The sequence below is a fragment of the Quercus suber genome, unplaced genomic scaffold, assembly GCF_002906115.3.
Source record: "Quercus suber isolate HL8 unplaced genomic scaffold, Cork oak 2.0 scaffold_5, whole genome shotgun sequence".
Lineage (NCBI taxonomy): Eukaryota > Viridiplantae > Streptophyta > Magnoliopsida > Fagales > Fagaceae > Quercus > Quercus suber.
The window spans coordinates 1,985,128-2,057,037 of record NW_027069471.1 but is presented as its reverse complement, the minus strand read 5'-3'; the positions used below and the strand labels follow the sequence as shown (position 1 = coordinate 2,057,037).

The 71,910-nt window shown below is 35.4% G+C and overlaps 6 protein-coding genes and 1 non-coding gene across 7 annotated transcripts; 6 read left to right on the top strand and 1 right to left on the bottom strand.

Moving 5' to 3' along the window:
- Positions 1–14,093: 14,093 nt before the first annotated feature.
- On the top strand, positions 14,094–20,970 carry LOC111996880 (protease Do-like 8, chloroplastic). The gene is made up of 13 exons (XM_024028924.2): positions 14,094–14,359; positions 15,054–15,184; positions 15,677–15,759; positions 15,898–15,993; positions 16,227–16,293; positions 16,777–16,852; positions 16,943–17,009; positions 18,533–18,750; positions 18,950–19,017; positions 19,327–19,406; positions 19,824–19,910; positions 20,052–20,159; positions 20,624–20,970. The coding sequence occupies exons 1-13, from the start codon at positions 14,136–14,138 to the stop codon at positions 20,750–20,752; spliced, it is 1,434 nt and encodes a 477-aa protein (XP_023884692.2). The 5' UTR covers positions 14,094–14,135; the 3' UTR covers positions 20,753–20,970.
- A 2,534-nt stretch (positions 20,971–23,504) lies between these two features.
- LOC111996859 (uncharacterized) lies at positions 23,505–24,236 on the top strand. The gene is made up of 3 exons (XR_010628538.1): positions 23,505–23,844; positions 23,975–24,044; positions 24,157–24,236. It is a non-coding gene; the product is annotated as an uncharacterized LOC111996859 (transcript).
- A 6,269-nt stretch (positions 24,237–30,505) lies between these two features.
- LOC111996871 (NAP1-related protein 2) lies at positions 30,506–36,248 on the top strand. The gene is made up of 10 exons (XM_024028915.2): positions 30,506–30,845; positions 31,872–31,994; positions 32,197–32,247; positions 32,464–32,535; positions 32,727–32,840; positions 33,092–33,153; positions 34,500–34,557; positions 34,819–34,875; positions 35,030–35,074; positions 36,019–36,248. The coding sequence occupies exons 1-10, from the start codon at positions 30,717–30,719 to the stop codon at positions 36,073–36,075; spliced, it is 768 nt and encodes a 255-aa protein (XP_023884683.1). The 5' UTR covers positions 30,506–30,716; the 3' UTR covers positions 36,076–36,248.
- A 9,811-nt stretch (positions 36,249–46,059) lies between these two features.
- LOC111996888 (AAA-ATPase At3g28580) lies at positions 46,060–48,218 on the top strand. Its single transcript, XM_065771529.1, is given in 3 exon segments — positions 46,060–46,671; positions 46,922–47,251; positions 47,253–48,218. Coding segments are annotated over 3 exon segments (1,437 nt in total). The 5' UTR covers positions 46,060–46,369; the 3' UTR covers positions 48,058–48,218.
- A 1,249-nt stretch (positions 48,219–49,467) lies between these two features.
- LOC136066753 (putative F-box/FBD/LRR-repeat protein At4g13965) lies at positions 49,468–50,841 on the top strand. Its single transcript, XM_065771526.1, has 3 exons — positions 49,468–49,839; positions 50,206–50,374; positions 50,492–50,841. The coding sequence occupies exons 1-3, from the start codon at positions 49,468–49,470 to the stop codon at positions 50,839–50,841; spliced, it is 891 nt and encodes a 296-aa protein (XP_065627598.1).
- Positions 50,842–51,286: 445 nt separating this feature from the next.
- LOC111996878 (uncharacterized) lies at positions 51,287–66,812 on the bottom strand. Its single transcript, XM_065772176.1, has 5 exons — positions 65,353–66,812; positions 62,845–64,826; positions 62,348–62,616; positions 55,502–56,098; positions 51,287–53,939 (listed from the first exon to the last, which is right to left on the bottom strand). The coding sequence occupies exons 1-5, from the start codon at positions 66,716–66,718 to the stop codon at positions 51,506–51,508; spliced, it is 6,648 nt and encodes a 2,215-aa protein (XP_065628248.1). The 5' UTR covers positions 66,719–66,812; the 3' UTR covers positions 51,287–51,505.
- Positions 66,813–67,399: 587 nt separating this feature from the next.
- Positions 67,400–68,353, top strand: LOC111996886 (NAC domain-containing protein 102). Its single transcript, XM_024028932.1, has one exon. It carries the CDS (start codon positions 67,400–67,402, stop codon positions 68,351–68,353), a length of 954 nt encoding a protein of 317 aa, XP_023884700.1.
- Positions 68,354–71,910: the final 3,557 nt, after the last annotated feature.

Below are 71,910 nucleotides of genomic sequence, written 5' to 3'. Positions count from 1 at the left end.
GTAAATTACGACTCATTTAGGGGCTTATAGTGGTCAATTTTGGCACCAGATTCATGAGATGAGTAAACTTCATAAAACCAAACATTAGTCCAAGCTGGTTGGCTAAATATAATTTTAAACCTCTTCACTCAAGAAAATGATGAACAGCTCAAACAAGAAACAAAAGAAAAGAACATGGACACATGGCTAAATTACTTTTAAACCCCATTGTCCCGGAATATTAATTGCCTTCTTGTGCCAGATTCCTTACTTTTTTTAATTATTCTTTCTTCTTTTCATATAATTTATCCTATTAAGTATTGACCATGGTAACTTAGAACCTTGGTTGCATATGATCAATCTGAAAGGAATTCTATTATTCAATATCTTTTTTAAAAAGGAAAATTCGAACCACTATGCATTATTCTATAAGCATTCAACTTTAATTAAGTGATAATTTTACGAGCATTCAGCTTGATTCAGCCAAAAAAGTTCTATAGGCTTGCGACCCTCTAAGATGATTCATTCATGGTGGATTGCTTCCAAAATCAATTTTAATTGCTGATTTATGTAATTAAACCTCCCCTACCATACATCACTTTTGTAATGTTAATCCTGAGTCTTTTGCCTTATGTTAATGAAAGTATCAAAAAAAAAAAAAAAACAAAAACAAAAACAAAAACAAAACAAAACAAAAGTTTTGTGTTTTGAATTGGATTGCTTATACAGCCCTAGTGAAAACTACAGCAGATTCAATTTAATTATAAATAAATAAATAAAGGAATTTCAAGGTAGTGGTCAACAATAACAACTATGCTAATATATAGCTCCATTATCAACTTGGAATTGAAATTTAACTACTAGTATTGGAATTAAAGAGAAATCCAATACCTTGATTATCGTTTTAATTCATGTTTTGCTGTATATTGAATCATATATTGTGTCTATCTATTAGGCCGAGGTTGATCTCTTTGAAAGTAACCTTCCATCAATATCATATGACTTTATAATCCTATTAAACCTAATTGCTTAACTAGTAAGTCACTATTTTGAACCTTATCTGAGCAATAAAATAAATAAATACTATAAAGCTTCAATCGCGGTTGGCCTTTCATCTTATATACCATGATATATTCTTGTTTTTTATCTGGAAAACCTTAATGAAAAACTACGAAACTTTATGAAAAAATGTTGTTTTTGATTTGGAAAACTTTAATGAAAAACTTCGAAACAGTATGAAAAATATGATTTAGACCCCAAAGCTGTAGTTAGCGGGATTAATCATAACTTAATACAAAGTTAGCAATTCACCAATTAATATACCGCGATAATAAATCACCACAATCTCAAAAATAATAAAATAAAGCAATAAAAAGCTCATATAATTTGATGATGAAGTGAAAAACTTTGAAGAACTCTTCAATGGGAAAGCATCCTGGCTTTCAATATGGGCTCTCAAGAAAGTATACAAGCATTCTTGTCTTGAAATCAATGGAGTCAATACCGTACCGAAAGCTGTATTGGTTTGGCCAGCGGTACGATATATTTCAGATATCGGTCAATGTACCTTTTTTGTATGTATGTATGTGTGTGTATATTATAATAAATATAAAATTTTACCATAAAATATTCCCTCAATTCAAAACTAATTATTCATGGTTTTAGACTTTAGTATCAATTAAAAAAAAAACACACACACACACACAAAATAAAAAAATAGAAATCTTAAAAGTTACCATTGTATACTAAAAAAACAAATATAAAAAAAAAAAAAAAAAACATTTTTCTATACTTGCCGGTACGCCCAGTACCGGCCGGTATTGCCCAAAATTAGCCGGTATAGCCGGTATTTAAACCAATATGAAACGTTGATATTTTGATACTAGTATACATACTGGTACAGTACATACCGGCCGGTACGGCTGGTACCGGTATGGTATTGACTACCTTACTTGAAATTCGTGCATCAAATTTACTCACTTACCCTTGACGTAACTCTAAGTAATGTTTCACCACTTAATAACTTGTTATAGAATTTATATTTTGAAAATCGTACCATTGATTTTATATGCTCTTAACATTCATGCCAATTTTCATATCAGTTGGATATTATTTACCATTTGATACATAAATTCATCTTTTATGCATTATTTTAAACTTCAAAAACTTGAATTTAAATAATTGATTGATGACATGGTTATTAATCTTTGATCACCTTGAAATTTTGCAAGCATGGAGAGTATACGAAGATAATATAATTTAACAGTGAATTTGTCAAAATTCACATCTATTTAAAAAATATTTAATGTAACATTGCTTAGAATGACAGTACCAGGTACAACTTGCTTAGTGTTTAATGTGTGTATATACGCACACATATAAAACACTATTTTAAATCAGTATTCATGTAAAAGAAGAAATCTTGTTACCATAATCTCGCTAAAACAAGAGTTAGGTAGAAGTTCGCACAACGTTGTGTGAACTTCTACCTAAATTTAATGATCGCTTAGGTGAGTTCTGATTTCGCTCGACCAAATCTTATGTTCTTCAACATCTTCAAACAGTTCTTTGAAAAACTTTTATGACCTAACTTAATTACACCTGTTTTTAACACTTAAAAAACCTTCATTGACACCTAAATTAGCACATGGAATATGCCAATTTAAATTCTAAAAATTTCATTTTTCTTTTCCGTGTGATTGAGTTTATGTGAGAGGGTCTAAATCCAAATCCATAGAATAATATGGGAAATTTGTATTCAACTTCCAGATTATTGGGAAAGTATAATATCAGTATGATTGTGAAGTTTAACATTCTAAAATGGTGTTTGTTAACTGGAAGCAAAAAAGTAAAAAACGCAACACGGAAACACGTAAACAAAATTGGACTTTAACAATAATATGATACATGAATGACTGGTAGCAATTGATGGTGGAATTAACAAGCTGAATAGATTGATGGGATTTTGAAGGCAAATGATAGCAATTTACATAGTAATTGAAAATAGATTTATTCCTTTTTTTTATAGGGATAATAGAATTATTCTTAATACACTATTAATCATGAATTCATGATGATGAATTGATGGTGACATGTAATGTAATTAAAATAATAAAGATAGTTCTTGTATTTATCCCTAATATAGACCTTGTCTTCTGTATGCATCCAAAACAATTGACAACGATTGAGATTTGGTGGTTAATTTTGCAGGGACTTGATGAAATCATCTAATGTTATGCTATTGTGAATTTGTGATACTCTGGAATTATATGAATTGATATTTGATTAAATATGAGTGAAGGTTGCATGGGAGTGTTCACAAAACCATATTTGTGCACCTAATTGTAACTTAACTAGTCTTTTGAGGTATAATGCATATGTGACAAGTGATTGTGACAGTTATTTTACGAAAATGTTTTAGAATCAATGGAATCATGATCTTATCTTTCAATTATTTTCTTTTAATTCAGTTTGTATCATGTTTTGATTTAAAATAAGATGTATCTAACTTCCTCATATACAATACGCGTGTGTTCAAAGACTCTATCTCTTTCCTTGCTAGGTACAAATGACACAAAAGGGAAAAAAAATTAAAAATAGGAAATTAAGTATGCAAGATAAAGAGAAGACAATTGAAAAAGATGACAATTACTATCACCAAAAAAAATGCAGGAATTGTCCTATTAATTTGTCATCTAATTAATAATATCTTACTTAAGTATATAAAGATAAGGAGTCCAAATCTTCTATCCTACTTTTCCTGCTCCACTCTATACTTCACCAAATAAATATTGTTATTACTACTATTAATTAATAACTGTAGTATTAATAAGTCAATAATGATAGTATTTAATTAACTAAGTGAACACATGACAAGTATTTATTTGGTGGAGTATAGAGTGGAGCAGGAAAAATGGGACATAAAATTTGGACTCAAACATAAGCGGCACAGCACAGCATATAACTTAATCTCCGTGTAAGAACAAAACAAAAGACATATAGCCGACGTATAAGAACCGCACCAAGACAGTAACATTAGCATCATCAAAGCCATCAACTAAAGTCTAAAACTCCATGTTCACACCTATTCATACACAAAGTTCCACTATAATGCCAGGTAAATCTTGAATATAAGAACTAGGAGGTTCACTTCATTTGAAATGGACCCATTGCATGATTCAAATTAAATATTATAAATTTAAAGGTATATCCAATATTACCTTCATTAAAATTTTAAATAACTTGACACTCGATATATGATCAAATCTAAAAGAATAATGCTAGAGGTACAAATTATTATACAAAAATTTTTACAAACTACTAATGTGGTGAGTGATTATTGGTAATTAAAAATGTGATATTAATGGTGATCTAAATAAAAACCAATAAGATGTTAACTATATTAACATTTTGTAAAAATATTATAAAATAATTTGTAGCTGTAGCATTGCTCAATCTAAAAATTAAAAATCTTACTTGTAGAATAGAGTCTCTCAATTTAAGTGTTCAATTATAACCTTAACTTTATTTATGCGAGTTAGGACTCCGTACTATTATTGCAAAATCAAGGAAGGGCAGTTATCTTTAGAGTTTAGACTGCAACTTTGAAGCATATGGCATCCAAAGAAAAAAAGAATAAAAATTTTATGTTTGAGAAGTAATATTAGTCCAAACAAAAATCAACAGCAATAGTACCAATAGGATGATGGCAAGCAACACTGGTAGAAGCAACTTTGCTAATAAATTTTTGCAAGTTTGAAAGATAAGGGAGAAAGTGCATTAATACTTATTAGGGAATCCTGACTTTGCTGTTTTATTTATTTATTTATATATAGGATAGTATTTTGAGTCTAAGATGGATATGATAGTATTTTGAAATAAAGGCATCCTCTTCATGCTGATTATTTTTTATTATCAAGATAATTCACCAATTAATTTTTTGTATAAGAACTTTATCAGTTAAATTAACTGAAATACTTTTGACTTAATTGTCGAAAGATCTGTTTAACTTGCATGCAGGCTCCACGTGTATGGGTGTTTGGATCATACATATATAACAGGACAAGTGTTTCGTTTAAACTATTGACCTATTGTTAAAAAAAATAAATTATTTTAAAAAAATGTCCTTATTGGAGATTCGAGACATAGGCAAACAGACAAGCTTTGAATGGGCCCAATTTTGAAGCGTAGGCCCACATATTTGGGGTTTAAATCTGCACTTCTTTGGCTCCAATCATATTATGGCAATTGTTTGGGTTCAAGAAAATTAACTCCTAGTCTACGATGGTCAAATTAAGTTCAAGGATTTATAAAACATTTCTTTTGCTAGGAGAAGATAGAAAGGTAGAAAATTCTTTTTCTATTTTTATTTTTTTGAGATGAAGATAGAAACATATAACATTCTTTTAAATGGTATTTTTCAAAGAACAATGCAAGATAGAAAAAAAAAATTTACAAACTTTTTCACAACTTATTTAGATAATAAGTTGTTATTATTTATTAGAATAACATCATTTTCTTATACACTCACTACTATCATAATTTTTATAATGTATTAATCATATCAGGTCACATCTCAATTGTGGATTTGAAAAATTTTGCATTACTATTTATTGATTCTCATAGGGTCTCACATCACTTAATGTCCCTTTTTATAAGCGCTGAAACTATACTTCTTTTAACTGATTTCAATGCCCCTTTTAATTGGTCGAAGGGTTACAAGTGCTCTCGTGCCTGGTGCATGTAACAGCAGTGTATGTCTTGCAAGACCTTCCTTGCAAGAGTAAGGTGGCCTCCCCCCGAGTGAGGTTTTTGAACAAAACTTAGTGATGGCAGAAGAACTAGAAACACTATGGCAGAAGCTATCTCTCATAGAGGAGGAAGACGAAAACATTGTTTTAGGGAGTAGTAGCACAAAAGCATTGAAGGAGCTTGGCAAAAACTGTCCAGTGATGAAAATACTCTCTTGTAAGAGTATCATGTTGGACGCACTACGAAAAAATTTGAGAATGATATGGAAGCCAAGCAAAGGAGTACAGATTATGGAGATAAAGGATGAAATGTACATGGTGGAATTTGGAGATGGAAAGAATAAGAAGAAGGTCCTTGAGATGAGTCCTTGGAGCTACGAAAAGCAACTAATCCTCCTGCACGACTTCGAAGGAGAACAGGCACCTAAGGAGATCTCCCTAACAAGGTCACCTTTCTGGATACGAATATACAACTTACCCCTTAAGAGCAAAACAAGGGAAACGAGTTGGGCAATAAGTGAAACAATAGGAAAAGTAATGGAGGTCGACATTGTAGAAAACGGAGTCTAGTGGGGGAAATGCCTAAGAGTAAGGGTCAATGTTGATGTCACCAAAAGGTTGGTCCGAGGATGATATGGAAGCCAAGCAAAGGAGTACAGATTATGGAGATAAAGGATGAAATGTTCATGGTGGAATTTGGAGATGGAAAGAATAAGAAGAAGGTCCTCAAGATGAGTCCTTGGAGCTACGAAAAGCAACTAATCCTCCTGCACGACTTCGAAGGAGAACAGGCACCTAAGGAGATCTCCCTAACAAGGTCACCTTTCTGGATACAAATATACAACTTACCCCTTAAGAGCAAAACAAGAGAAACGAGTTGGGCAATAAGTGAAACAATAGGAAAAGTAATGGAGGTCGACATTGTAGAAAACGGAGTCTAGTGGGGGAAATGCCTAAGAGTAAGGGTCAACGTTGATGTCACCAAAAGGTTGGTCCGAGGAAAGAAGGTGGCCATTAAGGAAGACGAAAAAAGATGAGTCATATTCAAATATGAAAGGCTCCCTAACTTCTGCTATAATTGTGGTCTATTGAGCCACGATCTTAAAGATTACCCGGACTCTTTGGGGTCGAATAACCTTCTAGAACCAAAGGATCTCCAGTACGAGTCTTGGTTGAGGGGGGAAATCATCAAAAGAAGTACAAGAGAGGCCCCAAAGGTGAACAATAAGGGAACAACAGAAAACTCTAAGAGCTCTGATAAGAGAGACTAGACTTACACGGCAGTGGAAACGCTATCACCGAGCAACGTAATGGAGGTAGGTGAGGAACCAAGGTCAACCATATCCCACCTAAAAAACAGTATTATGAGGAAGGAGACAAACAAAACAATATCGAGGGAGAAGAACGCAGAGGTTTTTCACGAAAGAGGGGAGGTCAACCACAATAGCACATCCCTAGGAAATATTGTTCCCTTCCTAGGAATAACAGGCGGGATAAAGTCTGACTAGCAAAAAGAGACAGAAGGGGCAATGCAGTGGGAGATAACGATCCATTAGGGGGGACCCATCTTTTGTTTTCATAACGGAACAAAGCCTAAAGAGAAATGGAGCAGAAGGAAATTCAAGTAAGGAGGAAGAGGTATTGGGCTCAATGGCTATGACCTTTAATAAAGAAGTGGGTTAGATCGTAGAGAAATTGGGCCCAAAGAGTGGGCACTAGAAAAGATTGGCTAAAGGGGCCCATGCCAAAGATCAGGGAGCGGAGACTTGCCCAAAAAACATTAAGAGAGAAAGCTTAATTCTAGTACATGAGCCCGACGTGAATACCTTAGAACTCAGAAAATTAGAACCCACTGACCAACCCTACAAAATCCAAAAGAAAGAAGATCAAGCGGTTGGAGGAGTGGCGGCAGTTGCAGAGCAACACCGCTGAGCCCGATGATGGTCTTGGCGTGGAACTGTCAGGGTCTCAGATCACCCCCGGCGATTCAGATGCTCACCGACGAGGTGAAGGATAAAAAACCAATCCTAGTCTTCCTTGCGGAGACAAAAGCTAATTCAGGTAAAGTGAAGGATATCCAAACAAGCTTGAGTTTACACAAGAAATCTCATTCTGAGCGACAATCGAAGCGGTGGGCTTGCGATGATTTGAAAAGAAGGCTCCGATATTAGATTTAAAAGTTGTTCAAATTTACATATAGATGTGGTGGTTCATGGAGAATTCGGAAAACTGCTGTGGAAAGAAATGGGCTTCTATGGACAACCTGATACAAATAAGAGGTACATTTCTTAGAAGCTGTTGGAATCATTAAAGAAGCAATGCAACATGCCGTGGGTAGTGTTTGGGGATTTCAACGAAATCGCCCATCCGAATGAGAAGTTAGGGTCGCTAGATAGAGATGCAGATTAGATGAGGTCCTTTAAGGAGTATTTAAGTTAATGTGGGCTCACGGATTTGGGGTTTGTAGGGTAGAGGTTCACTTGGTGCAACGAAAGAATAGGTGCTCAGAGGACCCTAATAAAGGTCGATAGAGCTGTAGCAAATGAAGGGTGGAGAGCTCTGTTCCTCAAGGCAAAGGTCCATCGCGTGTTTTCGACGACTACCTCGGACCACTACCTACTTGCCTTGTTGGTGGAAAAAAAGGGTACCTCTGAAACCCATAAAGAAGAGATTTTTCTTTAGGGAAATGTGGACCTATGATGAGAGAAGTAAAGAGATTATAGAGAGGGTGTGGGATCTGCTAAGGGAAAGCCTAGACATCCAAATCTAGGATAGAATCAAGAGTTGCCAAACCCACTTACAGAGATGGAATCGCGAGGTCTTTGGCAACATTAACAAGGCCCTCAATCAGAAGCAAGACTGCTTCAAGCAACTAGAGGCTCTAAATTTACTACATGAAACGGCAAAAGAAATATAGGAATTGAGAAGGAAACAAATGAGTACTTGATTAGAGAGGAGGTGATGTGGAACCAGAGATCTAGAGCCGTATGGCTGAAGTGTAGGGATTGAAATACCAAGTTTTTTCATGCAACGGCTACACAAAGGCAAAGGAAGAATAGAATTGAAGGCTTGTGGGGTTTGAATGGTGTTTGGCACGAGGAATAGGGGGAGATTAAGCAAATGATCCTGGACTATTTATCAGAGATTTATAGCACTGAGCAACCCAACACCCATGAGGTCAGTGTTGAAGGGGTTACTTCGAGAATCTCTCTGGATATGAATAACAAGCTGTTGGACGAGTTTAAGGAGGATGAAGTCAAGATTGCTCTCAAACAAATGCACCCAACGAAAGCCCCAAGACCAACAGTATGTCCCTAATATTTTATTAAAAATACTGAGATGAAGTGGGTACTAATGTAATCAATTGTGTCTTGAATACATTAAACTCTGGTATGATGCCTCAGGGCTTAAATGAAACGTACATATGTCTAATCCCAAAGGTAAAATACCCACAGAAAATTACTGAATTTAGACTAATAAGCTTGTGTAATGTAATATATAAGATTATTTCCAAGGTCCTTGCCAACAAGTTAAAGAAAATTTTTCTTAAAGTGATCAGTGAGGAACATAGTGCCTTTGTGCTTGGAAGGCAAATAATAGACAATGTTCTCATCGCCTTCGAGACCATGCACCGCATAAACCAAAAAAGGGATAGGAAAGAGGGCTTGATGGCAGTAAAGCTCGATATGAGCAAGGCGTATGATAGAGTTGAGTAGGTGTATCTTGAGGCGATAATGAGGAAATTGGGCTTCCAAGAAAGGTGGAACTCCCTTTCCATGATGTGTGTTAAAATAGTATCCTTTTTCGTCCTCATTAATGGAGAGTTGAAGGGCAGAATCATCCCAACTAGGGGTCTATGGCAAGGCGACCCCATATTGCCATACATCTTCTTACTATGCATTGAGGGCTTCTCAGCCATGCTTCGGAGGGAGGTTAGTATGGGAAGAATTAAAGGGATCTCGGTGTGCAGAGGAGCTCTACACATCTTGCACCTCCTTTTTGTGGACAACTGCATAATTTTTTGCAGAGCCACCATGGAGGAAGGCAACCGGGTTATAAAGGTTCTAAAAGACTATGAGGCTGTTTCGGGTCAAAAACTAAATAAAGAGAAAACCTCTATTTTCTTTAGGAAAAACACCTCGAGGGACACCTAGGAAGAGGTGAAGGACCTATTTGAAGCACAAATTATACAACAACACGAGAAATATCTTAGGCTGCCCCCTATTGGCAATAGGAGAAGAAAGAAAGTTTTTAGCCAGATAAAAGACCAAGTGGGAAGAAGGATAGCAGGTTGGAAAGGAAAGCTTCTCTCCAATGTAAGTAGAGAAATTCTCATCAAAGCAGTTGCCCAAGCAACCTCCACTTATAGGATGAGTTGCTTCCTACTCCGCAACTCACTTTGCAATGATTTGAACTCCTTGGTTAGAAACTTCTGGTGGGGTTAGAAGGAAAAGGAGAGGAAAATGGCCTGGGTGTCGTGGGAGAAGCTATGTACCAGAAAATCTAAGGGTGGAATGGGCTTTAAAGACCTTAGGGCTTTTAACATGGCCTTGATGGCAAAATAGGGCTAGCAGATCCTAAGAAACCCAAATTCCTTGCTTCATAGTGTTTTTAAAGCAAAAACTTTGCAAAGGTCTCCTTTATGGAAGCGCAATTGGGGAGGAATCCTTCATATGTTTGGAGGAGCATTGTCGCAGCGCGAAGCACTATCGATAGAGGACTTAGGTGGAATATTAGCAATGGAAGAAAGGATGGAAGGATAGGCGGCTGCCAACCCCTGAATCCTTTAAGGTGGTGAGCCCAGGAAACCAGGCTTCAAAGTTGGAAAACGTTGAACAATTGGTGGATTTAGATCGGGGTAGCTGGAACATCGAAAAGGTGAGAAGCACTTTCCTTCACCATGAAGCGAAAATGATCTTGGGAATCCGAATCAGCCTTGGTATGACAGAGGACTCTCAATCATGGGCGTGGACAAAAAATGGCGAATTCTTAGTCAAGAGCACTTACAATGTGGCCTTCAAAATCCTAAAAGAGACCAAAAGAGTAGGAGATGGAGGTGGATGCTCATACAGTGCGAAAATGACTAAACTGTGGAAGATTATTTGGAATTTGAACTGCCCAAGCAAAATTAAACACTTTATGTGAAAGGACGTGCAAAAATATTCTCCCCACAAACCACTATTTGAAAAAAAGAAGAATAGCTTTGTCGGATGAATGTGTCCTGTGTGGGGAAAGGGAGACGATAGGCCATATTTTGTGGAATTGCAGAATCGCGACAGAGGTATGGAAAGAATCTAGTCTTAAACTACCCAACGGAATACCATCTTAAGGGGAGTTTATTGATTTGGTGTGGAAACTCATGGAAAAGCCAACTGATATTGACTGGGAAATCTTTGCAATCATAGCTTGGGGTTTGTGGAAGAATAGAAATGCCTTTAAACACGAAGGTAGGAGCAAAAAGCAAAGAGTATTGCAATGGAATCTAGTAAATATGTGGAAGAGTTCAGACAAAGTAATATGACCAACCCCAAGCCCCCCAAGCAGCCCCTTCAAGCTAGACCTCAATGGCGCCCTCCCAAATTGGGGTGGTACAAAATCAACGTAGATGGTGCAGTATTCAAGGATTCTAGCTATTGCGGAATCGGAATGATAATTAGAAATGAAAGAGGTCAAATTATTGGAGCTTTGAGCAAAAAACTGCCCCTCCCCTAGGGTGCTTTGGAAGTGGAAGTAAAGGCAGCCGAGGAAGGAATCATTCTGGCAAGGGACCTGGGTTTTAGTGAAGTGATTTTGGAAGGTGACACTCTGACTGTGACGTCTGCCCTCTCAGGCTTAAACCCGCCCCCAAGCTCTATCCAAAAAGTTGTGGAAGGCTCCATACATTTACTCCAGAGCTTTAAGGAATGGGAAACAATCTATGCAAGTAGGTGTAGCAATGCTGCAGCCCATCAGTTGGCTAGGCATGCTAAATCTATATCAAATTGTGAAATTTGGGTGGAAGACAACCCCTCCTCCCCCGCGAAACGATAATAGCAAACCAAGTTTGTATGGATGTATCTTCAATGGGCTTCTGCCCCAATTAATGAATCTTCATATGAATTGACTATCAAAAAAAAGAAAAGAAAAAGATTTGGTCCTAGTAGATGTATACAATACTTCTTTTATTTATTTATTTTTGTCTCTCATTAGGCCCAAACTATCTCAGTTACTTGCGACCCACCCGAAAGCTTTCCAGCCAAATAAGGGTAATTAGTTTTTATTTTATGGACCAGAGTCATTACTTGAAGCTTAGTCGGTTGAGTAATATGCTAAGTGTGTGCTTGCTAATTATTACTAGTATAAACTAGAAATCATACTAGTCATGACGCAGTTAAAAAAAGAAAAGAAAAAAGATTTTAGCAATGTTTGGTTAAAAAAAAAAATTCACAACTTTTTTTTTTCACTCTTAGCTTGGGAAATTTTAATTAAAAATAAATATGTTTCATATGAACTTACTACTAATACCGCTTTTATTATGTACTACTTATAACAATAGACATATTTGTAAAACAAATAAAAATAGTTTGTGAAAAATTTTGTGTTAATGTAACTAGATTTATTGAATGAAATTATCACCTTTTTCACAGCAGCTTTTTACCAACACTTGTTAATACAACATTCTAGAGTACCCTAATGTCAGACCATTGGTCATTGACAAAAGTGGCTCCATCCAAGGCAGTAGGCAGTTATGTCTTAGAGGCAATTACCATAAAGTTGTAGCAAGTCAATGGGCTGTTTTTTCTTGCACAATATAACCTAGGCTATCGAGGTTATCAACTATCAACTGTGACATGAAATTAAAATGTAACTTGTGAGGGAAACACTACAACTTTGTGGGATTGTAAAGCCTTGGTGGCTAAATAGTTTCCTTAATGCTTTTAGGCAAAGTTGGGTCCATCTAGCCAAATGATATAAAAAAATTATCAATTCAAACTTGAGACTTCGAAAGAAACAGTCAACACACCAATTCATGAAAAACCAACTCGAGGTGTCAAACTAGGTTGGATTAAGTCAGGTTGGTAGGTTAAAAAAACCATCAGCCTAAACTCGAGACCCTGAAAAAAAAAATAATAAATAAAAACCCACCAATTCATAAAAAACCAATGTCAGATTGAGTTGATGGTTTGGGTGCACACTCATACCTTCCATATTATTAACATTTTCCCCCCTTTTTAACTTTAGATCTAGAGAAAAATATGAAAAGTTTTAACCTTGATTAGATATTCAAGCAGAAAATTATAGTTTTTTTTTTTCGATACAAATAAGTTGTAAGTTGTAACGACATTAATCTGGCCGTTACTAAGAAGGGTGAACTCATACGCTTAGGGATTTTTAAAAAAATAACAACAAAACCCAAACAATATTATTAGATAGCCAACGTTTCAAACATATTGCATTTTTAACAATTCGACTTCAGAGCAGTCGATTTCACTGTTCATATACCTTTTTGGTGAAAAAAACGAAACCCAGAGAAGTCGTCTTTTTTCACTGTTCATACGAAGAAGACGACTTCAGAGAAGTCGTCTTCTTCACAAAGAAGACGACTACAGAGAAGTCGTCTTCTTCACAAAGAAGACGACTTCTCTGAAGTCGTCTTCTTTGTGAAGAAGACAACTTCTCTGAAGTCGTCTTATATACACCTGCAAATAAAAAAAAAAACGAAACCCAGACCTGCAAATCTCTCAGGCGACCAATCAATCCAAAAAAAAACGAAACCCAGACCTGCAAATCCAAAACTCAGGCGACCAATCAATCCAAAAAAAAAACGAAACCCAAAATGACAAATCCAAACCCAAACGAAACCCAAACCCACGAATGACAATCTGATCTGATCTGATCTCGAAATGGAGTCGTCGAACGGACCTGACTCGGCGGATCCGTGAGGTTTGTTGAACGCCGACTGTGCAGATCCGTGAGGGTACAAAGAAAACCTTCTCATCCCAGTAGCTTGGGTCGGGTAGACAAAGAAGACGACTTCTCTGAAGTCGTTTTCTTTGTGTAGATAACGACTTCTCCGAAGTCGATTTTTTATCTACGTGGCGCAAAAACAGGTTTTATGAACAGTGAAGTCGACTGCTCTGAAGTCGAATTGTTAGAAATGCAATATGTTTGAAACGTTAGCTAACTAATAATATTGTTTGGGTTTTGTAGTTATTTTTAAAAAAAATCCCATACGCTTAACTTAAGTGGTAAACTGGAAAATTTGTATAGGCACAGAGGGCACACTTGTACTTTCAACAGCTAGCGAGCCAAGTCTCCGAAGCTCTTATCTATGTTTCTTCTGATTCTTATTATTACAACAACATAGAATAGGACACAGTACACAGTACACCGTTTCTTGTGTGTGTTCTAATAAGCTTTTGAAAAATGCAATTAGTGTTAGCAATAGCATCATCATGCAAACTCAATTCTTCTTCTAATTCTTGGCCTCTCCAATTCCAAATCCAACCTCACACAATTTTGGGTCGCCGCCAGCTCTGCTTCGACGGCATGTCGTCTATAGTGTGCTCTAAGTCTCAGTCTCAACCCCACGATGATTCCCTCAACTCCAACCATTTCGTTCCTTCCCAACAACCCATTTCCATTCCAAGGTTTGCTCTTCCATTACTTGACTATATTAAATGGTACTAACTAAATATGAGCATTTTTTTTTATGCCTAGTGTCCAAATTTTTATAGGTAAAAGCTATGTATTGTACACCATAAAAATGTAATCTTCTTTTTTTTTTTTTGAGGGATGCTTTGTATGACATCAAGTCTATCGACAAATTTTACAACTTTGTTCCAGACATCCTACGTGACAAATTATGATTGGTGTAACGTTAGTTTAATATGGTACCACCACCACTAACATCACTTTATAGTGTACCTTTCACCTTAGCATATATAAGTTGGGTAAAAAGATGTGAAATTTGTCATTTTTCTTGATTTATTTTAATTCTATAAACACAACTTGGTGTAAAATGTTGACGTGACAAGTTATGATTGGTAAACAATAAAGTGACATTAATCGAGAACAATTTGTCACATCAGCATGTAGTGAAAATGTCTTGAAAAAGCGTATTTGTACAATGTCACTAATGAGCTTTGACTCAAATGACACTTCCTCTTACTACAATATTGTATGAAGGGTGAGCTAGTGGATTCAAAATTCATTGGATACACGTGTAGCTTCCAATTGAAAGGAAAATTTTGTATAATGCAATTGAAGCTGCATTACAATATCAATTTTAGTTCCAATAAGTTGTTTTGAGGATTTTGATATCAATCCCTTTGATGGTTTTAGGAGTGTTAGTACCCGTTCAAAGAATTTGGAGAAAGTAGTATGCAATAATATTCTGGTCACAACTCGGCGGATGCTGTTTGCAAGTTTATTTGTGTATTCCTGTTATCATCCTTCAAGGTACTACTTATCAGGTCTGCACGGTTCAGCTTTGTGATCAATGGTAGACTAGCAATTTGTTCAAGGCCTCAAAATGTATGATTTAATTGTGTTTTGTCACTAATTGTGTTCAACTAGTATTTTTTTTGTATGAATTTCATTCAATTAGAAAATGAACCTTGAAGGAAAAAATATGATTGCCACTTTCCAGAATGTAGTAGAGTGAAACATCTGACATGTAGATCTCCAACTACACAATTTGTACATTGAGATTGTGAAAGAAAAGATTAAAGAAAATACTGGTCAGGAGAAAACTCTAGCATAACTGAGGGTGCTCCTTCTGTTATAACTAATCCGAAGTTTGATTACTTAATACTTCTCTTCTTTCTTGGTTAGATAACGGGTTTGCTTAAATATAAGTTCTTCCTTCATTACAATGGTCATTGGATCAGTGAAATATTTGGTTTGATTTTTGACTTTGGACGTATTAACTTGCTTTTGAAATGTGATTACATGTGGATATACAGCACAAGCTTTAGGGGATCCATCTGTGACAATTGAAGAAGTAACTCCTCCCGTATTTCCATCTGGCTCACTCTTCCCTGTTGAGGTTTATCATTAACTATCTTTTGTTCTTATCCTTGGTCTTTGAATCATCAATTCCAAAAGAAAATTTGAATTTTTTTCTAAGTAACATTCTCTTCTGTACAGATGTTCATGGTTGGTAAATGACGTGTCTAATTTGCAGGAAAGAATTGTCCAACTCTTTGAGAAAAACACATATTCTGTTGTCAACATTTTTGATGTGACATTGCGTCCTCAACTTAATGCTGGTGGGGTTGAGGTATATAAACAGTTAAATTAAGAATGGATTTATTTACTATCCCAAGAAAAAAAAAATTGGCTTTATGTGAATAATCTTGTATCTAGAAGCAAACTTATAAAACTAGATAGCTTCTCAAGAAATTTTCTGCTAAACTAAGCATATAGTTGTCTTGAGTTATATAATATCTTTCTATGCTTATATGCAAAAAATTGGGTGGCAGCACATATAATTTGTATTGTCCATTTTGACAGATTCCTGAAGGAAATGGTTCGGGTGTAGTTTGGGATGGACAAGGGCACATAGTAACAAATTATCATGGTAAGAGATAGTGAGTGAATTTACAAGCACAAAACACTAGATGGATGCATCTTTCCATTGAATGATGTTATCTGTATACACATGGCTTCACATTGTAGTAGGGAGCTCATGCTTGATTTAACCAGAACATCACTACATTATTTTTTAAATTTTAATTTATGTGCATTTGATAGAATTCCTCCTTGTGAGATATCTATATGCTTTTACTCTTTCCATAATGTTTAACCTTATAATTGATCATCTATCAGGTTCTTCTTGAGCAAAATAATACATCCTTCAGTATGTTTTCCATTTTAAGCACTTTTTAAAAATTTAGAGTTTATTCTCTTACGGTAGGATTTGGGAACATAATGTGCTTTTATGTACTAGTATGTGAATGTTATGCATATATTAAACTGAATCTAATCTGCTAGTCAATGATATTAAGTTCATGAACTCACTGTGAAATCCCAAGTTAACCATTATGTTCTTCTATTGCCTCAGTAATTGGTAATGCCCTTTCTAAAAATCCAAGCCCTGGCCAGGTTGTTGCACGAGTTAATATTCTAGCATCTGATGGGTGAGACATACGAAATCCTTTAGTATATAGCACCATTTTTATTTATATTATTGATGCATCCATATTTCTCATTTTCTTTTATTTCTCAAGGGTACAAAAGAATTTTGAGGGTAAATTGATTGGTGCTGACCGTGCAAAGGATCTTGCTGTCTTGAAGGTATGTTTTCTTTTGAACTTCTTGTTTCATAATAATATTTTTCATTAATTCTGCCTATGACATATCATATCCTTTAGTGGGTCCTCACCCCAGACAAAGGTGGGTCTTGATATGTTGACAGCCAGTGTAAAACTTTTCTCATATCTTATGAGCCTATGCACATGCCAGTGTGAAAGAGTTAAAGGGTGATTACATTAATGTGGAAGGAGCAAAAGGGCAAAAGGGAAGCCAAAAATGATATAAATAGAAGTTATACAGAAAGACATGGTTTATTCATAGGTAAATGGGGATATGGCCTTAGATAGGGCTGAGTGACAAAAAAGGATCCATGTAATGGACCCCAATTAAGTTTGGTTTTGTCATTGAGATTGCACACTTCCAAGTTTCATACACTACTTTCAAAATGAATGCTTAGGTATCCTCGTTCAGTCAATTAAGATCTGCATGATGGTTATCTTGGCAGTTTATGCAGTGTTTTGGTCTCATCAATCTAACAAAAAACATGCATTCTGAAAAATGTTAAGATAGAATATAAACCCATTTAGGTTGATGATGACTGTAATGATATTGTTTCTCCTCTGGTCACTTGTTTCATCCATTTATTAGTGACTATGAGTGTTAAAATCCCAAGGAAGCCTAGTGAAGAGAATTGATTTAGTTTTTCATCACGTTGGAACACCATAGTGTAGTCCTTCTGTCTTCAATGTTTAGGTTATATAAGCAAAGTTGAACCTATCTATCATAGAATTTTGGTATCCACTTACAGTCTTTATTCTTTAGCCTCAGCACAAGTTATCTTAGGCTTTCTTGGTCTTTCAACTACTTAATCTTTCACATCCAAGGTAATATATATATATATATATTTTTTTTTTTTAAAATCAATTCCTGTAAAAATCTGTTTCGTTAAAAACTCGTGCCAATTATTGTGCACTCCTTTGAAAAGATAAATAAGCAGAGGATCTGCTATCACTAGAAAACTAAATTTAGAATGTTTGTTACCAACTTAGCGAACATCTGTAAATCTGCTGTCACGAGGAACAAAATCTGTATGATCATCACCATTAAAAAGTTATATGTTATATTTCCTTGTCTCAGTTATTGTAAATCTTTGTGCTGTAGAAATAGTTGGTGTTATGCAATGCTTTGAAGTTTCTATGGAATTGGTATACCTGTGTAGCAACTAGCATTGCGATTATACTATACAGAATACAAGTAGTGGAGATATTAATATCTTTAACAAACTAGGTGGAAGCCTCTGAAGATCTGTTAAGGCCAATTAAGGTGGGGCAGTCATCTTCTCTGAGAGTGGGGCAGCAGTGTTTAGCAATTGGGAATCCATTCGGTTTTGATCATACTCTTACTGTTGGAGTTATTAGTGGACTGAATCGAGACATTTTTAGTCAATGGTGTTATGCAATGCTTTGAAGTTTCTATGGAATTGGTATACCTGTGTAGCAACTAGCATTGCGATTATACTATACAGAATACAAGTAGTGGAGATATTAATATCTTTAACAAACTAGGTGGAAGCCTCTGAAGATCTGTTAAGGCCAATTAAGGTGGGGCAGTCATCTTCTCTGAGAGTGGGGCAGCAGTGTTTAGCAATTGGGAATCCATTCGGTTTTGATCATACTCTTACTGTTGGAGTTATTAGTGGACTGAATCGAGACATTTTTAGTCAAACTGGTGTCACAATTGGTGGTGGAGTTCAAACAGATGCAGCCATTAATCCAGGGAACAGGTCAGTCAGGGACCATTCTAATCTAAATGTCTCCATTAAAAAGACCAATTCTCCTCCTTTGCCTCCTCTGCTTTAAGGAGTATCTCAGTGGATGCATTTCTCCCCTCATTGGAATTTCAGAGGTGTTCAAACTAGTGATACTTTCTTTCCATTGTTACTTGTGCACTGCCTAATGCCTACTTTTTCTTGTGACTGGCAGTGGAGGTCCTCTAATGGATTCCAAAGGAAATTTGATTGGGATTAATACTGCAATATTTACTCAAACAGGTATGCTTTCATTTTTTGGATAACAATCAGACAGTATGTTTGTTGCACCAATTTTATTAGTCTTATTAGAAAGTGTAAAATGACAGAAACCCAAAAATATTTTGAGAATGGATAATTAAGAAAACCCTTTGGAATTCTGTGTAGTGAATCAATATTTGAATGGCGCATTCCACTTCGTTAATTTCTAGGTGTATGTAAGTTCTCTAGGTGTAGCCTTTATTTGGCGTTATTGAACTCCATCCATACATGGCATACGAAGGAACCACTTCCTATAGTATTGAGTGTTGTACTTCTGTTCTTGGATGGCAGGGACATCTGCTGGTGTAGGCTTTGCCATCCCTTCCTCAACTGTATTAAAGATTGTACCTCAGTTGATCCAATTTGGCAAAGTAAGTGGTCTTACTAAATATTTGTTCAGGTCGAATTATCATTATGTTATATTTTGCTAGAAAATATACGTAACACAACCTCCACCTATATGAAACTTCATTTTAATATTAATCTTGTTATTGAGGTTCAAGTCATAACCCAGTGGTAGCGAGTAGTGACACCCTTTGTAGTGCTTGCTGTTTGTGGCTCGAACCCCACCTCCCCCTCCCCCACTATCTATCCATCAAAAAATATATATTAACCTTGTTACTTTTTATCTTATATCCTTAGTAGTTTTTTCTGCATTTTGACAATGACATTGCCTTTGTGAACAAAGAATCACAACTCATTTGGTAATAGTAAAGTTTTGTATTCTGTTTCAACCGAGATGCTCTAAAATCTACAAACCTACCTATCTAATACTTTCTCTATCTTAGGTTGTTCGAGCTGGTTTGAATGTGGAGATTGCTCCAGACCTGGTTGCAAATCAACTTAACGTTCGAAATGGAGCTCTCATTCTGCTGGTATCCCTTCAGAGTTTTGAGATTGCATATTGATTGATTTTCCCTTTTTGCCGTACTGTTATCTGATTATTTACATTTCTCATCTGATAATTTATTTCGGATGATTTTCTGATTACCGAAGCTTATCCTATGGTACTGTAGGTCCCTGGAAACAGTCTTGCAGCAAAGGCTGGGCTGCTACCAACTACAAGGGGTTTTGCTGGTAATATAATGCTTGGAGATATCATTGTTGCAGTTGACAACAAATCTGTGAGCTCTCTCTTTCTAAAACTGTTCCCTTTTTCTATTTATGCATTCTAATATGCTGCTTGTTAATAGAAGATGCAAGATTAAGTATTATATATCATTAAAGTTAAGATATCCTTCAAAAAAAATTGCACACTTGGTGCTGCTGGAGAAAAGTCCGCCAGGAATCAATTTATAACCTGTGCAGAGTTCACAATTTTTTACTTGATCCTTTGCACTCTGAGATATATATATATATATATATTAATTTCACTCTTCTTGGATGATAACTGATAAGATAGAAATTTAAGAACTTTAGGGTTAAACAAACCTAGTTTCACATACGGTGGGTTTGCCAGCCTGACAAGGAGTACTCATGTGGAACATAATTAGAACTGCATTCTGCTAATATGTAATTTTGTACTCTGAAATATAGCAGCAAAAGGTGTGATGTATTTTTCAATTAGTCTTATACATCCTATCCTCAGGTAAAAAGCAAAGCAGAGCTGTACAAAGTGTGGGATGACTATAATGTGGGGGATAAAGTAGTCTTGAAAATTCTGAGAGGCAGTGAGTATGTGGAGCTACCTGTAGTATTGGAGGAAAAGAGTTTGTGACAGGTTCTGTTGATGTTGAGTTTTACAAGATATCATCATTTCGTTTTGTTCTGTATACTAGGAAAACAACTGTGCTGTAGTTCTTTGTTTTTTTTTTTTTTTTGGAGAAACCAAACCCGAAAGGGCCCAGGTAGTTAGTTAATTTAAATGATAAACTGTTGTACACATTATTATTATTATTCTATTTGTGGAAGTGGCTGATTCCGGATGTACTGATACTTTTCGATTATTGAGCAAGAGCTGAGCAATTTATGTTTTTTTTTTTTTTTTTTTTTTTTGGTTAACTTATATGTGACAAAGAGTCAAAAACAAGTTTGTTGATCCCAAGGAAATGAAATTATTCTAATACACTATTGTGCTTTGGTTAGCATCTAACATGGGCACTTACTTCCCATGACATATGAACTCACACAATTGAATCGAGACAATTATTAGTATCTTTAGATGATTTGAATACCCAAATCCATCATTAGGTACAGAAAATTGAATCATTTGAGAAACTTGGATAAGCTAGCACAAGTCGTAGCATAGTAGCTCAGCTTCAGCTTGTGCAGGAGCCTAACTAGTTTTGTTCACTACACCGACTAATTGCTTTATGATTTAGTGGCCTCTTAACAATATGATATTAAGTTTCTCAACTTCTATCTAAAAAAAAACAAAGAGGTAAGTTTCTCAATGGATTATGTCAAAACAGCTATTTGTTGCCTTGTGCAATTCTTACACCTAATTAATCTAAGCCTAACACTGTCCTTATCACCTCAAACCACACTGCATCTTCTGAGAACAGCGTGCAGCATCATGTGTCCCATGGCGAAATACTGAGCGTTACTAGAGAAAGATAAAGCACACAGCATTTTCCAAATTTTCTTCCATTGTCGTTTCTAGTATCTCATTGTATCCAACCAACAACTTCTGGTTAAAATGTTTGTGTTAGCAATCTCTAAATATGCGTTTTTTAAAAGTAATAATAATGCGTATTGAAAAGGAAATTTTTAAAATGTTAGGCGTGTCAAAAAATGTTGTTTATGTCAATTTAGCTTTTAGACAATCGTGTGTGTTTAATAGTTTGTTTGTTTCTCAAAAAGAAAAAGAAAAAGTGGATGTTGTCATTTGAGTGTAACTCTTTCCCATTACTTATAACCCCACTCTACTACTACAAGAGTTAGACCCTTCTATAATGATACCTTGAATTAAGTAATGTGTTTGAACTTGGTGAGAGTATGATTGTGTGTATGTTCAGGACTCATAATATATACCAATAAATTTTAAAAATACAAAGATACTAGCCTATATATACATTAAAGAAGAAAATATAGATAAATAAATAATAATAAAAATGAGTCATACTAAGGACATAACAAAATGTCTTAACAATATCACAACATTCTTAAATTAGCATGTTAGCTCACACATGGGCCCATCACAATTTTTAATTTAAATTTTCTGGTATGCTAATTTGAAATTTTTGTGAATTTTTGTTATGTCCACAATATTATCCTAAAAATTGATTGCAAAAACCCACACTACACCATTTTCTTAATCAATATTTCAATGTGATAAATGAGTTTGGTTTATAAGTGAGTTTTAGTAAATTCAATTGGTTAAGTTTCTAATAGTTGAATAAAAGATCTGAGATTCAATGCACATTTATACCAAAAACAGATTATTGTCTTAGTTTGATAATAAAAAGTTTGGATAAAGAGCTTCTTTTGCTTAGTTCATGAGGCCTCTTCGTTTAAAAAAAAAAAAAAAAACAGATTTCAATGTAATATCTATTAATAAAGAATTTTCCTTAGTTCATGAGGCCTCTTCATTTACCAAAAAAAAAAAAAAAAGAGATCAATGTAATAACTATTAGGTGTGCAGTATTTCAATAGCGTTTTGGGTAGCTTTGTTTACAAATCCTGGTGCCTTCATCTTTAGTGTCATGAAGCGGCAGAGAATAGAAATGGAGGACAGAGAGAGGCAGAGAACGGAGAGAGCAGAGAGGGCAGAAAGGAGAGATGTTCTGAGGCTGCAGCAGGGAAACGTGAGAGCAGAGAAGAGGAGAGTGCGGAGGCAGAGAATTGACATAATCAGCGGTCTACCGGACTGTCTCCTCATCCACATCCTCTCCTTTCTCCCAACTCGAGACGCTGTTCTCACAGGCATTTTATCGAGCAGGTGGAGGCCTCTCTGGAAACTCGTCCCAGTTCTTCACTTGGACCAGATGCAACATCGTCCCATGTTAAGATGGGTGGTGGATGACGCTTTCCCCTTTGTGGATACAGTATCGAGGATCTGGACACTTCGCAACGCAGCCATTCCCTTACGCAAGTTTCTCCTCCATTGGTCCTTGGATTGTGACTCATTATACGTCCACACATTGGTCCGAGACACCATTCTGCGTGGCGGTGGCGTTAGAAAACCTCCCCTGCTTAGTTGAATCAGTCCTTGATGTTGAAAAAAGTAATTTTGAGAATATTGAAGATGATGCAAAGAGGGTATGGGATTTCATGCGACCACTCTATAATGTTATGTCCATGAAATTGTGCATAAGCACCGCAGAGGTAAGGGCACATTACAATTTTTTTATGCTCTAACTCTTTTATCATTATCAATTTGCTACTATAGTTGATAATATTATTGTGAGGGAATTGTGACTTTGTGAAATTGTCATATTGTTATGTGGTCATGCAGATCCTCTGGAATGCTTATAATTCCAAAAAAAAAAAAAAAAGAGTTCAATGTAATAACTATTAGGTGTGCAGTATTTCAATAGCGTTTTGGCCCTTTTGGGTAGCTTTGTTTACAAATCCTGGTGCCTTCATCATTAGTGTCATGAAGCGGCAGAGAATAGAAATGACCGTAAACGACCTTTCGAGCTCGAGTACAAACTCCGGATAAACACCCCGGCTCTCGAGTACTTTTATTTCCATGGTCGTTTGGGCGACAATGTTGAGTTAGAAAACCTCCCCTGCTTAGTTGAATCAGTCCTTGATGTTGAAAAAAGTAATTTTGAGAATATTGAAGATGATGCAAAGAGGGTATGGGATTTCATGCGACCACTCTATAATGTTATGTCCATGAAATTGTGCATAAGCACCGCAGAGGTAAGGGCACATTACAATTTTTTTATGCTCTAACTCTTTTATCATTATCAATTTGCTACTATAGTTGATAATATTATTGTGAGGGAATTGTGACTTTGTGAAATTGTCATATTGTTATGTGGTCATGCAGATCCTCTGGAATGCTTATAATGATAATGATCTTCCCATGTTTCATAATTTGTCTTCCTTGAAGATTAATGGTAATCCTTGGCTTTGGTCTAAGTGTTATGCATGGCATGCGATATATTTCTTGCTTTCTCGGGCTCCAAAGCTACAAGTACTTGTCTTTGAATTGCATCCCCATTGTCTCAGGAGTTGTTATGCACCTAAAGATCGGTTGGAGGAGCCATTGGATGTCCCTGAATGTCTGTCATCACACCTTACAACATGTCATTATAAAACCCTTTTAGGAAAAAATTTTGAAATGGAAATTGTTAGAAAAATCCTGAAGGCAGCAAGAGTGTTAAAGACAATGAATATAACCGTTGAAAGTCATCTAAGCTCGAAGGCAAAGCTTCGTATTTGCCAGAAGTTAATGAAGTTCCGAAGGAGCTCTAAAACTTGTCAAATTGCGTTTGAGTAAGGATATTTCTGTTTTTAGTCTTTCTCTAATTGGCCAGAATCAGTAGTTTTATGCGAATGTTCATTGTTCTTTGCATCTTTCATTTGAAATTTTAATGGATTATTTTCTTTTCTTTTTTCTCTGATAGATAATTTTAATGGATTCAAAATTTAGAAATACTACTTGTTTAATAATGAAATTTGTACCTTTCATTTGAAATTTTAATTATGGCCTTGTTTAACCACATGATAAAAGAGCTATGTGATGCCTTCTGCAATTCTTAGGCCTAATTAATCTGAGCCTAACGTTATCCGTAGCATGCTTTGCACTAATTAATGAACTTGCCCTCATCATCCTGACATAACTTTAGAAAATTATAATAACTTCAAAAATATTATACGCTTAATAACATAAAATTGATATAAAAATGTGTACCGCCAGAAACCACACTGTATCTTGTGAGAACTGCATGAACATCATGAGTCCCAGGGCCAAATACTGAGCATTACTAGAGAGAGATCACTAAAGCCCCAAAATTCTGCATTGTACTTGTTGAGCTAGGAATCCACTCTAAAGTACAAGGTGGTATTCTTCACTTTCTTTACTAGAGAGATCACTAACTCCCCTCTTTCACAATGTTACTTCACAATAGACAACCAAAAATGACAAAAGATGAGAAGTAGATTGAATACCAAAATTATTACCTCTAGATAGATAGAAATATGCTAGTATTTTAATGAAGTCTTCAATGATAAATTGATTGAACACAAAACATAGTGCATCCCTAGATAGACAGAAATATGCTAGTATTTTAGTGAAGTCTGCAAACATATGATACCACTCGATCGGGAGATACAGCATAGAGTTCAGAAGGGCCTGAGTTCAAATACCCTGTCCCTCATTTGTTTTAATAAAAAATATTGAAACTAATTTTCACCGTGGCCTGAAACTAAGCTTTGCACATAATTCATAACCAGTATTGAAAGTGGAACCCCCTCTAATTTGAGGATTCTTGATTTCATGTGTATTAGAGTCACAAGAGACTACCTGTCCATCTTGATCTACCAAAAGAAGATCAACATTCCTCCCAAATCCTAGTGGCCTATCCACTCCTGAAAGGGGTCCAATTTAAACTGTTTGGTCCAAGACTCCTTGATGCCCTAATCACGCACGAGTCGGCATGACTTATATGTCAAACCTTTTCTCTATCCTTCCTCCACATGAACAAATAAAGCTATGCAACTATTTAAGACAGCAAAACTGTTCATAACCTTCACATCCCAAAGATTGCCTAGATCTGGCAAATTCATAGACCTAAACACCCTGTGGCTCATATCAAAGGCTAGGATGGACTCACAAGCCCACCAATGATAAGCTCCATTCAAGTACATCTCAGAACAAGGGACTACGCCATGGACTAGCTCTCATGAAGGATGTCATTTTTCTTCCAAAGTGTTTAGGCTATATGCCACAATAAGATGAGGATACTCTGGGCCATGAACCTCCCAAAAGTACACCATCCAAACCACCTTGTAATCCTTAGCTTTGGCGTTGTAACCAAATCCCAGACCCTCAACATCATAGTCCACATAGGGTGGACAATCAATAGGACATGAGGGAAGGACCTTAAACTCTCTCATAGCAGGGTTCCATAACACAAATTTGGCAATGTTGTTGCCAAAGAGACCATCACATAAACGTACAATGCCATCAATGCAAGCAACCTTTACATGCAAACTCTGTGTCCACATCGAAAAATGGCAATCCGAGGTTGACAGACTTGTCAAGCTCTTCATGATGATCATAATCATTTGGGATCAACAAAAGCACATTCTTGTGATATGGTCCTGGCTCTTGATGATCATAATCATTTGTTCAAACCACATTCTCATTAATCACTATATTTTATATTTTTGCTAGAGAAAATCTGAGCCTAAGACCTAACTTTATTGAAATATTAATATGGCAAAAGTGAAGCTTTTGGATTCTGTTTCCACCAGAAATGCTCTAAAACGTAGAGACCTTCTGGTGAAGATGGGAAAATTATCACTACTGCAAATTCAAAATCCTCATTCGAGATTTTGCCTTCAAAATCCTTATTGTAGTAGGAGGTAAGATAAAATCAGAATTCAAAGTCTGAATTAGTTTTAGCAGTTTGCAACTCACTCAGTCTAAGTTCTTTTTTTCTTTTCTTTTCTTTTTTTTCTTGATTCTTTGAGTTGCTCAGATTATTATATGCTAAATGATTCAATACAAATCTTTACTTATCAAAACATTTTATATGCTAGATTGCATATTTTAAGATTACTTGGCCAAACGTGTCTTTAAGGCTGGCAGAGCAATCCTTGGGGATATTAAAAATCAGGGGACAATGAAACTAGAAACAATAGTTGAGTTGGATAGACACACAAGCTCCATGGACTTCAATAATAATCTGAGAATGAGCATGCATGAAGTTTTAGGATCCACAATCATATTGATGGCTTAGATTGCTGAACAGATTTGGTTGTATACTGCTATCAAGATCTCACTATTTTTCTTTGGATAATTAAATTAATAGCTAGTAGGTTGTGGTTTTCTTATTTTGTTTAATTAATACCATTGTTGTTTAATGGTGAGGTTTTTATTATTTATTTAGTGTATATGGACTGGACGAGTGTAATGGTGAACTCTCTTTAAATTAAGGGTGTAAATAAAGCAAAAAAAAAAAAAAAAAATAGATGTGTTTTCTTTGACATATTTGCAAGGTTGTCAACAAGCTAAAATTGTAAAAATGCTGATTTGCAACAGTAGGTTATTTCTCTAATCTTCTCTGTGTAAACATATAGCAGCCTTGCAGAGCAAAGTCCACAAGGACAATGTGTGGTTAGAGAGACTGTCGCACCATTGTCTTATGAATATTCTTTTGCGCTACACTGGTTACTGAAAGTCTGAAACCTTTATTGGCAATTAAGCACCTTATCCGTTTTGCTGTCTTAAGAATGGGAATAAAAGAATTTGTGGGTTGTGGTAACGAATATGGTCTAGTCAAGAATGATTGGATGATTTTAGTGATGAGATTATGTTGAATTAAATGGTGGAAGAATATGTCAAGATGCACCAAAAGTTGTATGGTCCTAAAAAGTAAAAACCTCAAAGGAGCTCTTTGAAATCATTAAATACAAGAGTTCGATTTTACAGTTTCCTACATCATTGTTAATTTTAATGGTTTTTAGTTCATTTTTTCACAAGTTGTGATGAATCCGGTTTTCTTCTAAATGGCTATTTAGGATAATGTGAAATCAATCAATATCTTAGTAAAATCATAGCATTTAATGTTGCCACAACCCAATAATATACCCAAAAAAACTAAAATGACTTGGCTTAGTTTGAATAAAGTTTGTACCCCAAAGGAGGAGGGTGGCTTAGGCTTTCTTAACCTTAAAGCTTTTAATCTTGCACTTTCAGTCAAACAAGGATGAGGCTTCAAGCCAATACGTCATCTTTGGTTTATAGAGTTTTAAAGGCTAGATACTTTCCAAATAGCGATTTTCTTGGGGCAAAACTGGGGTCTCATCCATCCAATGCATGGAGGAGCATTTTGGCGGCATAGAATATTATTCGGAAAGGGTGCAAATGGCAAGTGGGTAATGGAGCTTCAATTGATATTTGGGCAGATAAATGGCTTAATGGGCTGGCCACATTTAGTATGCTTACTAGACCAAATACCTTACTAGATTAGTCCTCGGTTAGCCTACTCATTGACTGGTGGATGGCGTGATGAACTAGTGAGACAGTTTTTTCTTTCGGCCGATGTTCAATCCATCCTGAGCATCCCTTTGAGTGTTCGCATGCCACGGGACAAGTTGGTATGAGATTTCACCTCAAATGGAAACTTTATAGTTTGTAGTGCATACAAGATTACAGTGGTTGATTCTATGGTGACATGCATGGAGGGAACTTTGAATGGTGAGGATCACAAAACATTTTGGAGGAAATTTTGGAGCTTAAATGTACCGAATAAAATTAAGTCCTTCACTTGGCAGGTGTGTCGAAATATTATTCCCACGAAGGTGAACTTGTGTCATAGGCAAGTTATTGATGAATATATGTGTGAAGCATGTGGGTTGGGTAAAGAAACCAGTGGGCATATTTTTTGGGAGTGTGAGGCAACTCGTGAAGTATGGGTCCAGTCTAGCATTATCTTCGAAGCACAAAGAGTCAAGTACAATGAATTTGTTGATCTGGTCTGGTATCTCATTTTTATCCAGCATGTGGGGAATGACTTTTTAGAGATGCTATTTATGATTGCATGGAGTATGTGGCATAATCGATATGTAGCTCGACATGGGAGCCCAAAACAATCTGCAAATCTGGTAGTGCAGAAAGCTTGGGTGTTGCTGGATGAATTTCAAACAGCGAACCACTCTATTTCCCAGCCAAAGGAAGACGTGCAGGAATTCTGGGCAACTCCGATTGCACCTAGCTACAAGGTGAATGTGGATGAGGCGATTTTTAGTTAATCTTGCCAAGCTGGGGTGGGGGTTGTGATCTAAGACTATGAAGGAGAGGTAATAGCAGCTTTAAGCAGACAAATTCACTAGCCATTGGGACCTTTGGAAATCAAAGCAAAAGCTATGGAGGTTGGGGTTTCGTTTGCTTGCGATGTGAGTATAAGGGAAGTGATCTTTGAATGTGACTCCAAGATTGTATCTAGTGCTTTTTTGGGGTTATGTATACCACCTATGATTATCTCAAATATCTTGGCCAAGGAATCTCTTAAGATTTAGGATTTTCAATTAGCTCAAGTGTCTCATATTAGACATCAAGGCAATAGGCCAGCACATATATTGGCAAAGCATGCCAAAGATATAGTCAATAGTGATAATTTTGTAACATAAATAGAAGAAAATCTATCGTTGATTGAGTCAGCTATCACTCATAATTTATTGAATTTATCTTCGTCTTAATAATGTTACAAGTTTCTAATAAAATAAAAAATAAAAAATAAAAAAAGAATTTGTCAATTTGTGCTAATTCAGGAACTTTCATTTACATGCTAGATTATTACAAGATAAGTCCCTTAAAATGGCCGAGAGAGAGAGAGAGAGAAAGAGAGAGGAAAACTCAAAATAAAAGCAAACACTTCATGAAGCACTTATAAACCTTCTAAAGAGCCACTCAACCAGTGGCTTTGGGAATATTAAAAAAATGGGTTGTTTGACCGTGTTGATAATTGTTATCCAATAGATGGCATTAGCATATGTCACCATAGACGAAATCCACATCCACATTGAATTATAATTCAATGTAGCATGCTTTTGTTGTTGTTGTTTGGGGGTGCTAAAAGAGCTTTATCCCATGACAATGTGAATGCTTTTATAAGTTCATATTAACGTCGATTAAGTCGCCAGTAAAGGTGATGGGAGAGGAGGCCATCAAACTCAAATCTCACTGCAAAAAATCAAATCTCAGAGTCGAAGCTAGAACCCATCAAGCTCATCAATTTCAAGTTCATTAAGTTAAAACTTATCAAGATCAGGTCCATCAAACTCAAGCCCATCAATCTTAAACTCATCAACCTCAAGTCTAAGCTCAAGTCCATCAAACTCAAGCTCATCTATCTTAAGTCCATCAATCTCAAGTTCGTCCAGTTCAAACTTCGAAGTCCATCAAGCTCAAGTCCAACAAGTTCAAGTCTATCAAGCTCAAAGTCCACCAAGTTTGAGCCCATCAAAATTCATCAAGCTCAAGCTATCCAGCTCAAAGCCCATCAACGTCCATTAAGCTTATTCCATCCCAAGTTCAAGCTCATCAAATGTGAGAATTGAGAGAGGCACAGTATGCGAATTGGAGTTTTTTCCCCCCCTTAAAGCTACAAACAATGAACTGAAAAAATTTATGTGGGAATTTAGTTTTTTAAAAGCTAATGTGATACTCATACTATGACAAGTCTGTTTGTAAAAATATTGTAGTAAAATTTGTCATTGGTTTAACATTATTTCTTTTTTTAATAAATCCAACCAAAATAAATAAATAAAATCCTAGAAGTTGGTCACTTTTAACTGAGGCCCCCCACACAAAACAAAAGAGAATAATAAACTAGACTAGTAGTACTACCTTAGTAAGGCCTTTAGCTTCCCTCGTATATATAAATAGTACCAAACCATAGTGTCTTTGAAACCACCTCAAAGCCTATTTTCTGTTTCTGGGGTCTCTCTAAAACATGAACTTTCCCAAGAAAATTTAGGATTTTATGTTTTTTGGTATTTTCCTTTTGCCTCTTTGAAAACTAGGGTTGTAGAAAAAAGAAAAAGGAAAAAAAGAAAAAATGGTGGCAGAGAAGGGAAAGAAATCGAAGGTGGTGGAGAGGGCTGAAGGGGAGGATTCTGTTCACATTGACAGTCAGCTTGTTCAATATATCGAGAAGTTGCAAGAGGTTCAAGATGAGCTCGAAAAGGTTCTATTTTTTCAACAACTTTTATGCATGTGTATGTGTTTATGTCATTGTTGTGGTCATGATGACCACCATTGCTGATTTCCATGGCGTTAATGTTGCTATTTGTTTGCTGGGTTGAGTTTGAATTGGGGTGTAGAATGTGGGTTTGCTTTTGTTGATTGCAATGACTATTACCCAGTTGTATGTATCGATGTATATCATTGTTGTGGTCATGGTGACCATACTTATTGATTTCCATGGTGTTAATGTAGCTATTTCTTTGGTTGATTTTATGTAGAAAATGGGTTTTTGTTTTTGTTAATTGGGCAATGACTTATATCATTGTTGAGGTCAGCTTGTTGTTTCGTGGAGATACTGTTTTATGATAATTTGTGCTCTTTTTTCTGGTGCTATAGTATTGGTAAAAGATGAATCTTTAGCATTGTTCTGTTGACAAAAAAGATAATGTGACTTGAATAAATTAGCGATTTTGAATCTTGGGTAATATGTGTCTGGAAACTTGAAGAAACTATTTTCTCAGTTCTGAAACATGAGGCCAGGATGTTAAATATTGTAATGTAATAAGTTTGTTTGTAAATACTGCAATTAATATAATTCTAATATGTGTTCTCATTCTCATGGAATTGAATTACTTCATTTCTTTTTACTTAGTGGTAGTACTGATGTTACAAACCCATATTCATGTGTGGAGGAAAACTGTGAGCTATTGCCATGGTAGTTTAGAAATTTTACTTATATAAAAAAATGTTTATAAATTTGGTTATATTCTGTTCTATAAGAGTTTATACTATGATTAGTGATAGTAACTGCAATTTCGTGCAATGCTGGTGTTCAAATCAGTATATTTGTACAAGAAAAATAAAAAGCTATGTATAAAAAACTAGTGGGGCAATACAGTTTATTATGGAGTTGCAATAGTTCCCTTTTTACTTTGATTTATATGTCTGATGCAGTTGACTATCGTGGGGAGGTTTTTAATGGATTATGGTTTTGATGTAGTTCAGTAATTGCATTGGCACCTTACAGGTCAATGAAGAAGCCGGTGACAAGGTGTTGGAAATTGAGCAGATATATAACGAGATACGCAGGCCAGTCTACAACACACGGAATGAGATTATCAAAACCATTCCTGACTTCTGGTTAACTGCTGTTAGTGACTGATTTATCCTCAGAAAAACCTTTTATTTCTAATTTACTTAATAAAGTTTCATCCTTTCCTATGTGTAAAAATGTGTGTTCATTACTAAAAAAAAATGCAAAAATGTATTGTCAGTTAAAAAATGAGTAACAATGCATGTGAATCCTTAATAAATTTACTTCTATATGACCTGTGCATTATTGCTCTATGCAGTTCCTGAGCCACCCTGCACTTTGTGATCTTCTGAATGATGAAGACCAGAAGGTTTGGCGCATGATTTCAAAATTAGTTAACCAGAGTTTTCATTTTGACATTAGCAAATTATTTAGAATAGAAATTTGTATAATTTTCCTTTTATTTATAGCTTACCAAATCCTTAGTGTTTGTATAATAACTGGAGACTAACACTCAATTCTTTTAACAGTTGAAATAAATTCCTGTGCAATTTCACAAATTTCCTTTCTGTTATTTATGGCTTAGATATTCAAGTACTTAGACTCTCTAGATGTGGAGGATTTTAAAGATGTGAAGTCAGGGTACTCTATTACATTTGTAAGCCGCTTCATCCATTCTTGCTTAGCTGATCATGTGCATATGATGTTTTCTATTCTTCTCATATAATGCTTGTTATATAATCTTATGCTGATTTTTTTTTTGTTCAATATAAGACACTTATATAGTCTAATAGTGTCTTATTGGAAATCACTAATTTATGTATGTATTTTCTAAATTCTAATTTTCAGAATTTCAATGAGAATCCATATTTTGAAGACCCAAAGCTGACGAAAACCTTCATATTCTTTGGGGAGGGAACGACTAAGATAACCGGTACAACCATCAAGTGGAAGGAGGACACGGTAACCTTTATACCTGTTGGAATTTTATTTTATTCCCCACCCCCCCGCCCCCCACTTTTCTTTCTCTTCTTGTGAAAACCTTCATATTCTTTGGGGAGGGAACGACTAAGATAACCGGTACAACCATCAAGTGGAAGGAGGACACGGTAACCTTTATACCTGTTGGAATTTTATTTTATTCCCCACCCCCCCGCCCCCCACTTTTCTTTCTCTTCTTGCCAACATTTAATAATGGGTTCTAACTTGTGAAGGGTGCTTCTAATGGAGTAAATCACGAGGAAAAAGGAAACAAACGGCCCCGTACTGATGTGAGGTGGTTTATCTAAATAATCTTTGCATTCTAAATATAGCATGTTTGTCTCTGTAGGCAGCAAGTAGAACCATAACTACATTGAGAAGTCATTTAATGGGTTTGATAATTTTTTATAGCATCCATATATAGAGTATGAACATATGGTAAGGACGTTGGACCTGCCCATGTCTGCTCAAGGGCATGACACCGGGGTAGGGGGTTGAATTAGGTTTAAACATGTTGGGGTTGGGCTCATGAGGGTGTTAATGGCTTCACGCTCAATCTAATTGATTTGTGCCCATTTAAGAATGGTGGCAAATGCCAACCTATGCCTAAACCACCAGAACCTGCCTTTCTCTTTTTCATATCATTTACTTATTGTAAACTAAAAAGGAAATGAAATATTGTCATGCATAATTGCCATATAGTAGACGATATTTCTTTTATGATAGAATCAAAGCAAACCTATGGGTAAGATGATCTAATTTGTTAAAAGGGTTCATAATGTTGAAATCCTACTCCTAATTTATTTATATTTGGTCAACCAAAGGTCAAAGTTTTGATGAAAATCTCGATCCTAACATGCCTAGGATTGATAATGCTTTTGGCTGTTGAATAAGGATGTTCTTGACCCCGTTTTTAGTTTGCTTCATATTCCCATGTTAAATATAAGAGACTATTTTCCATTTCGTTCTGGTTTAATGTTTCATCTCTGTATGCATGCACTTTGACTCTGATGCAGGGCATTTCAAGAGGATTCCTCTTGTAACTAATTAGTTAGTTTGTTAGATGATTGTTTAAGCATTGGCCAATAGGATTTAGACACATGTCAGCCATCTAGAGGCTGCCAATGCCAAACAACTAGTATTAGTAGAATGTTAGCAATTTGTAGATCAGTTTTTGTATGTGATTAAAAATAAGTCTGGAGAGCTTTTGTTTCAGAACTTTGTGTTCTTTGCAGAGGTGCCTAGCCACCTATCAATGTGTTCTAAGCGAATCACTTTACATCTAATTCTAAATCATATCACAGCCCATCACCTTCCCTGCATAACTAATTAGTTAGTTAGTTAGATAATTGCTTAAGCATTGGCCAATAGGATTTAGACACTTATCATCCATCTAGAGGCTTCCAATGCCAAACAACTAGTATAAGTAGCAGAATGTAAGCACTTTGTAGATCAATTTTTGTATGTGATTAAAAATAAGCTTTGAGAGCTTTTATTTGAGAATTTTGTATTCTTTGCAGAGGTGCCTAATTACCTATCAATGTGTTCTAAGAAAATCACTTTCCATCTGATTCTAAATCATATCATAGCACATCACCTTCCCTGCATCAGACTCACTCGTCAATATTATTGTGAATGCAGCTTCTTTAGTTGGTTTACTGAAACTGAACAAAAAGAGTTTACAGAGCTTTATGATGAGGTAAAATCTGTCATTTTAATTATCAGGTTCTTGCAACTTTTTTTTTCCTCAAGTTCCTATTTATGGTGCCTGATGTCAAAGTTAATTAATGATGATCATGTGAAGTATTATGCCATGTTTTTTTTTTTCTTTTTATTAATTATTTTTAAAAAGGTTCACTTACAGTAGTACTGAAGAATTGAAATTAAAGTCATCAGAAATTACTTTCATTTTCTGTTTTCTCTCATACTAAATTACTTGATTTTCCCCATGAATTCTCAGGTTGCAGAGATAATAAAGGAGGATTTATGGCCTAATCCCCTGAAGTATTTTAACAATGTAACAGTTTATTATCATATATGCTCCTTGTCATTTTCTGTAAAGTTTTCCTTTTTATCTGAATAGTAACTGAACAAAAAAGTTCCTCCATTATTGCCTTCCTTTTGTTCTTGATATTGTTCACAGAGAAAATTTATTTTTCCCACTGTTTCAGGAGGCCGATGAAGAGGACTCTGATGGTGATGAAGGTGATGAAGAGGTATTACCCAGTAGTATTTCCTTTAATGACTAGTAATAATAGCTTTCAGGTCCTCCTCTAGGACCTTTTTTTACAGTTAGTAACGAATCTTATTTAGAAAGATTTATACCTGAACGCAGGAAAATATGTCCATAATAAAAGTCCAGATATGAAAGCATGAGTAGATGAAAAATAATAATAATAATAAATTGATGCAACAGTTGCTTAACCACATCAAGGTTTAGATTTTGCCTCACACCAAATAGTATTTGTGAATCACAACAGGACTCATTTGCAGTCCCTACTGCCATCATACTCACCAAATCTACTATTCTAACTAGAAAGCATGTTTCGTACTGGACATTACCCAATAAAATTCCAAACAAAGGAGAAAGCTAAAGACCACAATCTCTCTCTCACAGCTGAGCAATGAAGTAAAAGGTTATCCACTGTCAAACTGCTGCTCTTCCACGTAGAAGAGTGCCTTGATGATGGATTAGTTTGATAAAAAATTATGCATCAGGGCTCCACCACTGGCGTTTGATACTAAGCTTGTGCAGTAATATACACATCTTTTTCCCATAATTTAGTCTGTCAGTTGTCCACAGCATCGCTCAATTGGTTGGCCCCATGGGACCCCCATGAAGTCTCCAGCGGGATTACTCGATACATGGTTCTTGCAGGTGGGGTCTTGTATCCAATGTTTACTCAACATTGGTGGGTACACAAAGCGGTCCTGCCTTGATTGGTTATTAATTCTGTGTTCTTTTTGCCATAATCTGTTATAAAGAAACACTAATCGCATTGTTTAGCAAAAAAAAGAAAAAAAAAAGAAAAAAAGAATACTAATCACATTCTGTGTTAACCACATACAGTTTTTTTTTCAATCACACTGTTCAGACTTGTTTTTGTTTATATGATTATTATTATTCATGGGTTCTGACATCAGAACATTGCCTCTGCAGGAAAATGGTGAAGATGATGAACAAGACGATGATGATGGTAATGAGGGAGACAGTTAAGCTCTTTCTGGCTTGGTTTTCAATTTTCCCCCATTTCTCTTTATGGTTCATGGCAATGAGACAAACATTCTCCAGTTAAAGCAAACCTTTTTGGTTAGGTCTGATGACAATCTATGCAGTCCATAATCGTACTTTTAACCGACGGTCATTTTATTTACTAGTTTTTCGATTCAGCTGTTTGTCTCCCATCTCTCTAGTAGATTTTTCATTTCACTAGTTGGAAACCTTTATGTGAAATGCTGTCTAATGGTTAGCAGATGAGGGTGTGAAAATATAAAAACTAAATGTATTCAGACTAACCAACTACAATCTTACAATTATGACACAATATCAATAGGATTGCATTACAAAAAGTTGTGCTGCTGCCCCTTTTAAGGTGGTAAATTTATCATACAATGGACTATAATAGTCCAAAAAATATATGCACAAAAATTGGTGAGCTTTGGTGAGTGTGTGTTGATTTGAAATGGATTAGAGAGACTGGGCTCTTTTAAAATTCATGGCAGGGGATGGTATGAGGAAATTATGTTTTGTAATAGGCATTCCAAAGCAACTATGTAACAAACTAATGAGTGAATATCTTGTAATTCAGTTTTATATTCCTTTGTCAAAGTTGGTCCTATCTACCTCCTATATGGAATTCACTCATTGGTTCGTTAAATGATAGACTTCCTACGTCTGTTACAAGGGATATTTTCTCAATGGTATGATGTGAGGTGTGAGGTCTCAAAAGATCTACTCCAATTAGTATTTTTTATTTATTGCTAAGGCTGTTTCAATAGCTTCATGTCACTATGCTTATGGAGCAAATGTGTTTTGGCTAAAATTTGAAGTAGATGGTTAATAATTTGCTCAGGAGAACGGATTATATTTATTTTTATAGAATAAGAAATTATAAAAACAAAAAAAAAAATTGGTAGTTTGAATTAGTATAAACTAGTTTGTAATCCTTGCTTACACAAGGAATCATTGAATAACAATAATCTATATCTATATATATCTAAAAGTTGAACAGTAGCATTTATTGTTGTTATACTCTTGTTAAGTCACATAAACAACTACATCATCTACCCATTTTCAACATTTTCTCTTTTTCTTTTTTCTTTTTTTTTTCTTTTTAAATTTTATTTAACTCTTATTTTTCCTTATTAATTTCTCAACTTATTGTTTTACTTTCTCAAACTTTTTTCCTCTCTTTTACATTTTTATCTTCCCACTTCTATCTACCTTAATATCAATTTTCTTTTATCCATTTATTTTCCTTTAATTTTTTTTCTTTTCTTGTTCCTCTTCTCTTACTATAAATTTACAATTCTCTTTTTTATTCTATACATAGTTTTCCCACACATAAAAGGTTATTTCTCTCTCTCAAGATTTTTTTTTTTTTTCGCATTTTTGGTGGATTTATTTTTTTTTTGCATTTCTACTTTAGGTTGATGAATTTTTGTATTATTTGGAACTCTACTTTGAGTTGGTGTGATTAAGTTTTGTGTTTTTAAGTTTTTATTTTATTTTTATTCTTTTTGATTTCATAGATATTATCATATTGCATTATAAAAATAGTATATAAGAATATAATGTTATTTTATTACATAACATAATATGACTTGGATAATTTGGTCTTTATTACCTTTTTTTTTTAATACTTTTTTTTCTTCTCATATTATTTTCTATAAATTTCTTATTATTTTCACTCACATTCTCTCTTGAAAAAATGGTTACTCTCTCTCTCTCTCTCTCTTAAATTCTTTATTGCAACTCTACTTTATATTGATGAATCATTGTGATTTTTAAAACTTTATTTTGGGTTCATACATTTTGATTTTGTATTTTTTTAGTTCCTCATCACAAGTAATCTCTTTCTCTTTATAATAAAATTTAGAGAATAAATTGTATATATTCAAAATAATTTTGATATGAGTTTTGATTATCATGATAATCTCTTTTTAGAGAATAAATGAATTGAATAATTTATTTAAATAAAAATTATACATACATACATACATATATATATATATATATATTGCTTAAATACATAATCAATCTCATGCAATTCATTTAAAAGTAATGACGTTATTTTTTTTTTTTTTTTTTTTGCATTTCTACTTTAAGTTGATGAATTTTTGTATTATTTGGAACTCTACTTTGAGTTGGTGCGATTAAGTTTTGTGTTTTTAAGTTTTTATTTTATTTTTATTCTTTTTGATTTCATAGATATTATCATATTGCATTATAAAAATAGTATATAAGAATATAATGTTATTTTATTACATAACATAATATGACTTGGATAATTTGGTCTTTATTACCTTTTTTTTTAATACTTTTTTTTCTTCTCATATTATTTTCTATAAATTTCTTATTATTTTCACTCACATTCTCTCTTGAAAAAATGGTTACTCTCTCTCTCTCTCTCTCTCTCTTAAATTCTTTATTGCAACTCTACTTTATATTGATGAATCATTGTGATTTTTAAAACTTTATTTTGGGTTCATACATTTTGATTTTGTATTTTTTTAGTTCCTCATCACAAGTAATCTCTTTCTCTTTACAATAAAATTTAGAGAATAAATTGTATATATTCAAAATAATTTTGATATGAGTTTTGATTATCATAATAATCTCTTTTTAGAGAATAAATGAATTGAATAATTTATTTAAATAAAAATTATACATACATACATACATATATATATATATATATATATATTGCTTAAATACATAATCAACCTCATGCAATTCATTTAAAAGTAATGACGTTATAACAAATGAGTAACTGCCCTAAAGATTGCATTTTATATTTATAGTATTTATGTTTAAAAAGACTTTAACTTAAATTTAGTCATACTAAAGTGGACTAAAATAATATGTTAATGTGACTCAAAAAAAGCATAGCAATAATAAACGTTATGATTAAGATTTTAGATATTAAGAGTTTGAGATTTATACATATTTTTTAATAAATTTGGATTTAGAATAGGTGCTTTCCAACTCAAACATATTTTTTCTCTTATATAAGTGCTCAAAAATAGATTGAAGTGGACCAAAATGGACCAAAGTAGACTGAATGAACAGAATAGGAACTATGTGGACCGAATAAGACCAAAGTAGACTGAATATGAACCAAGGCACAAATTAGGACCAAAGTGATCAGAATGGACTGAAGGGGACCAAATAGGACCAAAGTGGACTAAATGGACTGAATAGAACCAAAGTGGACAAAATGGACCGATTAGGACTAAATTGTACCTAATGTCTCGAATAGGACTGAAGTGGACCAAAGTGGATAGCATGGACTTAATAGGACCAAATAGAACCAAAGTGAATCAAATAGGATCAAAGTGGACTGAATATGACCAAAGTGGACATAATGGACCGAATATGACTAAATTGGATCGAAGAAGGCACAATGGACCGGATAGAACCAATATGGACTGAATCAGACTTTTGAATATTTATCATTTTTACTGGATTTTTAGGGCTCATATTTCTAATTTCTAATGTCTATTTTCTTTGTATTTTTTAACTCAAAACTAAAGAGTTTAGCCCAAATATAATAAAATACTTTTCAACCCAAAAATTAAGAGAAAGAAAAAAAATGATTTTTTTAGTTAAACTTGAAAATGCAACCTATAAAAAGAATCAATTTATGGTCCAATTAGTCTAAAATGGACTTAAAGGGACCGAAATTAACCAAGTGGACCGAAGTAGACCTAATTGGACCAAATAGAAACAGTTTAATTTTTAAGGAGAACAAATTATCTTCAACAAATTTTAGAGAAAAAATTATACATTATTTTACAATACAAAATAATTATTTATTTCCACGCATCGCATGGATCTGTGACTAGTAATAATAAAATTCAAGAATTTTACTAATATTTTGTAAGATTATGTAAATTATAATTTATTATTATTGTTATTCTTCTTTTAAAAAATATTGATTATTATTAATTATAATACTATTGTTGCTAATATTTTACTTACTTTAACCTCCATGTATTCAAGAATTTTGATCAAGCTCAAATATAAGGAAAAGTAAAAAAGGAAAAATATAATTTTCTAACTCTTGAGTCCTCAATGATCAATAACTCACAGTTTGTACAAACCCAAATTGACAATTTATCACTGACAGTGGCATGCCTTCTAAATGTGAGGATATAAACTCAAAAGTTTTTTTTTTTTTTGGGAGAAATGGTTGTTATTGATTGTAAGCTAAGGCTTTTTGTTTGAAGCTTTAGTGGCTAGAGTGCTATAGTGCTACTACAGTTTCAGTACTGTACTTTACTATTTTAATTGAATTGAAATTTGATTCATACACAAATGGAATGAAGAAATAAGTTCAACCAAAGACAGCTTTGAGATTGAAGAATTATCCTGCATTATGGATGTAGATAGTAGTGTTACAACTTACAACGTGTGGTGATAATACTTAAATAGGGAAAGAGTTATTTTAAAATGTACATTCAAGCAAAAAAGACAACAAAGTCTACAAACCCTAATGTTAAAATATTTTACATATATATTATATAAATTTGATTAACTAAGCTTATGATTTTGATGTGATAAAAGGTTTACCACTTAATCTAGGAACTTCAAGAGTAGGTGTTGATCCTTTTTTGGGCCTAAGTTCTAGTACTCCTCCACGTCTATAACAGCACATAAACATACTTGCCCATTGAATAAGTTAAAATCATCGGAGAGTTACTCAAATCCAAAAACAAAATATGAAAATTTTGGAATATCAAGTACTCTACCCTGTTAATGCTTGTAGACACTCAATTTTGCCTAAAAATATTAACATGACACTTAAAAATGTAAAAGTTGTATTAGTCCTAATACTACTTAAGTTTCTATCAATCCACTAACATTAATTAGTTCAAGGTCCTCAAGCTAGGTTTACAAATAAATTAGGTATAAAAGATAAATTATACGAAATAAAATTCTTGGTAAATTAACTTAAGTAACTAAATAGAATAGTCTGAGAATAACATAAGAGAAGGCAGAATTTTTTAATATAATGCCATGGAGGCGGGGAAATCAGTCATAGGCAAATTGACACCAACAAAAATAGTAGTTCCAAACTTCCTCCTCTTGGCATCTGGTCTTATATAACCACCATTGGCAATCTCTTTTAGAGTTTTAGTTGTTCTACCACATTTGACAAAAAACTCAAAATAGAATTTGTGGTCATTTAAAACGTAAAGAAAAATCATCTAGCGATTTAAGAAACAATTGTCTGCTATTGTTGCTTAAAATATTAAGCTCCATCAGATAATTCTTATCAAAACTCATAAAAATCAGAGTTCTAGACTGAAAACAACCAAATTTTGTGTTTATCAACAACAAATGTAATATTGAGTAAATGGCAAACATTACAGAATTATTTAGATTACAACTTTTTTTTTCTTCTTATTCCTCTTCCAAAAGAGCCCAGAGGTTTACAAAATCAGAATATAAATGTACCAGCTCTATCTCAAATACACATTTTTTTTATTCCTTGACATATGTGTGTCTCACTTGCATACCATTCCACCCAAGTACCTTCATTTCATGATTAGCCATCTCTGTGAGATATATAAACGTGTCTGAAGACTGGTGGTTTGCGCATCCATATTCTATGGCCTCTTTTGTGAGTACAATTCTGAAATTATGCTTCTAGTTCTAGCTATGTTATGCATGTCTGCAATACCCCTCTCAGAAAGTTCCAATCTACGATGTCAAGAAATTGAACCGACCTTTAAATAAGGTATATGGCCTGATTTTTTAATAATCTTTAGGTATAGCACTATGGCTTAATTGACCTCTTGGTTTAGAAGCATGATCAATGAACTTGTAATAACATGGACTTAATTGCTCATCTTGAATACATTTTGTGTGTGCAACAAGATGATTGAGAAAGAATTCACTTGGATATCTTTAAATTTTAACGTCACTATAAATCAAAGTTAAAAACTACCAACCTTGGCAGTCATGGACATCTTCTCCCAACATCGTCTGCTGATGGAGCCAAACCATGGGAAAAAAATATATAAGAAAATATAAAACCTTTGCCTATAAAATAAAAGAGAAATTGACTAAAAATATAAAGAATAAAGGAAGCATTAGAGAGAAAAGGAGCTTAAAAGTCTACTCATAGAAGTGTGTAGGTGAGATGTTCTTGGTTAGGTTGTTATTGTGGTCTTCTTGGCTTGCAGATTCCGTGTTAATACATCATTTACTTTGGCACACAAATTAAAAATTTTAGATATGACACTTGGCGCAAAATTGGACTCCAATTTAGAATCTAATTAGAATTTCTCTAAGTTTTGCCTATTAATATAGATATATAGATTTGTAGAAGCACATAGAATGATATGAAGTTATTATGAACAAACTAGTCACAAATCCACGCAATGCGTGGGAATATATAAATATTATGTAATGGAGTGTAATTTATAAAAAGTAACAATTACTTCAAGTATTATCTATTTTAAAAATATATATATATTTCTACAAGTATTTTTTATCTCTACAAATATATCATAATATTATTTTTTGTATGTTTGATTAATATTTTTTTTAAGGAGAATCATATTCTTCTAACTTCTGTTGTAGTGTGTTATATTTGCCTAATATACAACTAAACTTTATAATTTTCAAATTTCTCATCTCTAAAAAGAATAAGGAGATTATCAATTTCATAAAAACTTATCACAAAATTACAATTTATGTTAACCAAAATTAAAATGAAATCAAAGGAATGAAAGATAGACTTTATAATAATTTATTACTCAAACAAATGGTAGGCATATTCAAATTTTAAGCTATGTAGATTGTGTTTTATTATAAACTCAAATTCTTATTTCCAAAAAAATTAAGTATTAACCCAAACCAAAATTCAACCAAGCCTACAAAAGAAAGAGAGACTTTGTGATGAGAAATTTAAAAAACGCAATACCATAACACATTTAAAAAAAAAAAAAAAAAAAAAAAAAAAAAAAAAAAAAAAAAAAACAACAACCTTAATCAAAGTTATAAGAAAGAACAAAATCTAGAAAGAGAGAGAGTACTCACAGTTTTTTTTGTGGAAAAAATATGGATTGAATGGGAGAAATGATATTGAATTTATAAAAAATTAAAATGAGGAAAAAAATAGTAAAAATATAAGAAAGAAAAAATGATGAAGGAAATGTAACAGTAAAGTATAGAGTAGTGGGGAGATAAAAAAAGCAAAAAGGGAGGGGAAATGTTGGAGGAAGTGTAATTGTAAATGTGAACTAACGGAGAGAATAAGAGGTTTTATTTTTATTTTTATTTTTATTTTATTTATTTTTTAAGAATAGGGAGAATAAAAAAAATTTAAAAGGTACAAAATAAGTTAATGTGGCCACTGATATGGCTAAACAGAAGCGTAGTAATAATAAATGTTATGCTTTAGCTTTTATATATACTAGTCGCAAACCCACGCGATGCGTGGGAATAGATAATTATTTCATAGTTATGGTATAATATATAATTTTTTCTCTCTAAATTTTGTGGAAAATAATTTTTTCTCCCCAAAAATAAAACAATCTCTGAAATTATATTTCATTTATCTATCTCAAAAAATATATCATCATTTTATTACTTGGACCTTTTAGTTGATATTATTCATTTTTTAGGCAGACCATATTTTTTTTTAAATTATGTCATTGTACATTATGTTTTTCTAATTTTTTTTAGTACAATAAAACTATTTAAGTTTCAAATATATTATTCAAATTTCTCCTTTTCTTAAAAGAGATTATTATTATTTATAATTTTTCTTATCCTAGGAGTAGTTTCAAACTATTAATTGGGTTTTGTCTGCTAATATAGATACATTAGATTAGAACTGCATATTTCTTAGACATTTCTAAAAATAATTAAAATAATATGTAGAAAAAAAAAGTAGACTTTATATCTTAAATTGAACACTTTAGTTTCTCCAAAAAAAAAAAATGAGCATTTCATTTATTGAAATGAAAGAAAATAATTTGTATAACAATATAAAGAGAACATGATCAAACAAATAAAAAATTGACTACATGCACTTTCAATTATTAAGATTAATTGCCTTTAACTGGACTTTCGTATTGAGCTTTATCATCTTCAACATCACTATTCTCTTTATTATTTATTTTTTGCTTTTCGTTTTTTAACAATATTAAATATAAAAATATATTGATTTTACAAATTCATCTTAGGCAGTTTTAACTTTAAATATTCATTTACTTGAATTTTGATGTTATAACTAAATAATAAATCAATGAAAAATTAAAGCAAATATATTGTCTATACATATTCATCTTGGGTTGTTTTAATAGTTGATAATCACATTCAAATAACTAAGTATTATGTCAAAAAAAAAAAATCAAACAAAAGCTATAAGAGGGAGAGAGAAGACTTGTGATGAAAAAAAAAAAAAAATCACAACATTTTGGAATAAACCCAATTGAATCATTGAGGCACTTCATACAGTCTATGCTTGAAAGGTCTCTAGGGCATTGAACTGACCCGTGGAGTTTGTAATTGTCTCCAACATCGAAGTCTCCAGCTGAAAACATTTGTGCATTCATAGAAGCTTGCCCTGCGAGTTGGGCCAACCACTCTCCTTTCTTTTGTCTAATCAATTGTTAGTATTCATGTTTTTTGGGGTATTTGCGAAGAACAGTGTGTCACGGTCAATTTGGCCAAAGAAATCCAAATTATGATACTTCAATGTGCAATAATAGTACCATATTGTTGCACCTTTATTATTGGGACAATTTGACCGAATTTCGTTGGCTGCATTAACAATACAACTCTTGCAATCTTTCTCTAAAATATCACCACAACAAATGGTAAGCCCATAAACTGTGTTTGCGCTTGACCCTTTGTGCCTATTGCAAAACCAGTGGAAGGGATTTCGTAGGAAAGATAAGGAAAAAGCTCATTCGAATTTGTATCATAATGGTCTATAATTGTGGAATTTACCCAAACCAAAATTCAACCAAAGCTACAAAAGAGAGAGAGAAGACTTTGTGACATAAAATTTAAAAAATGCAATACCAAAACATATATTAAAAAAAAAAAAACCATCAACCTTAATCAGAGAGAGAGAGAGAGAGAGAGAACTCACAATTTTTTCGTAGGAAAAATATGGATTGAATGAGAGAAATGCTATCGAATTTATACAAAAATAAAATGGGGGAGAAGAAGAGTCAAAATATAAGAAAAAAATTGATTAAGTGTAACGGTAAAGAAGAGGGTAGTGGGGAGATGAAGAGGAAAAAATGGAGGGGAAAGGTTGGTGGAAGTGGAAAGGTTGGGAAAAATGTAACACTAAATGTGAACTCATAGGGAGAAGAAGAGGTTTTTTTTTATTTTTTATTTTTTATTTTTTTTTAAGAATAGGGAGAATAAAAGTTTTTAAAGAGAGAAAAAAAAATTAGAAAATAAGTGGATGATATGGCTGTTAATGTGGCTCAACGGGAGCGTAGCAACAATAATTGCTACACTTTAGCTTTTAATAATATATAAATATGTATGTTTCCACTCATGGAAAAAAATTGAAGTGAAATCAATCTCCACAGGTTCGGTTTTCCTCCCAAAAAATTCCTTCAATTTTCTCCCTTTTTTATTTGCAGCATCCAAATTAATCACCACGTTTTGAATACATGTCCAGCAAAGTATAGCATAAGCGTTAGTGTTCTACTGAACAAAAAAGTGTGTACCAAATTACCAATACTTGTACAAGCCACAAGAATATTCACTATTATCACCAAATCTATGTCAATTCTTGCAAAGACTGTTCGATGCTTACTAACTTATCATAGAATTCCACAATATAACATCTCCATCACTCAATTCATCAAACAACTTCGTTTCATCTCTTCCACAACCTTATTATTGTAACCACCAAAACCCAATCTCAACCTTATTCAATTATTTAATCATGTAATATATGTGACACACTATTTCCTTTTCCATGATATACTAGTAAGGCAAAACATAAATCGATTACACCAATTAACACCAACATAAATTTTAAGACAGCCATAGATGATGTATCACACCGACATAGATGAGCAAGGCCTCTAATGTAATGGACACAAGCAAACACAACGAAATCCGACAACTAAGAGGAAACCTAGCCAGGAGTTAGTTTCCAAAACAACATAGGACTAGGACTCACAATTCAGATCTCCCTCCCTCTTCTAATATATAAAGACCATGCCTAGGTACAAACACAAACACAAACACATAATTAAGTAGTTCAGAAGAGAGCCAAAGAAAATTGAGATGATCAAGGATGGCCATGTACGGGGCTGCTTCTTCTGAAGTTTCAGGGTTCTTCTCACATCTGGCCAGCCTATTCTTCATATGGGGTTCCTTCAAACAGTTTCTACCTCGTCCCTTCGTAGATTCCTTCTGGAACAAAGCTATGGCCTACTTTAAACCAGAAATTTCAATCAAATTCTATGAGAATTTCAATGGTCGTGACTGTATCAAGCGCAACGAAGCCTACACCGCTGTAGATACTTACCTCAGTACTATATTTACCAACAAAACCAAGACTTTCAAAGCTAAATTCAACAAGAGGACTAAGAGAGCGTTTGGGTGGCACGTTTTGCTGCGTTGCGTTTTTTTTTTTTTCCTCACGCGGTTCAATCCACTGTTTTTCACTGTAGCAGTACTGTAGCGGCTACTGTTCATTAAACAGTAGCCGCAAAGTTTGACTTTTCAGCACAATTTTACTGTTTATGGACCCACAAATTTCACTTTTCAGCAACTTTTTTATTAAAAATGGGTCCCACGATACTATTCACACATTTAAAAATTATTTTGCTACAGTATTTTTCAGTTTTCAGTTTCAGTTTTCAGTTTTCAGCTGTATCCAAACAGGCCCTAAGTCTGCTCAGCTTTCCATGGATAAAAACGCGGTGGTCTGGGATAAGTATAATGGAATAATGGTCAAGTGGTATTCAGGAATGAATGTATCTGAATCAGGCTCACCATCTCAGGGTCCATTCTCAAATGGGGTAATAAGGTATTATAAGCTTACCTACAATAGGAAGTACCATAAAATCATTACTGAGAAATATCTGCACTATGTAATTTCAGAAGGCAGGGAAATCAAGTCCAGAAGAAAGCAAAGGAAGTTGTTCTCAAATAATTCTTACTGTGAATGGACTGATAGTTTTCGAGCACCCTGGGACCTTCCAAACTCTTGCAATGGATCCAAAGAAGAAGGAGGAGATTATCAATGATCTCATTAATTTCACTAATAGAAAAGAGTATTATGCAAAGATTGGTAAGGCTTGGAGGCGCGGATATCTCCTCTATGGTCCTCCCGGAACAGGAAAGTCCACCATGATTGCTGCCATGGCTAATTTTTTGGATTATGATATCTATAATATTGAATTAACGGCCATTAAGGATAACACAGAGTTGAGAATGATGTTAAGTGAGACAACTAACAGATCTATCATTGTCATTGAGGATATTGATTGTTCCTTGGAATTAACTGGATCAAGGAAAAAGAAAAAGAGGGAAGAGGGAAAAGGTGGTGAAAGCAAGGTTACACTATCTGGGATCTTGAACTTCATCGATGGGCTTGCCTCAGCTTGTGGAGAAGAAAAGATCATTGTATTCACCACTAACCATATTGAAAAACTCGATCCAGCTCTCATTCGAAGAGGAAGGATGGACAAGCACATTGAGTTATCCTACTGCAAATTTGAAGCTTTCAAGGTGTTGGCTAAGAACTATTTGGACATTGATTCACACCCACTTTTTGAAAAGATCAATCACTTGTTGGAAGAGGTGAACATATCTCCTGCAGATGTGGCTGAAAATTTGATGCCTAAGACTGAGGTAGGTGGCACTGACGCTAGTTTGGAAAGCCTGATTCAAGCTCTGGAAACTGTTAGGGAAGAAAAAACCCTAGGCAAAGGAGGAACACAAGACAAAGAATGTAGAGAACAAGAAAGTGAATGACATGAAAAGCAATGATGACTGTTCAAAGGATATTGATAATAGTTTCAGTTAAATTTTCTAGTTTTGATTTTATGGTTGTCATGGCAGCAATTTAGTGTGTATTTTTTTGTCCTTAATTTGATGTCTTACATTAATTCTAAGGAATTGCTTGTACTTGACACTCCTATTGATCCAGAATAAATTATTTTAATTTTCAGTGTCAAGTATGTTTTCCAATTCGAAAAGCAGATTCATAAACCAGAACCATCAAATTGCTAAATAAATTTGGTATTGAAGATGTGAATCAGCTGAAATAAATCAGTACTTTACAATTGAGAAGCCACAAGTGCTCAATTAACCAAAAATATTTCATTGTGAAACTAAAAGATTAGCGCCTATTCTAAAACAAAATGCCATTTTTTAAATTTATTTATTTATATATTTGAAATTATATGTTATGACAAAGAACTCAAGAATTTCTGGACATATCTCAAAGCAGCAGCAACAGCTAATCCTTTAAAACATTTGACAGGAAAAAAAAAATCATTATTGAAGAAAATTCCCTTTGATTTAAATTTGAGAAAATTGGATTAAAAATGATCGAATTTCCTAGTCAAAGATCTGTCTCAAAAGGTCTCCTTTGGGTACCACATAACTAGCTGCATTCGGTACCAACTGCGTTAGATAATCAAAGTACTCAATCCAGTGACCAAAGATAGAAGATGGTCAAAACACAATGCTATTACTTTCTCCACTTGGTTTGAAAACTTCCTAGCATGAGAGCATCTTCCACATCTCTCCAAAGTTAAACTCATCTGAACATCCAAGGCAAGCCTCTGCCTGACCCAATAATCCTCGTTCTCTAGCAGCCGGATAAAAGTGAACCATATATCCAGTATTTGATGATCATGCATATTGACATCTTCATTTGGTTCAGAATGAGAATGTGAATCCTTACATGGGATTTTATTATTTAGCACAGAAGAATCAATAAGCAAAGCTTGTTCTGACAATCCAGATGCTATTATAGTATTATAGATTCTACTGCATCTTTCCAATTTATCAGATTGGCAATGTTCATTGGATTTCCTCAATCCTAACTTATCCCAAAACTGAAACAAGGAATCATAATCCATCCCACCAACATAAAATATTTTGAGTGCGTTTTTCATCACCAATTTAAAATTAATATCTTATATATTTATTATTTCTCTTCAACGTGTAATTGTCTTATCAAGTGTTAAAATAGTTTAGTTTAAGTAAAACTCTATTAGATATATGTTTCAAGTACTTGAAAATTCTACTTCAACTAAAATTCTATAACAAAAATTTCAACAATTATAAACCCTTGCCAATGTCGAAACCCTTCATACTCACTCAAATTTTCACAAAGAAAAACACACACGGCAAATTGAAGCCATAGTAGGAAGCATGAAGGTTCAGAAGAAACAGAGAATTGAAAGAGAAGATGACAAAGACGAAGACAACATAATAAGCAGTCTACCGGACTGTCTCCTTACCGGCATCCTCTCCTATCTCCCAATACGAGACTCTGTTGCAACAAGCGTTTGTCCAGCAGGTGGAGGCCTCTCTGGACTCTCGTCACCATTCTTCACTTGGACCAGAATAGAACTTCTACAACATCAGATCATACTTCTAGTTTTGCGGAAATTGTGTCAAGGATCTTTATTCTCCTCAATACAGTTCCCAATCCTGCGCCTATACACGAGTTGCACATCCGTTGCCACAAAAATTGTCTTCCACTCCATGTTGACAGATGGATCCACACCACCTTTCGGCATGGTGTGAAAGAGCTTGATCTCTCCATAAATACTCATCCTAATCAACCTTTGGAGTTGCCCCAGAGTTTCTACTTTTGTTCAACATTAAGGGTTCTCAGATTAAGTGGTGACATTCTTCTCAATCCTCCTCCTCAAGCCTCATGATTATGGACCTTCTAAATGTTAGTTATGCAAACTCTAGCTCTCTCTCTCGTTTCCTCACTGCCTGCCCTGTCCTCCAACATTTGCACCTAGCTACAAATTTGGACATAATTATACTCATACCTACGGTAATAACATTAACTTAAGTGCTTGTCGTTTGTCAAACATAGTCCATATCAATGCCCCTGCTCTTGAATTCTTTTATTTTTATGGTTATTTGGGCGAGGATGTTGTGTTGGAAAACCTTCCCAACTTGGTTAAAATAGCCCTTTCCAATGAGATAAAACGTGACAACAGTATTGAAGATTTTGCAAAGAGGGTACGGGACTTCATGAGACCACTCTGTAACGTTGTATCCATGGAGTTGCTCAGAGTAAATGCAGAGGTAAGGACATGTTGCCATCTTTCATGCTCTAACTCTCTATGATTACTACTTTATAATATTGTTATTGTTGTAACTTGTGAATGAGTTTTGACTTTGTAACATTTGTGATTCTTATATTGTTGTGCAGATCCTCTTTGTGAGTGGCATCTTATACAACTCTTGCTTCATCGAACTCCAAAGCTACAAATGCTTGTCTTTAGATTGGTTTCCTATGATGGTGAAAGATCTGCAATTGATGGTTGCTTGAAGAAGCCACGAGATGTTCCTAAATGTCTATCATTACAGCTTCCAACCTGTTATTTTGAAGGATTTTCAGGGAGGAAGGTTGAGATGAAACTTGTTAGAAAAATCCTGAAGGTTGCAAGAGTGTTAAAGACTATGAGAATCATTGTTGACCCTACCCTAGACTCAAAGGCAAAGATTCGAAGTCGTGAGAGAATAAGCAAGTTCCTAAGGAGTTCTCATTGGATTTTTTAACACTCTCTCCTAGTTTTTGGGAAAATGAAATAGTTTTATGGGAATGCTGAATTCTCTGCATCTTTCATTTGAAACTTCAATGGATTCAAGATTAAAAATATTTAATGCTTAATTCTCTGTCTCTCTTCTCCTGTTATTATTATTATTATTTTTTGAAAACCATAACGCATAGAATATACTATTTACTATATCTACTAACATCTATATAATATGGATGCCTCATTATAAACGATTAATTTGATGTAGGCCATTTCTCTTCTGCACAACATATAGCCCAGCACAGAAAGGCACTTGCAGAACTTGTCAAGTTCCATGAGAGTGTATATATATATATATAAAATAAATAACTCCAATTATATGTCAAAAGAATAAGGATAGTGATAATAGTGTTGGATTTTCTAGTTTGGCACTAAGGGGAGAACAAAAATGATAAAACATAATCTCATACAGCACCCACAAAACTTCAGCTTTTATAACAAGCCTGTTTAAATATGTTAAGGTGATCCTCACAAAAAGAGTTGAATGTTGTACAGATAAATTGTATGGCACAGCTGAAATTTACAATACATTATGACTTCCCTCAAAATTTCCATAGCTACATTTCTCAAAAACTCCAAAGGCCCCTATAATTGACTAGAATATGAATCTTGCATCTACAAAGATCTTACCTAAGAAGAAAGTAAGGTTCAAAACCATCCCAGATACAGCCGTCTCTGAATTCAGGGATCAAGTGGTCAGGAATACTATTTTTCTCATGTAATTTAACAACTAACAAATACAGGTTAGAAATCAAAGGGTTCCTAAGGAATGGAGTAATAGTTCTACGAAGTTCAACAACATCAGATAATAGATGTCTACCATCCCCAGCTTTTTCATTGAGAATGATGTTTGAGAGGGCATAAAAGCCAAGCAAATTTGCATACAGAGGTAGAAAAGCATCCTTGTGGTTGCCAACACCTCCTATCCAATCAGCGCCTCCCTGTTTCTCCACATGGTCCTTGACAAATGAGATCAATTGATGGCAAAACCTATGTCTGCAGTTGTGTAAATAACTTCTCATGCCCTCTTTGTCTGAGAAATTTACTGCCCAAGATTTTGAAACTGGTAGATTCTCCAAATGGGAACAGCAAATTTGACTGAGCAAAAGCTTCTCTTCATGATGATTATCAATTTCCTTGTCAAAGACCCGTCTCAAAAGATCTCCTTTGGGTATAGCATAACTAGCTGCATTTAGTACCCACTGCGAAAGATAATCAAAGTACTCAATCCAGTGACCAAAGATAGAAGACAGATGGTCAAAACACAATGCTATTACTTTCTCCACTTGGTTTGGAACCTTCCCAGCATGAGAGCATCTTCCACATCTCTCCAAAGTAAAACACTTCTGAACATCCAAGGCAAGCCTCTGCCTGATCCCATCATCCTCATCCTCTAGCAGCTGGATACAAGTGAACCATATATCCAGTATTTGATGAGCATACATATTGACAGCCTCATTTGGTTCAAAATGAGAGTGTGAATCCTTACATGGGATTTGATTTTTTAGTACAGAAGAATCAATAACCACGGCTTGTTCCAACAATCCGGATGCTATCACAGATTCAGCCGCAGCCTTCCGCATGCTTACTGGCTCAGAAGAGGCACTATGTTGTTTGATTAGGGTTGTGAAAAAAATGATGCAATCATACAAGCGAGCTGATCCTTCCAATTTCTCTGATTGGCAATGTTCAACGGATATTCTCAATCCCACAATGCTCATAAATAAACCAGCAAATTGCTTTACACATACTCCCATGCAACAGATGAGTGTTTCCAGAGTCTTTGAATGTCTTGTGAGTTTGTACAAGGAAAGTAACTTATCCCAAAACTGAAACAAAGAATCACAATCCATCCCACCTATATAAAATGTTTTAGTGCATTTATCGTCACCATGTTTCTGAAACTGAAGCAAGTTCCAAGCAAAAAGAATCCTCAGAATGTAATATGTGCATCTATTATTCTTTTCCAAGTCTAAGAGTTTTATCATTGTTTCATGGAGAGACGATTTGGTCCAATTCTTAATGATCCTAATCTCACCACTTGACAGATCATGGACCTCACTGCCAGATTCTATTGCTTTCACGAATTTAAGTAGCCACTTCAATGTTGTAACTCGAACTTCATATGATGTGTCTGACAAGGAGCGGATCAACCTTTCCTGGAGTCCAGCAAAAGGATTCTCCATTTCAGGTATCTTCAACAATTTTGAATCAAGCATTGGACATCTCTGCGGCATCTGGAACTCTTCAGACACTTCCTTTGATGCTTGAAATACACAACTAAAATAGGACATAGCTGCTTGCTCACGAAGTTCTGCTATAGTGGGATCATAATACGACAACCCATAAGAAGCTTCAACATCTAAGCATTCTGTCGATGACTCCAATAGTAGGTTCCTAATGGCATAAAAGTTTTTGCTCATACTGAATGTTCTTGCAATACTCAGCATGTGATCCAAAACCCTCAAGAAAGAGGTGTTGAGAATGGGGCAAGGGCACCATCCGGGCCTCCCAATCCATGAACGAGTCACAAGAACTTGGATAAAGTCACCAAGAATCTGATCTTTCTTTGAGAAATCAGCAAGATTTCTACAATTCATATCGAGAAGAGAAATTAACTGCAATAGTATTCCATGTATTGAATTAAAGGAAGCATGGTGAGAACCGAGGGCCATGTGCAATGAAATGGATGAAACAGATGATTCTGTGAGTTGGTTTTCTACAAAAGGCAACTCAGAGGCTATATTGTGAAGGACAATTGGCAACTTTTCATTAGAAACAAGACCAGTTAAAGCTCTAGATGCCAGAACTCTGACTCGTAGATTACTTTGGGTTGAACACTTCCTGATGAATGGCATGAACAGGAAAGGGTCAAGCTCATCTCCAGTCTCACTTGCAATTGTTGAAGGCTTGAGCCTGGACAAAAGTATCAGTAAAGGGCACAGACTTGGGTGCACAACATTTGCCAGGTCAGATTCTGAATGCCCAGATGACACATCACCAAGCATCTCAGTTGCAACTTTCAGTTCATTGAATACAAATGTATGTAATGAGGGGTACCTTCAAACAAGTAAATTGAATTTCTTGTTAGACAGAAGATATTACTGTAAGTCAAAAGACTCATGTATATCACACATACAACTATAAAAGTTAAAGCTGCCAACTACATTGTCATCACTAGACTCAGGACAGAGACCACTGTAAAAAGGACAGAGGTCTATCACTATCAATGAATAACAAGGACCAAAAAGTGAAGCATCAAACAAATTTTTGCATTGGTATGTTTATTATATTTTTTGTAATTCCTCAACCTATCATATGTTTATTCTTTGCTACCCAACAACCATACCTGGTCAACCAAATTTGGCAACACACTGCCTACCCCAGAAGTTTATGCTTTTGTCTCAAATTTTAAATCAAGTAATGCATATTTTAAAAATTGACACAGTTAACCAAGTAGACATCTCTCTGCATGGTCAAATTAAGTTCTCAGACAACAATCCTAGTTACTATGCAAACAGGTCCAAAATAGAGAAAGTATCCAGTTCTTCCAAAGTACAGAGCTGGATGATAAGGCTAACTAGTTTAAAGACAATTTACAAACCAACAACTATTTGGGTGATTGAACCTTGCAGGAAAGTATCCTTTTCAGCAAACAATAAGACTGTAGTCTCCCCTTCATTTGGTACTGAAGGAGCTCAAAAATATTCAGGAATAAAAAAATTGATAAGCAAACAAATAAAGCAATCAATCCTTCTCATCACTTTCCTTTCCCTCATACTTCTACATAACCAAACAGGTTCCAATAAAAACAAGAATTTGTAGTAATTATATATATATATATATATATTACCAATCGATGCAAACACTTGATTGCATTCTCAGTAATCAGATTAATTTTTTGATAGGAGTAATAAGATTAATGCAAAATAAATACCATCTCTTGTAATCTAATATTGTTTCTTTTATTCATTTCATTTCTTTCAGCTTCTTTTACAGTAAAACAATCCCCGGAACAGCCATTTTACATCATAGCCTCAAGCATGATAAGAAAAAGTTGTCCTTCTCTGGCCCCTGCCACTCCAACATTTTTCCAGTGTGCTAAGAAAAACACCAACATGATTATGATTGTGTATTAACTCACAAGCTTAAAAAGTGCATTGCCACTCACAAAGGAGCCCTGTAACAAAGAAGTTTGGGGGAAAAAAAAAATTTCCAAATTTAAAGGATTTCTTTCTCCTTCAATATCTTTCGATTTCAACCAATTAGGCTTAAATTAAGGCCTTGTAGCTTGTGTTTTCGAGCCTTTCTTGCTGAATGAAGAAACATTGATTTAAAAATCAAATCTTAAAAAAGCATTTTTCCAGCCTTGATACGAATATCTTTTGGTCTATCAATCTCTGGTCCCTAAAATCCTACCCAAGTTACATAAACTCCAACAAGTAGAATATAAAGGTCATATTGACATCAACTTTAAATATCCTAAAAAGGGAATCTTTCCAGCATATGTGTATAAAGAATTCTGTCTTGATGGCCCACTTAGTAAAGTATCTGGAAATACTAAATCCAAGTAAAAAATTCTGCAAATGGAAGAAAAGAAACGTTAAATTAAGAAACCATACCTATGAAAAAATTCAAGCCCACTTAACGCACGTCTTGCTGATTCTCGTTTTTGAATATTAAGGAATCCAATCATGCGACGAACTAAAGCAGTGTATGCCAGACAAGCACTGTTCCGTACCTCCCAGTATGGTGAAGAGAAGGAGCGAATAGAAATAATTAGAGCCTCAGCAGAGAACCCTGAAGTATCAGTAGCCAGATTAGTGTCATTGAAAGCAGCTCTAAGGACATTGAATGCATGTACTGTAGGAACTAGACCCTCATGTCGGATTTTCGAGGTCTTTTCACTCTCAATTATCTCAGGTTGCATTGCAGACTTGGTTTCTTGGTTTCGTTTTGTTGACAAAATTATACATGAGTCACCATTTGTTCCATTGGTTTCATTCAGATTCAGTAAAGACCCATTAGCTACATCAATTAGCCATCGCAGTGCTCGTGGTAGAAGCTTCTTTGGTGCACCTTCTGGCTCTGAGAGAAATAGAGCAGTAAATGCAGCTGGAATGCCTGCACTTCTCCTTAATAAATCATCCACAATTTGTCCCTTGGCTACAGTTCTTTCCATAAGTTGCTCCATCCAAGATTCTGTCAACTTACAGAGTCTGAGAAGAGACACTATTTTAGAATAGATTTCCACAATATTCGATTAAAACAGAGAAATCAACCACCAACAACCTCTGAATAAATTCAACCCCACCTAACATGGAGAATGGGATTTGACTAAAGGATAATTTAAATAATGATATCAAATAAAATCTTTAGGACAAAACTTAAATACAGTACCTTAGGTGTTATTCCTTAAGTTCCTCTCTTAAAATTCAGCCATGTGGCTACTTAACTAAAAAATACACTTCTATCTCATGAGAAAAAATCCATAAAACAGAATCTTAAGAGGAGAACCTAAGGAACAATACATAAGTACTATACCTAAGTCTTGCCCAAATCCTTAATACAACTCAAGACTCTCCAAAAAAAGTGCAAAGGCTTGGAAGTAATACAACAACAACAATAACAACAAAGCTTTAATCCCAAATTTTTAGGGCTGGCTATAAATCCTCAAAAAATTAGTCAGGGTTGGCCACATGTATACTTGGAATAATTGATTCCTTTATGTTAACATTAAGGCTTAGTTGATTCAAGTTTATTTGTATTTCTTTTCTAAAAGAGTAAATACCACAACAACAAAGCTTTAGTCCCAAAATTTTTGGGATTGGCTATAGATCCTCAAAAAATAAGTCAGGGTCGGCCACATGTATACTCAATATAATTGATTCCTTTATGTTAGTGATAAGGGGAATTTTTAATTGAAAAAATAAAAGTTGATCTCCAAAGACCCGTCAGCTCTATTATGCAAGCTGAAGGTAGTAAGCTGAAGGTAGTAAGCTGAAGGGTAAGCTGAAGGTAGTAAGCTGAAAGTAGTAAGCTAAAGGGTAAGCTAAAGGTAGTAAACTGAAGGTAGTAAGCTGAAGGGTAAGCTGAAGATAGTAAGCTGAAGATAGTAAGCTGAAGGTAGTAAGCTCAAGATAGTAAGCTGAAGATAGTAAGCTGAAGGTAGTAAGCTAAAGGTAGTAAGCTGAAGGGTAAGTTGAAGATAGTAAGCTGAAGGTAGTAAGCTGAAGATAGTAAGCTGAAGGTAGTAAGCTGAAGGGTAAGCTGAAGGCAGTAAGCTAAAGATAATAAAGCTGACGACCCTAACGAGGTCGTAGGCAAAGCTGACGACCCTAAAGCTGACGACCTTAACGAGGACGTAGGCAAAGCTGACGACCCTGACGAGGCAGTAGGCGAAGCTGACGACCCTAATGAGGGAGTAGGCAAAGCTGACGGCTCCAATGTATTCTTGACTTGATCACCACGCATGAATGATAAAAAGATGACTTGCTTTCCACGTTCAATATTAGAGTCCTATAAGGAAAGGATTCCGCAATCTACACTCATAAGGATTCCTATAAGGAAAAAGACTTCTACTCCAAGGAAGAGAGGTCACCCTCTACTACTATAAAAACCCCAATACCCTCACAAGCCAAGGTACGCATAATTGACCCCGCTCTAGCACTTTAAAGTTGTGAGAAGTTCTAACTTGACCTTCGGAGGGTATTTGGCCGGTACCATACCGGTACTCCTCTTAAGGTCTTCAGCTTTTGTGTTGTGCAGGCGCTGTTTCGAGTGTGCGAGGACCGTGTGGCTCACTGGTGGTTTTTTCGGCATCATCAGTTGGCGCCGTCTGTGGGGAAGATTTTTACAACTTGTAAGCCATATTATCGCTTCCCGGACAAAGAGTTGCATGGTACTTACTCGCTCAATGGCGACCACGAACAACGTTCAAGGAGACGAACCACGCCCAATTGCACTCGAGAGACAGGTGCAGACTCTCATTGCAACCATGGAACGCCTCACTAAGCAAAACAACGATCTGGAGGAACAGTTATGCCAGAAAAATGCAAGTCACAGCACTGAAGAGCAGAACCAAGAAGGCACCAGTGCCGATAGAAGAGAACGAGAAAGGCTGGAAGGCAGTAATGCTCCTAATAGACCGAAGCGTCAAAATCTGAGCATGCCATCCCTCACGGATGCAACTCAACCACACATTGCCACGGAGATACAGGCAATAAAGGAACAAATGGAGGTCATGATGAATGCCTCAAAGGACGGGTATCTAGCGACCTTGACGATCTGGTAAATCGCACCGACTCGCCGTTCACTGCAGCTGTCAATTCCTTCCCCCTACCACATAAATTTCGCATGCCGCATATAGACAGTTACGACGGAGTGAAGGACCCTCTAGATCACCTAGAGACCTTCAAGACCTTGATGCACCTTCAAGGGGTAGCGGACGAAATCATGTGTAGAGTCTTCCCTACAACGCTGAAGGGCCCCGCAAGGGTATGGTTCAGCCGATTGACGCCGAACTCCATCAGCACTTTCAAAGAGCTAAGCGCTCAGTTCACTACGCACTTTATTGGGGGACACAGGTATAAGAAGTCCACGGCATGCTTGATGAGTATCAAGCAACAAGAGGACGAGACGCTGAGATCCTACATAATGCGCTTCAATAAAGAAGCGCTATCGATCGACGAAGCCGACGACAAAATACTTGTAGCAGCCTTCACAAATGGGTTGCGAAAGGGTAACTTTTTGTTCTCACTATACAAAAACGACCCCAAGACCATGTCGGAAGTACTCTACAGGGCCACCAAGTACATGAATGCTGAAGACGCGCTTCTGACTCGAGAGAAGAGAGAAAGACAGGAAGATACGCAACAGGACAGAGGGCGGAAGATGGCAAGAACTGGAGACGCTGGACGGACAGAAGCTACACCACCTATAGAACACCAAGCACCTACGGAAGTACTACTAGTAGAAAGGATGGCATGAAGAGCGGCACCCCTTTATTTCTAGTTTACCTTAGTGAATTTTAGTTATACTCCTCAATTTTTTTATTTACTTTAGTTTTTGCTACAAAGCCCAAAGGGCAGGTTTTTGTTTTCTTTTTAAGAACTACTTTTTCTATGAATGCATGGTTTATTATAATAAGAGGAGTTTATTTAGACATGGCTAAGTCGCCTACGGGTAGACACATAGCCAAAGTCGCCTACGGGTGAACAGTCACTATACTAAGTCACCTACGGGTAGACGCATGGCCAAAGTCGCCTACGGGTGGACGGTCACTACACAAAGTCGCCTACAGGTGGACGGTCACTACGCTAGGTCACCTACGAGTAGACGGTCACTATGCTAAGTCACCTACGGGTAGACGCATGGCTAAAGTCGCCTACGGGTGGACGGTCACTACGCTAAGTCACCTACGGGTAGACGGTCACTACGCTAAACAACCTACGGGTAGACGCGTGGTCAAAGTTGCCTACGGGTAAATAGTCATTACATTAAGTCACCTACGGGTAGACGCATGACCGAAGTCGACTATGGGTAGATGATCACCATACTAAGTCGCCTACAAGTGGACAACCAAAATGATGACAAGGTACCAACACTTAGTCACCTCAATAAGTCCACAAAGTGGATGACCCTATTAAATCCACAAGGTGGACAACATTGATGAGTCCAAAGTGGACGGCCTCAAACTGAGAGAATGAAAAGTTATTAAGTCTACAAAGTGGACGAGTTTATCATTGAGTCTACTGCTAAGTCCACAAAGTGGACAAATTCATTACCAAGTCTACAAAGTAGACGAGCGTAAGTTCACAAAGTGGATGGGCCTATTGCCAAGTCTACAAAGTAGACGAGTTTAATATAAATCCACAAACTTTGACCAAAGTCTATAAAGCAAATCAGCCTAAGTTCACAAAGTGGACAGACATATTACCAAGTCTACGAAGTAGATGAGCCTAAGTCCACAAAGCGGATGACCCCTCAAAAATGAATGAACTTATCCACAAAGTGGATGAATGTATGACTTGTCCCACAAGTGGACGAGTCCATCAAGTAAAAGCAAGCTAATGCCATTATCCACAAATGGATGGATTCGTGAACAAATCCATAACAGGCTGGGCAAGGACGACGCTATCATCTTTTAGGTCTGCCACGAACTTGGTAAGATCGTCACCTTCCTCAAAAATAGTGTCGCCCACGGGTGTTCAAGTCTACGAAGTAGATGAGCCTAAGTCCACAAAGCGGATGACCCCTCAAAAATGAATGAACTTATCCACAAAGTGGATGAATGTATGACTTGTCCCACAAGTGGACGAGTCCATCAAGTAAAAGCAAGCTAATGCCATTATCCACAAATGGATGGATTCGTGAACAAATCCATAACAGGCTGGGCAAGGACGACGCTATCATCTTTTAGGTCTGCCACGAACTTGGTAAGATCGTCACCTTCCTCAAAAATAGTGTCGCCCACGGGTGTTGACTGTAGAGGCTCATCCGAAAAACAGAACCGATCAATTAGCGTCACATGCTCAAGCATTTAATAAAGGCTGCTCGAGGCGTCATACATAAGTGACCTTTTTGACGATGTTAACTCCATAACCCGGCAGCTAAAGCTGACGAGGTTATGGAGTGGGGGGCAACTAATAAGGGGAATTTTTAATTGAAAAAATAAAAGTTGATCTCCAAAGACCCGTCAGCTCTATTATGCAAGCTGAAGGTAGTAAGCTGAAGGTAGTAAGCTGAAGGTAGTAAGCTGAAAGTAGTAAGCTGAAGGGTAAGCTGAAGATAGTAAGCTGAAGATAGTAAGCTGAAGGTAGCAAGCTGAAGATAGTAAGCTGAAGATAGTAAGCTGAAGGGTAAGCTGAACATAGTAAGCTGAAGGTAGTAAGCTGAAGATAGTAAGCTGAAGATAGTAAGCTGAAGGTAGTAAGCTGAAGGTAGTAAGCTGAAGGCAGTAAGCTGAAGGGTAAGCTGAAGGCAGTAAGCTGAAGATAATAAAGCTGACGACCCTAAAGCTGACGACCCTAACGAGGTCGTAGGCAAAACTGACGACCCTAAAGCTGACGACCTTAACGAGGACGTAGGCAAAGCTGACGACCCTGACGAGGCAGTAGGCGAAGCTGACGACCCTAATGAGGGAGTAGACAAAGCTGACGGCTCTAAAGCTGACGGCTCCAATGTATTCTTGACTTGATCACCACGCATGAATGATAAAAAGATGACTTGCTTTCCACGTTCAATATTAGAGTCCTATAAGGAAAGGATTCCGCAATCTACGCTCATAAGGATTCCTATAAGAAAAAGACTTCTACTCCAAGGAAGAGAGGTCCACCCTCTACTACTATAAAAACCCCAATACCCTCACAAGCCAAGGTACGCATAATTGACCCCGCTCTAGCACTTTAGAGTTGTGAAAAGTTCTAACTTGACCTTCGGAGGGTATTTGGCCGGTACCATACCGGTACTCCTCTTAAGGTCTTCAGCTTTTGTTTTGTGCAGGCGCTGTTTCGAGTGTGCGAGGACAGTGTGGCTCACAGGTGGTTTTTTCGGCATCATCAGTTAGCATTAAGGCTTAGTTGATTCAACTTTATTTGTATTTCTTTTCCAAAAGAATAAAACACTTGATGTTTTGGTAATCTAAAATTTCATCATGACTAAGAATCCAACTAAGAATTAATTTTCCCCAATTCAAGTTATGCATCTAAAAAGAAATCTAATTGAACAGTGAGTAAATTCAATTACATTCAGAAGGAACAAAGTAATCCCATCACAGGACACTGCAATCTGTTTTCTTCACACATTACTCAAACATATTTCCAGAGTATCACACATTACTCAGGTCTAAGACAAAGCAAATGAGGAAATGCAGATACAGGTTAAATTCTAGATAAATTAAAAACTGAAAATAATGCTATAATAGTCAACTCAACTTGCCACTCCAACCACCATTGCTCATTATCAATCCTTCATCTCAAAATAAGATGGAAATTATTGCAGTTTATTCAGTAATGAAGGGAAAAAAAAAAGTTGGGGTTTTGGTGGGGGGGGGGGGGGTAACTACCCCAAAACGATGTTTTGATTTAAAACTTTTTTTTTTTTGGGGGGGGGGGGGGGTGTTGGAAATTAAACTTGAAGGACCAAAGTGAAAGCAAGTCATAAGCTCATGGGGTTAATTACAAATTTTGAATCTAGAGGGACTAAAATGACAGTCATTCGAGAGTTAAAGGGATTAATCACAGGTTCGGAAACTTAGGGGGACAAAAAAGGCTGCAACACCAAAGTTGAGGGACCATAGTAAAACATATTATAGCCCAAATTTTCCTATTAGAATCATTTGCTGTTTCTGTTGTCTATATGTGTGTGTGAAATGATTCCCCCATAAATAGGTGCGTCCAAGGCAAGAAATAAAATATGATATCATAATGCAACTACCAGTAAAAAAAAAAAATCAAATGGAAACATACGTTGGATCATTTGAACAAAGTAAACGGTTGCAAAGAGCTGTAAATCCAGCCCTCGTCTTATCAATTGCACCATTATGTTTCATCTTCAGAAGGACTTCTAAGAAGTGGCTCCCAATTTTTTCAAGTTGTTTCACATCAAGCATTGCATCAGATTCTGTCATCAGCGAAGAGTTGGTGTCAGAGCGGGGGACCCCAAACTCTAATGTATCCGAAGCACCGCTACTTGGTAAAGGTATCTTTCTTATGATGGTTCCCAAAAGAAGACTCACCTGATGACAAAAATATATTACAATTGAAGATAGCAGTCTTCAACAGTAAAACTCAAGATATCTAACAAGCCTGAACACATATGCCGTATAACCAGGCATTTCGTGGACATCATCCTATGAATTGTGTTTTAAATTTTTTTTAAAAACTGTTTACCACCAGAGAAATGAACAAAAACATGCATTCCATGAGCAAACACAAACGAAGCTGGCAGCCAATAAGGAAAGTACCTCTTTCATAGCGAGCCAGCAACCAACCATAACTATCTGGTCTGATGGTCTGGCATCCTGGACAACTTTTGAACTTTTATCTTCATGGTCTGAAGAATGTGCCTGCCCATCCACATCATCCGAAACCTCAAACAGGAAATTATCATCATCAACCATCTCATCCATGTCTTCTGGAAGATACCAAGCATCTGCAGAAACCACCCAAAGTGCCAAAGAAGTTATTCTCATAATGAGCTCCAAGAGTTTCTCCAATAAATCTCTCATCTCTAAGAAGCTAGCCAAGACTACATCAGAATTCCAATCCAATTCCTCAAAAGTATACCGCAGAGCAAGTAATACACCATGAACAAAGCTGTTCTTGCATGCTTCAGGCAGGTCCCTCTCTCCCTCCTCCACAGTAACATTTAACCAATCTATAAGTGATTTCATATATTCTATGACAGGATGCCTAGTTTTGCCAGTCTGGTCATCTCCATTTACTAGTTCAGGTTGTGAACGAAAACAGACAAGATTAATTGATGCATTGATAATCCACCCCAGCTCCAAAACGTACTTCCTAAAAATAAACCGTAAAGTCAGAGATCCCGCATCACTTTCTCTCACACGTGGACTGCAAACTAATTTCTTAGCCCAAGAAATTACTTTCTGGACCATGTCTTCACTTGAAATTCCAGGAAGTGGGGTAGGAAAATGTAGCAATATACGAAAAGAATTCTCTCTCAGCCTGTCCCAACTATCTACTATTGACCCAACTAACAACAAAGTTGAATCAGGTAATGTAATTCCTTTATTGTAAGGATAGAGACAGCTTTCAGGAGTAAGAGATCTACAGTCTTCTTGGTTAGAAGGCACAATAGACCAAACATTAAGCATTATCAGAATGAGGTCCATGGCCATTATTTTTCTCTTGTAAGGAGCAGAAGGATAACATGAGAAAAATAGAAAAGAACTGAACCACCTCATAAAATGAAAAAGATCGTCAGCTCTGTTAACTGTAGTTTCCTCACTTCCATTTAAAAAATGCACTTCAGTGTTACCGTGATAGACATGTGGTTGCCAGCTGCCCTGCTTGAATTGTCTCTCCAAGGCTGTCCGAACCCGAGAAAAGAACTTTCTGAATAAGCTGCTCCACTTCATCTGAAAAGCAGTAGAGCAACACCTCATGTTTAATGGCACTGCTTCCTTCATCAGAGTAAGTTCTAAATGGGAAGGCAAACTAGATGTCTTGGGGTTTAAGAAAAGGGACTCAGCAGCATCTACACGTAGTGACTCATCGACATGGGTCAGTGCCAGTACAAGCCACTCAACAGGGACTTCCACCTCAATCCCCTTTATGCAGACAAGAGCATTACACGAAAAGCGATCTGATCCAAGCCCACCCTCTTTATCCTGTACCCCATTTTTCTTGCACCAATCAATGTCCCCCTCAATCAAAGCAAGTAAACGAGAGACCTTGAACAATGACACTAAAATGGCCACTTGCTGTTCAACCTTTAGTTCCATGTTTGAAAGACCAGTCTCATGATATAACAGTCCATTTTCAGCCCCATTTGGCCCAATGGAGATAAAAGCAAGCATAGTAAATATACTATCCACATCCACCTCAAGTATAACAGGCAGAGCATAAGTGTTCAAATTCGAACGAAGCTTTGAAAGTCCAGAACCAAGCCCATACAAAAGTGGGGGCAAGCAATTCCCTCTATAAATGGCATAACCGTTTGCAATACCCTCACTGCTCCAACACTCATCACGCAAGTACTCAAGGAAACACTTCAAAAACGTCGTTACAGCACAGCAAACATCATCATCAACATACGCCTGTATCGTCTCATACAGCAAGTCAGGACTCATCTCTAACATAGTCTTTGCCCCCAACCTCCTTGTCAGTGAAGCTAAAGGAACATATCTACCCTTACAACGCGGCCCCAAGCAAAGAAGATATGAAGTAATCTTTTCCAAAAACGGCTTTATTCTCTCCCCACCTTCTGATCACTAAAATGGCCACTTGCTGTTCAACCTTTAGTTCCATGTTTGAAAGACCAGTCTCATGATATAACAGTCCATTTTCAGCCCCATTTGGCCCAATGGAGATAAAAGCAAGCATAGTAAATATACTATCCACATCCACCTCAAGTATAACAGGCAGAGCATAAGTGTTCAAATTCGAACGAAGCTTTGAAAGTCCAGAACCAAGCCCATACAAAAGTGGGGGCAAGCAATTCCCTCTATAAATGGCATAACCGTTTGCAATACCCTCACTGCTCCAACACTCATCACGCAAGTACTCAAGGAAACACTTCAAAAACGTCGTTACAGCACAGCAAACATCATCATCAACATACGCCTGTATCGTCTCATACAGCAAGTCAGGACTCATCTCTAACATAGTCTTTGCCCCCAACCTCCTTGTCAGTGAAGCTAAAGGAACATATCTACCCTTACAACGCGGCCCCAAGCAAAGAAGATATGAAGTAATCTTTTCCAAAAACGGCTTTATTCTCTCCCCACCTTCTGACCAACAAAGTGAAGATTGAATGTCTAGGAAAAGATCAAACACGAGATGAACTTGCCTCACCGTCTGACTCAAAGGATCCTCTAAATTATTCCATACAATTCTCATTATCCGAGCCCCCATTTCCTCCGTAATCAACTCATAATCCCCCAAAGGGTTACTAATATTAGCTAAAACCGACGTCTTTATCTGTTGCAAACAAATCTGCAGCACAGTCAATGCGTGGAAATTAAAATGACTATCACTCGGGTTCTCACAATACTCACAAAGCTCAGGCAAAATCCCATCAAACAATATAGTCATAACACAATTACCACCACCACCACCATCATCACTCTCTCTCTCTAAATCAAACCGGGTATTAAGCACATCCCTCGAAACAGCAGTGAGCACACCTCTAATCAAACAAAGTCTACTCAAAACCGCGAAATTCGCTATCTTATCACATAAATCACCCTTATAAGGAACCTTATCAATCACATTCCTAAGCTCATTAACTGAAATAACCGAATTAACTGTAATGCGATTGAATATACCTCGAATGATGAATAAGGCGAGTTGTTGAGGGTTTAAGCAGACCTGAAGGGCAGCAAAAAAGCAGACCCCGGCCGCAACGAAACAGTCCCGAGAAAAGGCGATGGAGTTGAGAACGCTCAAGATAACCGTCAGAGAAGCTTCTAGAATGTTCGAGTCCGTTAACTGTGACGGAAACCGTTGGAAAAGGTAGTACAAGCAGGAGAGAGCTTCTTGGCATTGTTCCATCACAATAGGCGAAGGCCGAGCCCAGTCTTTCGTCTCCGAAACGACGCTGTTCAAGCTCGAAACGACGTCGTAAGCCACGATCAACGCGCATTCTTCGATCACGTCAGCCAAATAGCCTAGCTTCGGCAGTCCCAAAACCGACAGCGCCACGCGTGACGCGCAGAAGAAGCGGTTTTTCTTTTGACGCTTTTCGTGGTGATCGGCGTAACTGAGGAAGAGCGCGTGGAAGGACGAGCGGATGAGGGAGTGGTGGTGTTGGGATTTGGAGAGAGAGGAGACGAGGGTTTTGTGCAGGGGCTGAGAGTTTTCCAAGAACAGGAGCTCCAAGTAAAAACCCGAGGCTTCGCGGATTGAATCCTCGTGTTGTTCAGAGTTGGCGTTTGACAAGAAGTCGTTGAAGGAAGAAGCGAGCTTCTTGGCGTGGTTGATTTGGGAGTAAATGGAATTGAGAGAAACGAGATGGTTCAGTTCTGCGTAGAATTTCGACGAAGGGTTGGTTTGGAGAGCTGTGAGTAAAGACTCGGTGTACGAGTTTGGGAAAACGACGGCGTTGTATGTGTAACGGTGACGGTGTTGTAGTGCTCGCCATTTCGCTGACATGGTGAGTTTAGTCTCAGAGGTGGAGGTGGTGGTGGTGGTGGTGGTGTTGTGGCGGCTTGAATGGAGGGTTTTAGGGTGAAGTGAAAAAAAGACAGAGAGGAAAGCTTGGAGGAGTTGTATTGGGCTTGAAATATGGAAAGATTTTACGGCCCACAGAACTTTTTTTTTTTTTTTTTTCTTTTTGGGTATTGTATGGGCTCAAGTATTTTTGAAGCAGTGAACCATTTCTTTTGGACTGTTCTCTTGAGTTTCGGCTTTTTTTAGGGTATTAGTAATATTTATACGCCTTCAATGGTATATTTAGGGTATTAGTAATAATTTTATATATAATACTATTTTTTTTTTGGAGAAACATATATAATACTATATAATTATATATAACCACCCTTTTTAAAAAAAAAAATTATATATAACCGTCCTTTTAACTTTAATTGACCGCCCTTGTTAGCGTTGCTATATATATATGCATAAATATTCAAAGTTTCTAACTTGTTCCCAAAAAAAAATTTCTAACTTAATTCTGAGTTTGAGACTTCTTACATTCATCAAACATTCATCAAAAAGTTTGAGGCTTTCTACCTGTTTATAAAAAAGGGAAAAAAAATTCTTTGATTTCTTGAAACAATAGAGATTGTGGGGTTTCGATATGATCCTACAGATGATGAATTGATGAAGATTTTAATGAACAAGGTCAACGACTCTGAACAACATACTCACCTAAATCATCAATTTATTGTGAATGATTGTGAGATATATGGCAAAATTCCTCCATGGGAAATATATGATTCTCATATCCACTATCATTTACACACTTTCCACCGCAAGCTCTACGTCTTCACCGACCTCAAAACAACAACCGGCAATCGTGTGTGCAGGGCTGCCGCTTGCGGAACCTGGCTTGAAAAAAGCAAGCCCAAAAGACTCTACGATTCTCAGGGCAATGTTATTGGGATCGACAGGATGCTCTCTTTTAAGGCCAAGGATCTCCATTCGGGCAAATTCAATAAAACTAATTGGATAATGCACGAGTTCTCCTTGGCAAATCAGGAATTTGGAAGAATCAACACAGTCCTGTGTGTCATCTATAAACTAAATAAAGGGTCAGGGTCAGATTGTGAGGAGGCCAACGAAAGAGGTCTCAAAAGAGCTTTTTCTTCTGCTACTGCTGATGAAGAGTTCCCATGCTTCAATACAACTGCTGCTGCTGCTGTGATTTCACTTGAGCCTGAGCCTGAGATGCCTAGTGCTGATGATGAAGAGTTCGCTGCATGGGTTTCTGGATGTTTTTCTTCTACTGCCGTTGTCGCTGAAGAGGCCTCAACCCTCAATACAACTGGTGTGATGTCACATGGACAAGAAGATGCCCAAGCCCAAGAACACAAAAGAAGACGGTTGGATGCTGTTGCTGATGCTGATGCTGATGCTTTTACGAATGAAGAGTGTGCTGCATGGATAGCTGATCCCACATTCCCAGATGAACCATTGAGTCAAATATTTTCTGATCTACCACCCCTGGTTGAAGTATGCAGTCAATCCAAATCAGACTCTGTTGCTGATTATGATGCATTAATTACTTCATTAATTTCTGATCCGACACAACCCGATGAAGTATGGAGTAAAATCTTTTGTATATGAGAATTCTTTTTCTTCTCTTTTAGTCTTGCACAGATTTTTTGTTCTTCTCTTTTCAGTTTATAGTTAGCATGTCTATGGTTATACTCTGGAAAATGGGTTGTTAGCAATGTAGCTTAAGAATTGAAGGATTGTACAAGAACTTGTTTTGATGGTGAAGGAGCTATTTGTCAACTCAAAGTTATAAACTTCTTATGCTTTCTTCTCTTATTTGCAATCTTTATTTTTTGATATATATAAATGTGTTGTGAAGGTTTAGATATAGTGTGACTCTTATTTCTTGGTTTCATTTATCACATTTTTTTTTCATTCTCTTTCCCTCTTAGCAATACTTGGATGCTACTGTAACTAAAGATGATTTTAAGGTGCAATTCCAATTCCAATGATTTTTATTTTCATAGTTTCATTGCCTAATAGTTGCTAGAAGAAGTTTCATAGCATGGGTAAACAATTCAGACCTATAAAAATTAAAAAACACATACAAGACAACAAAATTGCTTTAAAAAGTCAAACCTGAAACAAAAACTAAAATACCCAATTCCAAAAAAGACTCAAATCATGCTTAAATTTAAAAAAATCAGATCTCAATGCAAATTGACTTGAATAGAGAAAGGGGGGTTAGACGATTTTTTGTCATAAATTAGAAGGTGACTTGAACATAAAAATATACAGAGCATGTAAAGACAGAGCATTTACCCACAAAAGGGGAAAAAAAATACAAAGCATGTGCCCACAAATTTTTTCAGTACCCAAAAGAGAACAAATAGATCATGTAAATAGTAAGAACAAATAAAGCATGCACAGATCTAAAAAAATTTTAACAAATATTTCAAAGTCTCTAATAGTACCTGGTGGTTTTTGGTAACAGATTAGTATTGCTTAGTGTTTTGTTGATCAAAACTCTACCTTTAAAATGTTTTTCTCAGATCAGATATATAAGACAAATAAAATTTAACAAAAAAAAATTATAGAGATGAGGAGGAGGAGAAGCAGAAGGAGAAGGAAAAGGGGAAGAAGAAGAAGAAGAAGAAGTACAAGGAGGGGGAGGAGGAGGAGAAGTGCAACACAGAGAGGATTGCAGCAGCATGGAGAGGACAGTTGTTCTATAGTAAAGCAGAGAGATGAGATTTCTGGCATGAGCTACAGAGATGGTGTTATCCTTTGATTTATCAAAGAGTAAAATTGGGTTTCAATAAAATATGTGGGCAACTTGGTAATTGAACTTCAGATCCAACGGTAATCTATATATTACTAAAAGCTGAAGCGTAGCGTTTAATGTTGCTACGCTTACATTGAGCCACATCATCAACCACGTCATCATTTTTTATTTCCAATTTTTGTTATATATATTTTTTAAACATTTTCTCATTTAAGATGACTTAAAAACTCCATTATTTAAAAATTTTAATATCTTTTAACCATTATTTTTATAACTAATTTTCCAAAACTCTCCATCCCTTTTACCTCTTCATCTCCCCACTACTTTCTTCCTTAATATCATTCTTTCTCTACCTTTTTGTTTTCCTTTATTTTGACTCTTCTTATTCTTAACATCTTACTATAAATTTAACATTTTTCTTTTCATTCTATGCATAGTTTTCTACACAAAAAAAGGTTACCTCTCTCTCTCTCTCTCTCTCAATTTGTTTTTCATTTTTTGTTTGATTTTTTTTTTTTTATTATTTTCATTGCATCAATCCTTTAGGTTGATGAATTTTTGTGTCAATTAGAATTCTATTTTGGGTTGATGCAATTTAGTTTTGTATTTTAAGTTGTTATCTTTTATATTCTATTTGATTAAATATTATCCTATTGTGTTATACATATAGTACTATATAATAATATAATGTTATTATATTACATAGAATAACTTGGATAATTTGATGTTTACTGCTATATAGTTTATTTTTACTCTTTTTTCCTCTCATCTTATTTTATTCAACATTTGAATCCAGTCACATCCTGCATACTATTAAATTATGCGGCACAAATCAAGAAAATGGCTAGACACAAACCTGCCTTCCTTTACCATACATTAGGGGAATCAATATATTTGTGTGATAAAGGGTCATATAATTTAGATAGCACCCTTTGAATGTGTCTAGGCCCATATATTATGTATTATCTTTAAAGGATGCCAACAATATTGATCTTATGGGAAAAGTTACATAAAATATTGAGAAATTTTTTTTTTATATTACAATCTACTAAAAATGTTTTTTAAATATTTAAACCTTTCTATACTTCATATCATTGACGTGTTTTACAACTACCACATGTGTTAACTTAAGTCTTAATATTCTTAAGTTGTTTCGGCAAAAAAAAAAAAAAAAAGGTTGTCATAAATGAGGAGTTCATGTAAAGTTTTTTGCAATATGAAATATTTGTTTTGTAAAGCCACCAAATTTGATGATTTGCAAGGCAATTGTTTATATTTTTAGTCTTCAAAAAACACACATCTACAAGTGGTTAAACGTTCATCTTAAGTAGTTTTAACTTTTCATATAATTTTACCTGTACACATTCATCTATTTTAATTTAGTTTTTTTTTTTCAAAAAAAAAACTTTAATTTAGATATTTATAAGTAAACAATGAAATAATGATTCATGAATAATAAATATATATATACATATATATATATATATATCCATACATATTTATCTTATGCAGTTGTAACTTTACATATAATTTTGTATTTATATATTCATCTACTTTAATTTAGATGTTTATAAATTAATAATGAAATCTATAAGCAAGGTAATTAAAGCAATCATATTTTTACAATTCAAAAAGTCACAATTTCTTTTTTCAAAAAAAGGCCTTTTACATTTCCTTGGAATTATTTTTAAATTTTTTTTTTTAAAACCTTTGACATACCACTAACCTAACCACTACATACATTAAAAAAAAATTAGGCTCATTATTACTTCCGTTAGTATATTATGGATATCTTAATTGATTGAGACCAAACTAGAGAAATGTCTTTCATATTTCCTTGAAAATTAAGAAGGAAAAAAAAAAGACCTTTTAACATACCACCAACGTAACTACACTTATAACTATTTAAGCCATCTATGATATCTATTTCTTATTGATAACCATAAAATTTACAACTAGCAAAGGAACATAAAAAATAAATAAAAAAATAAATGAAGGAAGAAAAAAAGAAATGAAATCGAACGTTATTAATAACTGTTATTTGGAAAATAAAAATGTGGTAAAGAGTTGTAAGAAATAAAATAGAGATGACTATACAAAGGACATTGAAAACTTTATAGTACAATAAAATCAACAATTAAATATAATAATAAAAATTTAAACTTAAAACTAATCAAACTCTAACTAGGGATTATATATATATAATCATATTCTTCATACATCATGACTTAAAAAAATTATTGCATAGTTCTACCTCTTATTTAATGTCTATGTTATGCAAATCATCAACTAATAAATATATGATAATGGTAAAAAATGTTATAGATAAGATTATGAAAAATATGATAAAACTATGTAAAAAAAAACTCTTTATAAAGTCTAAGGACTAAAATAGTATTTT

Excerpts from the sequence above, each read along its gene's own strand:
- LOC111996871 (XM_024028915.2), top strand. The coding sequence starts at position 30,717 with ATGGTGGCAGAGAAGGGAAAGAAATCGAAGGTGGTGGAGAGGGCTGAA. Across the intron at positions 33,154-34,499 it reads CGGCCCCGTACTGATGTGAG|CTTCTTTAGTTGGTTTACTG; the intron begins GTGGTTTATCTA and ends TTGTGAATGCAG. Across the intron at positions 35,075-36,018 it reads GTGATGAAGGTGATGAAGAG|GAAAATGGTGAAGATGATGA; the intron begins GTATTACCCAGT and ends TTGCCTCTGCAG.
- LOC111996880 (XM_024028924.2), top strand. The coding sequence starts at position 14,136 with ATGCAATTAGTGTTAGCAATAGCATCATCATGCAAACTCAATTCTTCT. Across the intron at positions 15,994-16,226 it reads TTAATGCTGGTGGGGTTGAG|ATTCCTGAAGGAAATGGTTC; the intron begins GTATATAAACAG and ends CCATTTTGACAG. Across the intron at positions 17,010-18,532 it reads AGGATCTTGCTGTCTTGAAG|GTGGAAGCCTCTGAAGATCT; the intron begins GTATGTTTTCTT and ends TTAACAAACTAG.
- LOC111996886 (XM_024028932.1), top strand. The coding sequence starts at position 67,400 with ATGAACAAGGTCAACGACTCTGAACAACATACTCACCTAAATCATCAA.
- LOC136066753 (XM_065771526.1), top strand. The coding sequence starts at position 49,468 with ATGAAGGTTCAGAAGAAACAGAGAATTGAAAGAGAAGATGACAAAGAC. Across the intron at positions 49,840-50,205 it reads CCACACCACCTTTCGGCATG|GATGTTGTGTTGGAAAACCT; the intron begins GTGTGAAAGAGC and ends TATTTGGGCGAG. Across the intron at positions 50,375-50,491 it reads AAATGCAGAGGTAAGGACAT|ATCCTCTTTGTGAGTGGCAT; the intron begins GTTGCCATCTTT and ends ATTGTTGTGCAG.
- LOC111996878 (XM_065772176.1), bottom strand. The coding sequence starts at position 66,718 with ATGTCAGCGAAATGGCGAGCACTACAACACCGTCACCGTTACACATAC. Across the intron at positions 64,827-65,352 it reads TTCACTTTGTTGGTCAGAAG|GTGGGGAGAGAATAAAGCCG; the intron begins GTGGGGAGAGAA and ends AGTGATCAGAAG. Across the intron at positions 62,617-62,844 it reads GCTGGCTCGCTATGAAAGAG|GTGAGTCTTCTTTTGGGAAC; the intron begins GTACTTTCCTTA and ends TTTTGTCATCAG.